Source organism: Eleutherodactylus coqui, chromosome 1 (genome assembly GCF_035609145.1).
Source record: "Eleutherodactylus coqui strain aEleCoq1 chromosome 1, aEleCoq1.hap1, whole genome shotgun sequence".
NCBI lineage: Eukaryota > Metazoa > Chordata > Amphibia > Anura > Eleutherodactylidae > Eleutherodactylus > Eleutherodactylus coqui.
Window position 1 is genome coordinate 525,780,489 of NC_089837.1, and position 71,720 is coordinate 525,852,208.

The 71,720-nt window shown below is 49.6% G+C and overlaps 3 protein-coding genes across 4 annotated transcripts in view; all 3 read left to right on the top strand.

Annotated features, from left to right (window-relative positions):
* The first annotated feature begins 4,525 nt into the window (after positions 1-4,525).
* On the top strand, positions 4,526-24,152 carry LOC136589946 (oocyte zinc finger protein XlCOF8.4-like). Its single transcript, XM_066588338.1, has 9 exons — positions 4,526-4,683; positions 4,885-5,035; positions 8,008-8,148; positions 8,237-8,360; positions 10,490-10,584; positions 11,066-11,135; positions 14,973-15,073; positions 18,415-18,484; positions 18,874-24,152. The coding sequence occupies exons 2-9, from the start codon at positions 4,898-4,900 to the stop codon at positions 19,620-19,622; spliced, it is 1,488 nt and encodes a 495-aa protein (XP_066444435.1). The 5' UTR covers positions 4,526-4,683; positions 4,885-4,897; the 3' UTR covers positions 19,623-24,152.
* A 4,850-nt stretch (positions 24,153-29,002) lies between these two features.
* LOC136589962 (oocyte zinc finger protein XlCOF7.1-like) lies at positions 29,003-40,217 on the top strand. The gene is made up of 10 exons (XM_066588339.1): positions 29,003-29,102; positions 30,263-30,410; positions 30,634-30,795; positions 30,876-30,999; positions 32,904-33,008; positions 34,713-34,792; positions 36,443-36,512; positions 37,562-37,641; positions 37,792-37,861; positions 38,788-40,217. The coding sequence occupies exons 2-10, from the start codon at positions 30,276-30,278 to the stop codon at positions 39,717-39,719; spliced, it is 1,758 nt and encodes a 585-aa protein (XP_066444436.1). The 5' UTR covers positions 29,003-29,102; positions 30,263-30,275; the 3' UTR covers positions 39,720-40,217.
* A 31,184-nt stretch (positions 40,218-71,401) lies between these two features.
* Positions 71,402-71,720, top strand: part of DNAJB13 (DnaJ heat shock protein family (Hsp40) member B13) — a 6,102-nt gene continuing 5,783 nt past the window's right edge. For both annotated transcript variants that reach the window (XM_066588340.1, XM_066588341.1), the window contains exon 1: positions 71,402-71,513. In XM_066588340.1, the coding sequence (XP_066444437.1) occupies positions 71,446-71,513 (68 nt within the window). In that variant the 5' untranslated portion in view covers positions 71,402-71,445. The remainder of the gene's footprint in view (positions 71,514-71,720) is intronic.

A 71,720-nucleotide genomic window follows, 5' to 3' on the forward strand; every position in this document is an offset into this window, starting at 1 on the left:
ACAACAACAGTTTCCTTTTAGACAGCTTTCTTACAGCTGTGGTGCCCATAGCAACCAATCACAGCGCAGCTTTCATTTCTTATACTGCTGAGGTAAAGTGAAAACTGCGCTGTGATTGGTTGCTATGGCCAACAACAACAGTTTCCTTTTAGACCGCTTTCCTAAGAGTGCGGTGCGGCCTACTTCTCCACAGCCTTCCCCGTGTTATCAGTCACACATATGTAGGGAAATAGGAATTTGCTGATTATCCCACTACAGTCCTCTTCTCCTCATTCTCAAATAGCTGATAACACGGAGCAATAGACAACATTTACCACCAGGAGATGTTGGAGCACGTGGTGGATCACTGGGATGATGTCGCCACTTTATCTCATGACAGCGATGGGAATAATTATAACCGTTCTGCGGACTATTTTGTTTTGGACGATCCGCAAAATACGTGTTTCACAGATTACTTTTGCTGAGCTTCACATTTCTGGTTCCATTAGATATTGTTTTTCCCCCTCAGACTAACTTCAAACATCGAGCATGATATGAGGCCGTGAAGGCCGCGCCCATATCGCGCTCCCCGCCATGTGAATTCCCCATTGTGGCGTGGCCTCATTATGGTAAAACGGCCATCACTTCGGGGAAAGAAGCTGTCCCCTGCCGCAGCGTTCAGAGGATGGCGGAGTTTCTTCTATTGAAAACAATGGGCGCCTCGTTGCGAGATCACGCAGAAAGATAGAACGCACCCCGATTTCTTTCCCGCATCACATTGCGCTACGATTCAGGAAAACATGGTGCGTGTGCGTGACCCGATTCAAAGCAATAGGCCTGAGGGGTGGAGTGTCACAGAATCCTTCCTCCACAGATCTCTACGTCACCCAGAGAAGCTGCCCGCCAGACTTCATGTTTCTGACTTCCGTAGTTTCAGCTCCGCGGCGATGAATCCGTCAGGCCGGACATTTCCCAGCCGGAGTAGACTTGCAGGAGGGCGGTTCTTCACACGGTTGTTCTAGGTGGCGGTTCCAGAGTGGGTTCCGCTAGCAGTCTGGTGGTCCGCGCAGCTGAAGGGAATACTAGGAATGTAGTTTATAAAGAGGTCCTTCACTGATCAGGATTATAATACAGGGATTAGGAGAAGGGTTTATATGATAAACACCAAAGATAAAGGCTTTTAGTAAGGTGACCAGACGTCCGATTTGGGCAAGACCGTCTCGCTTTGGTACGCTGTGTCACACTTGACAGCCATTTGTCCTGCTTTTGGAACATCTGGTCACCATTACAGTGATTACCAGCTTGAGGGCCATGGTTCACGGGCTGGTAATCACTCTGCAGTGCCACGGCTAGATGCACACACTGACAGCAGTGTGCATCCAAGATCTTCCTCCCCTCCTCCCCTGACCTCTTATCCTTCATTCCACAGGTGGAGAAGGTGCTTCTGCGGTCGCACACACTTCCGCCCACAGAAGCGCTAAGAAGAAGAGCAGCGATGCTTTGAAAAAGAGGAGAAGGCAAGTATATGGGGGGACTCTGTTACTACTGGGGCCACTCTGGGGGTCACCATTATTCTGGGGCATCTGTGGGGGTCACAATTATGACCGAGGCCACTGTGGGGGTCCCTATTACTACAGGGGCACTGTTGAGAGTCACTATTACTACTGAGGCCACTATGGAGGTCACTATTACTACTGGGGCTGATATAGAGGACACTATTATTACTGGGGCAGATAAAAGGGAACACTATTACTACTGAGGCCACTGTGGGGGTCACTATTACTACTTTGGCTGATATAGAGGACACTTATTACTGAGGCAGATAAAGGGGAACAATATTACTACTGAGCCCACTGTAGGGGTCACAATTACTGCTGAGGCCACTGTGGGGGTCCCTATTACTACAGGGGCACTGTGGAGTTTTACTATTACTACTGGGGCCACTGTGGGGGTCACTATTACTACAGGGGCACTGTGGAGTTTTACTATTACTACTGGGGCCACTGTGGGGGTCACTATTACTACTAGGGCCGATATAGAGGACACTTATTACTGGGGCCACTGTGGGGGTCTCTTACTACTGGTGCTGATATAGACGACACTATTACTACCGGGACCGATAAAGGGAACACTTTTACTACTAAGCCCACTGTGGAGGTCACTATTTCTACTGGGGCATCTGTGGGGGTCCCTTTCACTACCGAGGCCACTGTGGGGGTCTTTATTACTACAGAGGCACTGTGGAGGTTCAGTATTACTACTAAGGCCATTGTGGAGGTCACTATTACTACTGGGGCCGATATAGAGGACACTATTATTACTGAGGCCACTGTGGGGGTCACTATTACTGCTGGGGCTGATAAAGGGAACACTATTACTACTGAGGCCACTGCGGGGGTCACTATTACTACTGATGAAACTGCACGTGGCAGCGTACCTTAAGCTGAATTACGGTATATTTACAAGTTGGCAAAAATGCTGCGGAATGTCCGCAGTGGAAATTTACACTATAAATCCACAGTATTTCCGTATCCAAAAAGCAGTCAAACTCCACACCATTAGTGCAGATTCTGACTGGTACCCGCTGCTGACCTCATACTACCATATTGACCCGTTCGTTATGCAAACATAAAAGGTTTAAAAAGTGGTGGTTGTGAACATCTAAATCTGCTCGGTTTGGTGATTATTTAGAGGGTCACTTTGTATTAGGAGCAGATATCTAATATAAAAAAGCCTACAGGTCTCTGTCTGTCTCTTTCCCTCTGTTTGTCTCTCTCTCTCTCTGTTTCTGTCTGTCTGTCTCAGTGTCGCTCTGACTCTCTGTCTCTCTTTCTGTCTATTGCTCTCTCTCGCTTTCTCTGTGTCTCTCTATCGCTCTCTCTTTCCGTCTGCCTAACACTCTCTATCGCTCTTGGTTGGGCAGTGTATGCTGTGTTGCTTAGCAACACTTCACTTATTCCAGCGCATGCCTGAAGCACAACAGCGCCACTCATAGACTAACAGTGTAACTTTCACCCCGCCTGACAGTCCCTGAATGTATTAAACTGACATGTGATGATTTTCCGGCAGCGGTGAGCGTGTGTGTCATCTAATGACACCAACATCATACACCAAAGGTACAGCACAGGGGGCAAAGTGTGGTTACCACAGGGTACTAGAGCCTCCATACCCACCTGTATCGCATCTTGTATCCAAGCTAGAGGCAATACAACAGGGTACCAGAGCCTCCATGCCCACCTGTATAACATCTTGTATCCAAGCTAAAAGTGGTACAACAGGGCACTAGAGCCTCCATGCCCGCCTGTATCACATTTTGTATCCAAGCTAGAAGTGGTACAACAGGGCACTAGAGCCTCCATGCCCGCCTGTATTACATCTTGTATCCAAGCTAGAGGTGGTACAACAGGGTACTAAAGCCTCCATGCCCACCCTTATCACATCTTGTATCCAAGCTAGAGGTTGTGCAACAGGGTACTAAAGCCTCCATGCCCCCTGTATCACATCTTGTATCCAAGCTAGAGCTGGTACAACAGGGTACTAGAGCCTCCATGCCCACCTGTATCACATCTTGTATCCAAGCTAGAGGCGGTACAACAGGGTACTAGAGCCTCCATGCCCACCTGTATCACATCTTGTATCCAAGCTAAAAGTGGTACAACAGGGCACTAGAGCCTCCCTGCCCGCCTGTATCACATTTTGTATCCAAGCTAGAGGCGGTACAACAGGGTACTAAAGCCTCCATGCCCACCTGTATCACATCTTGTATCCAAGCTAGAGGCGGTACAACAGGGTACTAAAGCCTCCATGCCCCCCTGTATCACATCTTGTATCCAAGCTAGAGGCGGTACAACAGGGTACTAAAGCCTCCATGCCCCCTGTATCACATCTTGTATCCAAGCTAGAGGCAGTATAACAGGGTACTAGAGCCTCCATGCCCACCTGTATCACATCTTGTATCCAAGCTAGAAGTGGTACAACAGGGCACTAGAGCCTCCCTGCCCGCCTGTATCACATTTTGTATCCATGCTAGAAGTGGTACAACAGGGCACTAGAGCCTCCATGCCCGCCCGTATCACATCTTGTATCCAAGCTAAAAGTGGTACAACAGGGCACTAGAGCCTCCATGCCCACCTGTATCACATCTTGTATCCAAGCTAAAAGTGGTACAACAGGACACTAGAGCCTCCATGCCCGCCTGTATCGCATCTTGTATCCAAGCTAAAAGTGGTACAACAGGGCACTAGAGCCTCCATGCCCACCTGTATCACATCTTGTATCCAAACTAGTACCCTTATGACCCGGCGGCCACGGCAGTGTGACACTGTTGTGGGGGCTTCCTGTGACCCCCTTGTGTGAGTGGCGCAGCATTATCCTGCTGGAAAATGGAGTTGTGATTGCAGACATAGTGGAGTGAACAAGGGGTTAATGTAGGCAGCAGCACAGATGTGTATTCTTTGGCTTCAGGTTGTGAAGCTTCTCCCATCCTGGAGCCTGACTCCTCCCACACATGTGACTGGTCACGTGGTTATGACATCATCAGAGGACTTTTACTCACCAGTGTTTACGGTTTCCTTGCTGCTCGCCCCCCGGGTTCCTTTGTGTTTGCCATACTGCTCGCCCCCCCGGGTTCCTTTGTGTTTGCTGTGCTGCTCGCCCCTCGGGTTCCTCTCCTGCGGCGTCTTATCTGTGTTTCTGAAGCCACCGGTAAGTGTCGTCGCTGTAAGTACTGGATGGAGGCCGGACACCATTTTGTTGGTGGGTTACTGTGTGCACAGAGCTGGTGGCCGGGGGTCCGCAGATCCCCAATAACTAGATGCATCCTGTATGAGGGGATGTTGGCGTTGTACCGCGCTGTGCTGTATGTGATGTCCGTACGGGCTGTACTTTACATCTCTTCTCCCTCAGCCCTCGTCTCGGGATGGCGCACATCTGTACGGAGCGCGGACGGATATCGGAGTTCATATTACATTCATTGATGATGAGTAAAGACAAAACCGAGGTGACCGGGAAGATCCTGAACCTCACCCTGGAGATCATCTTCCTGCTGACCGGAGAGGTGAGGCGGGAGCCACATCCAGAGCTGCACTCCTAGTTCTGCTGCTGTCCTTGCTTGTTCTGTGCATGCAAGAACTCACGTGTTACTGCTGCCCCCCGCTGGTTCACTGTTGGTATAAAACATGCTCTGCTGCACTGCATTGTAGGAGATGGATTTATGAACTAACCGGGTATAAACACTACATCTCGGAGTGATGGTCCGCTCCCGGATCATAACCTCCTCTCTTTCTCTGTCACGCTCCCTAACATCTCTCCACACCCACCTACCTACCGTACCTACAGGAACCTTAAGGCCATTCACACCCAGGACTTTGGTGAATCCCTACAGTCCTCTCTGTCCCCTATCTCTCTCCTCACCTGCCCCAACCTGGCTGCCCCTCGCTACAACACCGCTCTCAAACATGCCCTGGATGAAGCGGCGCCCCCCAGGACCCGAGCCATCCGATGTAGAACGTGCCAACCCTGGCTCACGCCTCAAACACGCTTCATCTGGCGGTGCTCTAGAAGTGCTGAACGGCTGTGGAGGAAATCGCAAACGTCCGCAGACTTCCTCCACTACAAATTCATGCTCAGAACCTACAACCTCGCCCTCCACCGCGCCAAAGAAGTCTACTTCACCTCTCTAGTCTCCTCACTATCCCACAACCCTAAACGGCTCTTTGATACTTTTCACTCCCTTCTCAGCCCTAAACCGCAGCCCCCGGTGACGGATCTCAGTGCTGAAGAGCTGGCTGCTTACTTCAAAAAGAAAATTGATGACATCCGTCAGGAAATAACTTCCCAACCCCAGACTAGCCCGGACCCTAGTCTTGTCAGTCCTGCTCACTGTCTGTACTCAGACCAGCGACAGAGGAAGAAGTCTCCAAATTGCTCTTCTCTGCTCGCCCCACCACCTGCGCTAGCGACCCTCTCCCCTCACACCTCCTCCGCTCCCTCTCCCCAGCGGTCATCTGCCATCTCACCACTATATTTAACCTCTCTCTGACCTCTGGCATCTTTCCCTCTTCTTTCAAACACTCCATCATATCCCCACTGCTAAAGAAGCCGACTCTGGACGCGACTGATGCTGCCAACTATCAACCCATCTCAAACCTCCGCTTCATCTCCAAACTACTAGAACGCCTGGTTTACTCCCGCCTTGTAAGCTACCTATCAGAGCACTCTCTCCTAGATCCCCTACAGTCTGGCTTCCGACCCCAACAATCGACAGAAACTGCCCTTACAAGGGTATCCAATGACTTGCTGACAGCCAAATCGAGGGGCAATTACTCCCTACTGATCCTCCTCGATCTCTCCACAGCATTCGACACTGACCACAAACTCCTCCTCAGTATGCTTCGCTCCATCGGCCTAAAGGACGCTGCTCTCTCCTGGTTCTCCTCCTACCTATCTGACCGCTCTTTCAGCGTCTCCTTTGCTGGCTCTACCTCCCCTCCTCTTCCCCTTGCTGTTGGGGTCCCCCAGGGCTCGGTCCTGAGCCCCCTCCTCTCCTCTTTGCTGTTGGGGTCCCCCAGGGCTCGGTCCTGGGCCCCCTCCTCTCCTCTTTGCTGTTGGGGTTCCCCAGGGCTCGGTCCTCGGCCCCCTCCTTTTCTCTATCTACACAGCCCCAATTGGACAAACCATCAGGAGATTTGGCCTCCAATACCACCTGTATGCTGACGACACCCAGCTATACACCTCTTCCCGTGACATCTCTGCACCTTTCCTCCAAAACATCACCGACTGTCTGTCCGCTGTCTCTAACACCATGTCCTCTCTCTGCCTAAAACTAAACCTCTCTAAAACTGACTTACTGGTATTTCCACCCTCCACTAACCGACCTCTTCTTGACATCTCCATCTCAGTGTGTGGCGCCACCATAACTCCTAGACAGCATGCCCGCTGCCTTGGGGTCATATTCAACTCTGATCTATCATTTACCCCCTACATCCAATTTCTGGCCTGAACATGTCAGCTGCACCTCAAGAACATCGCAAGAATCCGCTCTTTTCTCACTGTGGACATGTTAAAAACGCTCTCTGTTGCCCTCATCCACTCCCGGCTCGGTTATTACAACTCGTTGCTGATCGGCCTCCCCTGCACCAGACTCTACCCTCTCCAATCCATCCTGAATGCGGCAGCCAGGCTCATCTTCCTGTCCAGCCACTACTCGGACGCCTCTGCCCTGTGCCGGTCACTGCACTGGCTGCCCGTTAAATACAGAATTCAATTTAAACTCACTACCTTCATCCATAAAGCCCTCCACAGAGCAGCGCCCCCCTATATTGTATCCCTCATCCACAGTGCAGCGCCCCCCTATATCGCCTCCCTCATCTCAATCAATCACCCAGCCCGGGCTCTCCGCTCTGCTAACGAAACTAGACTGACGCCCCTCTAATTCGAACTTCTCATTCCTGCCTCCAAGACTTCTCCAGAGCAGCACCGGTCCTCTGGAACGCACTACCAAAGGCTACCCGGGCAATCCAGGACTCGCAGAACTTCAGGTGTGCTCTAAAAACGCACCTCTTCAGGGAGGCATACCGAATTCCCTAAACAAACCCCTCTGTACTCCGCCTGATAACATGCTCCCTGACCTACTGACTGCAATCCCTGCTAGCCATCATAAACCGCTCCTGCCGTCACACGGCTAAATGTCTGACCATTGTCTGTGTGTATAACATCCCTCACTCTCCACCTCACCATACCGGGCACATCTCCAGCCCCTTTACCTTCTGTATCCCCCCATTACTTGTAGTATGTAAGCTCGTTGGAGCAGGACCCTCACCCCTATTGTCTCCATCAGCTGATTACTATGTAACCGCGGTTCTGTAATGTTTGTACTTTTGTCTTTCTGTATCCCCCTGTCTATGTAAGCGCTGCGGAATATATTGGCGCTATATGAATAAAGATTATTATTATTATTATATCTCCCACAATGCAATACACCCTCCAGAACATTCTGTCTGTTCTCACCCCAGATCTGTCTCCATGCAGGACTTTATTCTCAGCAAGAAGCAGAAGGACTCGTCCACAGACGCCTGCCAGTTATGTGTATCCGAGGGATCGGCCGAGGAACGTTCATGCCAGGAAGAGACCCCAGAACCTGGCGAGACCACCAGCAGCGACACTCAGGAGGTGGGAGTGGTTTCTCCACAGTAAGTACCGACGCTAATGTGAAATGATTATTTCATAACCTGATGGGGTTTCCTTGTGATTGTCTCAGGTTCTGGTGCGGTGCGAGGATGTCGCCATCTTCTTCTCCCCAGAGGAGTGGGAATATATGGAAGGACATAAGGAACGTTATAAGGAGCTGGTAACAGAGAGTCATCAGTCTCCGGCTGCTGCAGGTATGTAGTCAGTGTAAAATGGCGCATTCACCTCCAAACACTATTTTACTCATATAACTTATCCTGTGCTGATCCTGAGTTACATCCTGTATTATACTCCAGAGCTGCACTCACTATTCTGCTGGTGGAGTCACTGTACATACATTACTTATCCTGTACTGACCCTGAGTTACATCCTGTATTATCCTCCAGAGCTGTACTCACTATTCTGCTGGTAGTCACTGTATACATACATTACTTATCCTGTACTGCTCCTGAGTTACATCCTGTATTATACTCCAGAGCTGCACTCACTATTCTGCTGGTGGAGTCACTGTGTAAATACATTACTTATCCTGTACTGATCCTGAGTTACATCCTGTATTATACCCCAGAGATGCACTCACTATTCTGCTGGTGGAGTCACTGTGTACATACATTACTTATCCTTTACTGATCCTGAGTTACATCCTGTATTATACCCCAGAGCTGCACTCACTATTCTGCTGGTGGAGTCACTGTGTACATACATTACTTATCCTGTACTGCTCCTGAGTTACATCCTGTATTATACCCCAGAGCTGCACTCACTATTCTGCTGGTGGAGTCACTGTGTACATACATTACTTATCCTGTACTGATCCTGAGTTACATCCTGTATTATACTCCAGAGCTGCACTCACTATTCTGCTGGTGGAGTCACTGTGTGCATACATTGCTGATCCTGTACTGATCCTTAGTTACATCCTGTATTATACTCCAGAGCTGCACTCACTATTCTGCTATTGGAGTAGAAGCTTTTTTTCCTCTAGCTGTAAAGAACGCCCCTTTGTCCTGGATATCAATAGACTCTGTGAGGGATCTCTGTATATAGTTTGGTCCTACTATTAGCAGTGGTGACATCCTGCTTATCTAGTCTCCAGCAGTACATTAAGCCTATTATATAGTCATGATAAACTCTCCACTCTGAGAACAGAAGGAGGCAGAAGGGGAACTGCATAGGGAATCCTCATCCACCACATAGTAACACGGAGCCTTATGTATATATACTCCCTTCTATCTGTCTGCTGCTGTTGGTAGCGGCCTGCTTATCTAGTCTCCAGCAGCACTATTGTTATAGAAGGCCTCAGTCTTCTGAAAGTGCATATTGCAGACTACAATTGGATACCCTGTTATTCACTTTCTTAACCCCTTAAACGGTTTGTACCAAGATTACAAGTTATCTGCCATCCACAGGATAGGGGAGAACTTGCTGATCGGTGGGCGTCCCACTGCTGAGACCCCACAGAACTACAGAAGGGGACTCCCGTGTCCTGCTCTCCTGTCACTGTGGGGGGCGCTTCTCCTCTTGCAGTGACATCGACATAAAAGAAATGCTGGTGAGCGTGAGCGGTCAGCACTCCATTCATCTCAATGGGGCTGACGGAAATACCTGAGCAGGTGATACTCCGCTATCTCCGCAGTCCCACTGAAAGTGAATGGAGCGCTGATTCCCTGGCACTACCAGCGCTGCATGCAGTCCACTCCCTACTGTGGCGGATGCAGAGAGGAGGATGGGAACACGGGATCCACATTTCGAGCATTTTCGACATTTTTGCAGTTTTTTAAAATTTTGTTTTTGTTCACTGTTTAGCATGTAGTTAAAGGGCTTCTTAAAGGGGTTTTCCAGCTGTTTAAAAACTTATGACCTGTCCATAGCATAGGTCATCAATAGCTGATTGGCAGGGGTCCTCTGCCCCGGACCCCAGATAATCAGCTGTTTCCCAGGTCGGCTGCCACCCTGTAGGGAACAGGAAGCAGATGGATTCGTACATTGTGCAGTGGCCCAGCCTGGTATTACAACAAAGCCAAAAAATGGCAGAGCTAGAGGTGTTTGCTAGACCCCTCGCTGCCATAGTAAACCACTGGCCCCCTACTATTGTATTGTGAGTCTGATGGGATGACAGGCGGAGCGCCCTCCAAAACTGCTTAGATGGCACGGCTGCAGTAAACATGGCATCTCAGGGGTTAAAATGGGGAGAGAACAATGTCCAAGAAAAGCCGCTGTCACATCCTGTCCTTAGAAACCCCGTGGACGTGACACTAATAGCTATTGAAGAGATATCTGTAGTATCTTCGGACATCTGTACATGCTTGTCTGTTCCCCACAGATGGAGACGTTCCTACAAGCCCCCCCAGGAGCTGCACGAGCCCCCTCGCATCTCCGAAGGAGGAAGATCACAAGGTGGTGATGCAGGAACCCCAGGTACAAGGCCCTGTGGTCACATGCAGACACGGCGTCCACAGACGCAGCACATTAGGTGCCCACATCTTACAATCACTGGCCGCATTGGTGACATACATCCAGAGTCTCAAAAAGGCACATATGGCACAATAAATCTGGCGCAGCCCGCTAAGCGCGTCCAGACGGACCAGATTCTTCTTGTCTGCTTGTCTTTGGATCTCAGATATGACCCCCGTCAAAACATGGCTGCTTTCTTCCAAACACAGCGCCACCCTCGTCCATAAGGTTCTGTGTGGTGTTGCTGCTCAGCTCCATTGAAGTGAGCTGAGCTGCAATACTAGACATGAGCCATGGACAAGGGTGGCGCTGTGTTTGGGAGAAAGCAGCCATGTTTTTCTAAGCCTGGACAACCCCTTTAACCCCCGTGTCGCAGCCAATCCACTGTTAACTGTAATTTCTGTGAACGCCTACTTATTATAACGGTCTTGTTCTCATGTGACAGGGTCCTCCAGCCGTAGGGACGTTACTGCCCCAGTGTAAGGAGGAAGAAATCCCAGTAGAGATCGGCTCAGGTGAGACAAGGTCACCATAAGATGAAAGGTTACTGCAAAAACGTTATCTGATTACATCTAGAAGTCCCACTGATGATGAATTACAGCACCACTGCACATCCTGCTTATCTTGTCCCGAGCAGCACAATAGGCCTATTATTTGATCATGATGATAGAGGCAGGCGAGGATCCACATTCGCGACTCACTATTTTGCCACACACTAAAAAAAAAGACTTCTGTGTTCATAGCCTCTTCCAGTCAGCAGCCTGCTTATCTAGTCTCCAGCAGTACTGCAGATCTACTGTTACAAAAACCTCAATCTTTTCTTAACATTCACTCTACACAGCACAGCTGTAAAGTGAGATGCACAATGTAGGAGGAGCATGTCCAGTGTGTGCCCTCTAGTGGTGATTGTGAGAACAATTCTGTATATTTGAAAGGAACAAATGTGGTTTGTTGAACTCATTGCCCGACATCCACAGTGAGAGGTTTATCTGAAGTACAGTGTATCTTCCTTAGATGTTTCTTGTCTACACAGTGGAGGCAGCCATATTGTGGGAGGAGCTAATATTTTTGACCCGCGCTATGTCCCATCTTCAGGAACTATATTGATGCTCTGTATACACCATGTGATCTTCCAGACTTCTATACACACGTCTGTCTGTTCCCCACAGGTGGACACATTCCTATAAATCCCCCCCAAAAGCTGCAGGAACCCCCTTGTTTCTCAGAAACGCATGGGGGAAGATAGCAGGATGATGACACGGGAACACCAGGTACAAAGTCCTGCACTGCTCGCCCAGCACACCTGTTCCCCCGCCATGCATGCAGACATGACCTTCATAGGAGCAACACATTAGGTGCCCATGCGGGTAGAATGCCAACATGGCATCATGTGGCATTGTAAACCCATCCGGGCTGTTTAGATCACAGAGTCTTTAGACTGGATACAACTGTAACAAGAAGGTTCCCAAGACTCCCTCCCTTGTGTGCGGCGGCCACGGAGCTCCACCATGTTCCCCTTCCTCCTGACTGCAGCAGGAGCCTCCCCCCACAAAGATCATTAAGTTACCCCTCTTTGTGCCCCACAGGATTTCTACACGCTAGTTTATTTCCGGAACAGGTAGAAGATGCTGCGGGGAAAGATCATCATCTCTTTCCTTCACATTTCTAGTGTCCCTTTAACCCCTTAAGGACGCAGCCTTTTTCGTTTTATCTTCCGCACTTTCAAAAAATCATAACTTCTATCTATCCATTAGGGTAGCGGTCTGAGGTCTTGCTGTTCACTGCGGGACCAGCTGGATTGATCAATGGTTCTATTTGATTTATTTACTAAAAAACGTTAAAAAAATTCTAAGAGTGAAAGGAAAACAAAAAAAATGCAATTCCGCCATCTTAGGTCATTTACACTGCAGTGAAGAGGGCACAACTCTGTGGGAAAGTACCGTTATGAAGAGACCAAATATTAGAGAGGGTTTTTTTTGTTTTTTTTTGCTGCACTACCTTTAGAAATAAAATATCCTTAATAGAGATGAGCGAGCGTACTCGGTAATGACATACTTGAGCGAGTATCGTCCTTACCGAGTACCTGCCTGCTCGCCCGCCCGCAAAGATTCGGGTGCCGGTGGGGGAGAGCGGGGGGTAACGGGGGGAGATCTCTCTCCACCGCTACCTCCTGCAGCACATCGCTCACCCCCGCCAGCATCCGAATCTTTGCGGGCGGGCGAGCAGGCAGGTACTCGGTAAGGACGATACTGGCTCAAGTATGTCATTACCGAGTACGCTCGCTCATCTCTAATCCTTAAAAAATATATATTATTTTCTGCCGCCATAACTCTTTAATTCTCCTATCGATCTAGCTCTGTGTTGTGTGTGTTTTTGTTTTTTTTTGCATGATGTCCCGTTGTTTCTATTGATCGATTTTGGAGTTCTTGGAGATGAAGTGACCAGAAAAACGCAATTCTGACGTTGTGTATTTTTTTTTTTTTTTTTACTGACAACATTGACTGTGCCGAATAAATAAAGCATCACTCTGCAGGATCAGAGTTTTACAGGTGCAGCGATACTAAATAGGTTTTTTTGATTTTGATATTTTTATTATAAATATGGGCAAAGAATTTTTTTAAAACTTTTTATTACCTTTAATACTTTTAAGTGTTTTTGTTTTTACTCAGTTGTACATTTTTTTTTTTAGTCCCCATAGGGGACCTGAAGTTGTGGTAGTTTGATCGCTCTTGCAGCATAATGTAATACCATAATATTTCGTTATGCCACGATCTGACAGGCAGTCTATCAAGACGTGCCACTGGGATGGCTTCGTAGTCAATCTGCAATGGCAGCCATGGCAACTAAACCGACGGGGGCATTTGGGACCCTTAAACTGTGGTTGGGGTATTTAAATGTTTTTCTCAGAATTGACTGTGGTATTTAAAGAGTTAAAGGGGTTGTCCCGCGCCGAAACGGGTTTTTTTTTTTCTCAATAGCCCCCCCCGTTCGGCGCGAGACAAACCCGATGCATGTGTTGAAAAAAAAAAACGGATAGTACTTACCCGAATCCCCGCGCTCCGGTGACTTCTTACTTACCTTGCGAAGATGGCCGCCGGGATCTTCACCCTCGGTGGACCGCAGGTCTTCTCCCATGGTGCACCGTGGGCTCTGTGCGGTCCATTGCCGATTCCAGCCTCCTGATTGGCTGGAATCGGCACACGTGACGGGGCGGAGCTACGAGGAGCGCTCTCCAGCACGAGCAGCCCCATTCAACACGGAGAAGACCGGACTGCGCAAGCGCGTCTAATCGGGTGATTAGACGCTGAAAATTAGACGGCACCATGGAGACGGGGACGCCAGCAACGGAGCAGGTAAGGGAATAACTTCTGTATGGCTCCTAATTAATGCACAATGTACATTACAAAGTGCATTAATATGGCCATACAGAAGTGCTGAACCCCACTTTGTTTCGCGGGACAACCCCTTTAACAGCTGTAATCAGCGTGTGTGCTGATCTTGGCTGTTGCAGGTAATTATCAGGCGTCAAAGACCGCCGAAAATGACATTGGATTGCGGGATCTACCCAAGAACCTCTATGACTATCCCCAACTCATCCCCTCACTAACTGAAAGGCTGTATTTGTACGTTGCTTCCGCTCAGCAAGTTTTAGTCTTGGTTTTCTTGACCTGAAGCAAAACCACAGCATCTTCACCTCAATTTTGGAAACTTATGATGTGGCTACAACGTGTTAGTGTCGCTAAGTCTCTGTGTACACACTCTTCCATTTAGCGACCTGCTCATCTAGGCTCTTCACATTGGTCACCACTGGTGTTTCTTCCGATGTGTTGGAAACCCGGCATGCTCTAAAGAGCCTGAGAGAGGAAAGGGCTCCCTCCGTCACAGGTTGGACCCCAGCAATGCAATTACAAGTATCTAGAGGGTTGCTGTGTGAATAGCAAGTATTTAGGGAGTAGCACATGTGAAGAAGACTTGGGTATACTAATAGATCATAGACTGAACACGAGTCAACAATGTGATGCAGCAGCCAAAAAGGCAAACACAATTCTGGGATGTATTAGGAGAAGCATAGAGTCTAGATCACATGAGGTCATTATCCCCCTCTACTCTTCCTTAGTCAGACCTCATCTGGAATACTGTGTCCAGTTCTGGGCACCACACTTTAAAAAAGACATAGACAAACTGGAGGAAGTTCAGAGGAGAGCTACCAAGATGGTAAATCCGACGCTGAGCGGGGGGTTGGACCCGATGAACCTGGAGGTCCCTTCCAACTCCACCATTCTATGGAGGCCTAACACTTTTTCTGTCAGACCTTTGTGGTAACTGAGACGTTGTGTGTCCATTTCTCACAGGTAACCATTTTTCTATGACACCGCCAGAAACCCGAGGCAGAAATGTCACTTCCCACAGCGGGGTAAAGAAAGAGAAGAAGAGGAAAGCACGTGATTCTCAGGTACAGGAATCTCATCGCACTAGTCTACCCCTTAGCCCCCTGAGGACGCAGATGAGTTTTTTGTTTCTCATATTTGAGGGTTTGTGTTCGGTTGTATTGTTTGTCACATTATTACCCCCATAACATGTAAGTCTTCTGTCAGTAGAGCTGGTGGGCTGCAGCCTGTGTTGGTATCCTCATTAGTTCCATTGTTCTTGGGAGCAGGAATGATAAAAACAACATAATGTTATGAATGTTTTCCTCCAGTGCTCACTGCGCTGCTTAGATGACATTATATTTCATTAGTTTGGACTTTCTCATATGCGGCGACATCAGTTGTATCCTTTTTTTCCCTTGTTTATACAGAGGCCGTACTTGTAATAGGGGCGAGGGTGGGGGTCAGAGGCCGTACATGTAATGGGGGCGAGGGTGGGGGTCAGAGGCCGTACATGTAATGGGGGCGAGGGTGGGGGTCAGAGGCCGTACATGTAATGGGGGCGACGGTGGGGGTCAGAGGCCGTACATGTAATGGGGGCGAGGGTGGGGGTCAGAGGCTGTACATGTAATGGGGGCGAGGGTGGGGGTCAGAGGGCGTACATATAATGGGGGCGACGGTGGGGTTCACAGGCCGTACATATAATGGGGGCGACGGTGGGGGTCACAGGCCATACATGTAATGGGGGGTGACGGTGGGGGTCACAGGCCGTACATGTAATGGGGGGTGACGGTGGGGGGTCAGAGGCCGTACATGTAATGGGGGTCGTGGTGGGGGTCACAGGCCGTACATGTAATGAGGGTCGTGGTGGGGGTCACAGGCCGTACATGTAATGGGGGCCGCGGTGGGGGTCACAGGCCGTACATGTAATGGGGGCCGCGGTGGGGGTCACAGGCCGTACATGTAATGGGGGCCGCGGTGGGGGTCACAGGCCGTACATGTAATGGGGGCCGCGGTGGGGGTCAGACGCTCCTCTCTACTGGTGGTCTGTAGGGGGCGCCCTGAGCCCAGTCACCTTGTGTGCCCCCATCCACTGGTCCCAACACCTCCTAACAGTCTGTACAGAATGACTTGGTTGGGGACAATTCATCGATATGACACTCCAGCTTCTCACATCCCAATAATGCGCCCCCCTCTGGTAACGAGGTGAAATCTCTTCTGTGCGTCGTAGAGGCGTCTAGTGGCCAACATGCTGTACATGCCAAGTTTTGCAGCAAAATGACAATGATTGTTTTGTTTTTTGTTTGTTTTAATTTTCATGCCTTTTTCCCTTTTTTTTTCTTTTAGTCCTGTGGCAATATCTGGGTGGGGGATGGCGGTTGGTCTGACGTAACTTTATTTTCTTGAGTTTTCAGTATATAACAAGGATAATCCTAGGGGAGCACAGCAGCCACCGGCAGCACATACACTTTGTGCCAGAAGCCTAACAAACACTTGCCCGTCAAGGTGCTAACTTGCTCAGGATAGGTTAGCAATAGTTGTTCGTCCGGGTCAGTCGCTGCAGCCCCCCACTGATCAGCAGAGCGGGCGCATGCTGTCAGCGCCGCAAATACACAGAGATCGGAGCAGAAGCCTCCATGCCGACCTCCTATATAGTGTCCGGCGCTTTTAACTGCAGGCACGGCTCCCGTTGATTTCAGCTGATCGTGGGGGGCGGCAGCGATGGACCCCGGCTGATCAACTATTAATGACTTATTGTGAGGATAGTATTTACTGGAAAACCCTTTTTACAGTAGTTCTCTCACTCACTGCTAACCCTGTGGCCTAGTGCCACTACACGTACCCAACCGGGTGTAAGTCTGGGGGCGTCCTTCCCTGTCAGACTCATGGCCGTACCCCAGCCTGGTCTCCCACAGAGGTCAGGCTTTCAGCCTCCTCTTAGCCTCCCTCTCGGGGAGTAGCTCCAGCTCTCTCTCAGCAGCCGCTCTGCTTTCAGCAGGGACTTCAATGTTTCTGGAGGTTTTAGCTCCTCCAGACACACCCACACAGCTGTCCTTGCTGGTTAGCACACATTCAAGGCCCCCTAAAGGCCACTTTGTGTACTGCACTTCTACAATCCCTAGTGAGACTTTAACATGCAATCTCAGGATCACTTCTCCAATACACTGCATTACTTCTGTGTTGCAGTATATTGTGCCCTGGTTGTCATTCTATTACAAGAAGTACAATGATAACATGCCTCCCACTGCCACAACAACTGAACAGCATCCTACGTTGGCATCGCCTGCAGCTCCTTGGAGGACAGTTAAATGCCACAGTTAGCATTGTGTTACTATAATTACAAGTTGCCCACAGGATAGGGGATAACTTGCTAAGACCCCCCCACTGATCTCGAAAACGGGACTCCTGTGCCCTCCATCCTCACTACAGGGTTACTGCACCCCCTGCAGTGATAAGGGCACTGAGTGGAGCGCTGGTCGCGCACTGGCGCTGCATTCACTTTTAACTGGACCGTGGAGATAGCGGAGCGGCACCCACTCGGGTATTTTCGTCACTCCATTGAAATGCATTGTGCGCTAACCATACATGCTTGGCCAGCGCTGCATTCATATTGACGTCACTGCAGAGAGAAGCGACCCCACAGTAACAGGCAGAGCGGGACAAGAGTCACACTCTCAAGATCAGTGGGGGTTTCAGTGGTGAGACCCTCCCAACCAGGCAGCAAGTTCTTCCCTATGCTGTGCATAGAAGATAACTTGTAATTGTGGTACAACTCCTCTAATGCTGTCTGTGGTTAAAAAGTACAGTTACAGTTAAAAATTGGATGGGAGAACCCAAAGATTTCCTGCATGACTGGAACGGTGGTTGAGCATGTGCACCGCTGCTGCATTCACTTCTTCACTGGGGCTGCCGGAGATAGCGGAGTGCTTGAACTCCATGAGTGGATGCATGGATGCTTCACTGCCACTCCATTCGGGGACTGCATGATCTGAGACCCTGATTCTTGTGATGCGTGGGGTCTCCAGTAGCTGAACCTTCACTCATCAGGTAGTTATATCCTATTTTGTGGATAGGGGATAACTTAATTTGGTGGAAGAACACCTTTTAAGGGGTTTTCTGCCCTCTTTTTCATTGATGACCTATCCTCTAGAAAGGTCATCAGTAGTTGATGGACAAGGTGTCCACTGCTCAGTACCACCGCCCATCAGCTAATTATCCGGCCCACTGTCTATAATTAATGGGTAGTGGGAGGAATCCTAATCTACCGCATAAAACACTATGTAGTCAGGTAATTGCTCTGTGAGAAAACACTGGAAACCCAATAGTCTCTTGTTGGGGCCCGACACTTGCAGATTTGTGGGGAAAGAGACTCAAAACTTTGCAGGCAAAATGAAGTCTGATTGCTGTGACTCCTCTTGTATTACAGGCTGAAGCTGGAGACAAGCCACTGCCCATCAGGTGTAAAGAGGAACCAAATACTTCTGAAATTATCTTGGGTGAGTAAAGAAACCCTGTCCTTTAGTAATGTACCTCCATAGTGCAGGACACGCCAGCTAGCAAGTACTGGGCACTTCTTACAATGCTGAGCAGCTAAGCATGGGTGGGGCTGTACTGGGAGTCAGAACTCAGCGTGGGTGGGACTTGCCTAGGACTGAGAACTCGGCGTGGGTGGGGCTGTACTGGAAGTGAGAACTTGGCATGGGTGGGGCTAAACTGAGACTCTGAAAATACAACTTCCATTATGCCATTGTTCTGTTTTGTGAGGTCAGAGCATAAAGTCATCATATCCATAGCATACCGAAATCCTAGAAATAGCAGTCTTCGCCAACTTGCATGCATTAAATATGACTCTGTGGCCACCTTCTCACCTATGAATCTATTGCAGGCCCACCAACTAGCTGGAAGATCCAACCTGACTCCCCCCATGTGTTAGTTCCTGTCCAACATAAAAATGGAGATAACCCAAGTAACCTGGACGGAAGCACTTCCAGTGACATTCACCCCATAGCGGTAATAGTAAAACCTCAATCTGTTCTGAGCCTCAGACCGCCCCGGAAAGACAAATCAGACCAACAACCGCACCCGTTTAGTCAAGAACCTGGAGGAGATACCCCCTCCAGTAGCCTAATGAAGTTCGAAGATGGGGATGGAAACGAGCTGGCGGTAGTGTATGTTTGCAAGCAGTGCGGGCAGAACTTTGAAAACAAGATCGACCTGACCGCTCATGAGCAGATGCTCCATTGTGCATTGTGTCAGAAGTGCTTCAAGGACAAGTCCGCCCTGGTGGTCCACCAGTGGGCTTTTCACATGCCCAAACCCAATACAAAGGAGCCCAAATATCCACCCAAGGATGAAGGGCCGTTCTCTTGCAACGAATGCGGTAAGTCATTACTGAGCAAATCGGGCTTCGAAAGGCATCAGAGCATCCACACGGGCGCCTTCCCCTGTCCGGAGTGCGGGAAGTGTCTCACGGACCGCTCGGGTCTCATTAGACATAGGAGGACTCACACAGTAGAGAGGTCCTTTCCTTGTTTAGATTGTGGCAGACGGTTCACACGGAGGAACCACCTCATGTCTCATCAGAGTGTCCACAAGGAATCGATTTCTCCAACTGCGGAAAATGATTTTCAGTGAAGTCGATCCTGGAAGCCCATCGGGTCTTGAACCAATCAAGTGCAGAAGCAAAAGAGCAGTAAAACCCAACAGACACTGCTACAGTATGGGTTCTACATGGAAGCCGCTTGTGGCGGGGACAACCGTTTTCCTGTGTCAGCAGACTCCACCCCTTTTTCATATTTTTTTATTCTATTAGTTGACCAGTGGTCACATGCTCAGAATCTTCAATTTTCATGCCTTTATCTTTGCTCTGAATTGGAAAGGTGGACTGATAGGACCAATGACATCCCTACTGCTGTCCATAGCCCCTGACTGAACTAAATATTGCATTAAAGTGGCTGTTCGGCCACTTAAATTAAAAAAAACAAAAAAACCCTCTTTATTTCTTTCAATACTTTAAAGCAGCGTTTCCCAAACTGTGCCCCGCGGAGCCCCTGGGGCTCCACAAGCGACAGTCAGGGCCCCCGAGGGAGGGTCTAGGTTTCCTAGCACAACTCACAGCTGTAGCAGTGTCCAGGCAGGCTTTACTAAGGAACAGGACATGTGGTGGCAGATCACATGAGCTAGCTCCAGTCATGTGATCCGCTTTTCTATGTCACCGCAGGTCCTGTTCCTCACGAAAGAATGCCCGGATGGCATATTAACAATTTCTGTAACAGCTCAGCAGTATTCAGCAATTCCAGCAAGCTGATTGGTTCTGATTCACAATTCCAGCAACCTGATTGGTTGTTTGGGTTGGCTGATTCAACCTGATTGGTTGTTTTTGGGTTGGCTGATTCAACCTGATTGGTTGTTTGGGTTGGCTGATTCAACCTGATTGGTTGTTTGGGCTGGCTGATTCAACCTGATTGGTTGTTAGGGCTGAGCTGCTATAGAAACTGTTAATATGCTCCCAAATGCTGTTGCAGGGGTAAATAGAGCAGGGCGCAATGGAGGGGTGGTACTAGGAGACACCAATTCCTACTGGGGCTACCAATATAGGGGGTCACTATTATTACTCCGCTCTATTGGTCTAAAGGACACTGCTCTCTCCTGGTTCTTTTCCTACCTCTCTGACCGCTCTTTCAGTGTTTCCTTTGCTGGTTCTATCTCCGCTCCACTTCCTCTCACTGTCGGGGTCCCCCAGGGCTCGGTCCTTGGTCCCCTTCTCTTCTCTATCTATACTGCCCCAATTGGTCAAACCATCCACAAATTTGGCCTCCAATACCATCTCTACGCTGACGACACCCAACTATACACCTCCTCTCGTGAGATCTCTGGACCATTCCTCCAAAATATCACCGACTGTCTGTCCGCTGTCTCTAACACTATGTCCTCCTTTTTTTCGAACTAAACCTCTCTAAAACTGACCTCCTTGTCTTTCCACCTTCTAACTGACCTCCTCTCAACATCTCCATTCCAGTGTCTGGCACCATCATAACCCCCAGACAGCAAGCCCGCTGCTTTGGGGTCACACTGGACTCTGACCTCTCCTTTGCCCCCCATATCCAATCTCTGGCCCAAACATGCCACATGCACCTCAGAAATATTGCTAAAATACGTCCGTCCTAACCACGGACACGCTAAAGACGCTCGTGGTTGCCCTCATCCACTCCCGGCTTGACTACTGCAACTCGCTACTCATTGGCCTCCCCCGCACTAGACTCGCTCCGCTCCAATCCATACTAAATGCAGCAGCTAGACTCATTTTTCTATCCAGCCGTTACTCAGACGCCTCTGCATTATGCCAGTCGCTGCATTGGCTGCCCATCCACTGCAGAACTAAATTTAAATTCCTCTACCTTCTCACTCACTCCTCATCTATATCTACCAAAACCCAGGAGGCAGGATACAAGGTGCTTTCACGCTGGTACAGGGTGCCCACCCGTCTCAACCAAATATATCCATCGGTCTCCCCATTGTGCTGGAGATGCCGTACGGACAGAGGGACCTTCTTACACATCTTTTGGGACTTATGCTGGCAAGCTTTTAGACGGAGGTCTGGAAGATTACTTCTAAATTTACTCAATATCAGTAGTACGCCACCTGGTCGCCGCAGCGAGGTCCTGCATACCGAGATCCTAGCGCCAAACCACCCCACCTTCGATAGCTTTATGGCTTAACACAATTCAGGGGATTCTGGAGATGGAGGACCTTACGGCTACACTCAAAGGCAGCCCAGAAAAGTTCATGAAGACCTGGTTCTGCTGGCTTGAGTTTCAGAACTCAGTAGAATACCAAAGACTACTAGAAGCCAACTACTCAAGGTCATAGTCTACCACCACCCTCTCCCCCCTCACCCCAATCATACCCCATATCCCCTTTACCCAACCCTAAACGTCCCCTATGTATCCTGTCCTGTGTCTTAGTTTACTTTCGTTTTTGATAAGGTTGTTGGAGTTGGAAACACATTCAATTGTTTTCTTTTCTTTAAGACCTGGCACAGAGGAGGTTGCCCACACGCTTAAGTTCAAAGTCCACCCAAAGCCAAGAATGTGTAAACATTAATGTCTTCTTTACCAACCAGTTAAAAAGAAAAGCATCAGCAGGAACATAACGAGGACTAAAGTATTGTATCGTATAAACGCATTCAGACGACCTTTAACCTTATATGTATTACATTTGAAAACGATAAATAAAGAATTTATAAACTCCTCTACCTCACCCACAAAGCTCTGCATGGCGCCGCACCACCATACATCGCCTCCCTACTGTCAGTATACCACCCAGCCGGCTCACTCCGATCCGCTAACACACTCAGACTAAACCCACCTCTAATACAAAGCTCACACACTCGCCTCCAGGACTTCACCAGAGCTGCACCCATCCTCTGGAACGCTCTACCCCAAGGTATCCGGACAATTCCCAATGCACGAAATTTCAGACGCACCCTAAAAATGCACCTCTTCAGGGAAGCATACCAAATCCCATGACCTAGTTCCCCATCCCTCCCTATGGATCCCCACACCTTCCACCCTGCCTATCACATACAACCTCTACCCCTGCTCCTCCTTACCGTCCCACCCAGTTTGCTTCCTAATAACTGATTTCCACATGAAATCCCCTACTGCCTGTGTTCCCCATGACTCGCTCCCCTCCCCCTCCTGTATCAACCCCACCTCAATTGTTTCTAGCTGATTGTACCTCACATTGTAATTGTTGTATTGTTTGCCTTTATCCCATGCTTGTAAGCGCTGCGGAATAAGTTGGCGGTATACGAATAAAGATTATTATTATTATTACACGGGGAGAATTTGCTGTGGAAGAAATCTGCACAAAACCCGTGCGGATATTAGCATGTGATGCGGGATTTAGTTCTGCAGCATTTTAAATATAAAGTATATCAATAGCCCCTCCAGCGCTCCTGGTTTTTTTAAAACGGCCCTGTCCTTTTTATAACGATGGAGGTAAAAATAATAATTTGTGATAAGCCACGCCCCTAACCCCTCCCTTGGCCACACCTCTGTCCCACTTTGGGGCTCCATGAGAAACTTTTGCTTCAAAAAGAACTCCATGGCTGAAAAAGTTTGGGATCCGCTGCTTTAAAGTATTCTAATTCCCTTCCGCTCCTCATCTAATGCTTCCTGGACTTTCCCACTGGTCTCCAGAAGTCCTGGTCCCTGTTGACCTGAACATGTGATTGCTGCAGCCAATCACTAACCACTGCGGTAACCTGCTACAGCCACTCATTGGCTGCAGCAGTCACATGTTCTTGTCAACAGGGACTAGGAAATATGGAAAGCAGTGAGGAACCCAGGAAATACCGGCGGTGACTGACCTGGAGGCGGAAGCTAATATTTTAGGGACTTATGACTCTTTACAAGAAGAAATCAGCGCCGTACTCGTGACTTACCGTCTGAGGACTGATCCTAACATTGGTCTTCACATGTAGAAGAGGCCACAGTGTGAGGAATAGACTTCTGCCGGAGGGATTGTTATTTGTAGCCATGGATGTAGTAAATTCACGGTTTTCTAAGTGATCCCAAACTTATCTTGCCCACCATAGGCCGAGACCCAAACTTTCCATTTTTCTGTATTGCCCCTGCGGTACATCCCATTGCACCCCGTCTCTGGCAGGGTATAATGGGAGTACTAAGATGGCGGACCTTAGGGCCTTCAGTAGTGATGAAGTGGGGCTTAAAATAAATATATGCGTCCCTGCCTGCCGTATCAACACCTTGGCACCAATCAGGAGACAGAGGAAGCAGTCTCCCTCTGACTAACCACTTAAATGCTGCAGTCAATATTGACTGCAGCATCTGAGGTGTTAGAGGGGTATTCCAGAGCTTTACTAGTGATGACCAAGCCTGAGGATAGGTCATCAATAGTAAAGTCCTGGAAAACCCCTTTAAATGGCTGGGATTGGCATTATCTGTAATTCTGGCTGCTGTAGACCGGTATCAGCCACCACTTATGGAGCGGCTCAGCTCCTCCGCGGCTTCATGTTGGCACTGCCCACCCCAGACATGTATATATTGGGACCAGTTCTGGGGCTCTATCACTCCGGGTCTTATCTTATCTACAGATGTTATTTTGATGAAATATTTTAATAAATTGCAGTTTTTGAGGCCTGCGGTGTATTATTCTTGTGGGTTGTATATATTGGAGGGGGTTTTGGGGTTCCCCTTTGAATATGACTGTTTACTACATAACACTAGAACATTCAGTTCTTTTACGCTCATCGGGTCTTGTTATTAATAACGGCCCGCCACAGTTCATGTCTCCGCGGTCCTGCAGGGGATATTACTAACGGCCCGCCGCGGTTCATGTCTCCGCGGTCCTGCAGGGGATATTACTAACGGCCCGCCGCGGTTCATGTCTCCGCGGTCCTGCAGGGGATATTACTAACGGCCCGCCGCGGTTCATGTCTCCGCGGTCCTGCAGGGGATATTACTAACGGCCCGCCGCGGTTCATGTCTCCACGGTCCTGCAGGAGATATTACTAACGGCCTGCCGCGGTTCACGTCTCCGCGCTCCTGCAGGAGATATTACTAACGGCCCGCCGCGGTTCATGTCTCCGTGGTCCTGCACAAGATATTACTAACGGCCTGCCGCGGTTCACGTCTCCGTGCTCCTGCAGGGGATATTACTAACGGCCCGCCGTGGTTCACGTCTCCGTGCTCCTGCAGGGGATATTACTAACGGCCCGTCGCGGTTCACGTCTCCGCGCTCCTGCAGGGGATATTACTAACGGCCCGCCGCGGTTTATGTCTCCGTGGTCCTGCAGGAGATATTACTAACGGCCCGCCACGGTTCACGTCTCTGTGCTCCTGCAGGGGATATTACTAACGGCCCGCCGCGGTTCATGTCTCCGTGCTCCTGCAGGAGATATTACTAACGGCCCGCCGCGGTTCACGTCTCCGTGCTCCTGCAGGAGATATTACTAACGGCCCGCCGCAGTTCATGTCTCCGTGGTCCTGCAGGAGATATTACTAACGGCCCGCCATGGTTCACGTCTCTGTGCTCCTGCAGGAGATATTACTAATGGCCCGCCGTGGTTCACGTCTCCGCGCTCCTGCAGGAGATATTACTAACGGCCTGCCGCGGTTCACGTCTCCGTGCTCCTGCAGGGGATATTACTAACGGCCCGCCGTGGTTCACGTCCCCGCGCTCCTGCAGGGGATATTACTAACGGCCCGCCGTGGTTCACGTCTCTGTGCTCCTGCAGGGGATATTACTAACGGCCTGCCGCGGTTCACGTCTCCGCGCTCCTGCAGGAGATAATACTAACGGCCCGCCGTGGTTCATGTCTCCGCGCTCCTGCAGGAGATATTACTAACGGCCCGCCACAGTTCACGTTTTCGCGCTCCTGCAGGAGATATTACTAACAGCCCGCCGCGGTTCATGTCTCCGTGCTCCTGCAGGAGATATTACTAACGGCCCGCCGCGGTTCATGTCTCCGTGGTCCTGCAGGAGATATTACTAACGGCCCGCCACGGTTCACATTTTCGCGCTCCTGCAGGAGATATTACTAACGGCCCGCCACGATTCACTTTTTCGCGCTCCTGCAGGAGATATTACTAACGGCCCGCCGCGGTTCATGTCTCTGTGGTCCTGCAGGAGATATTACTAACGGCCCGCCACGGTTCACGTTTTCGCGCTCCTGCAGGAGATATTACTAACGGCCCGCCGCCGTTCATGTCTCCGCACTCCTGCAGGAGATATTACTAACGGCCCGCCGCGGTTCACGTCTCCGCGTCCTGCAGGAGATATTACTAACGGCCCGCCACAGTTCACATCTCTGCGCTCCTGCAGGAGACATTACTAACGGCCCGCCGTGGTTCATGTCTCCGCGCTCCTGCAGGAGATATTACTAACGGCCCGCCGCGGTTCATGTCTCCGCGCTCCTGCAGGGGATATTCCCATTTTTATTTTCAAAAACAAATGCATACGACGAAAAAGACGTCTGATCCGTGGCGCTTGTGGACCCCAGTGGAAGAAGAGACTCCATGGACAGGACATTGATATACGCTGTATGGCCACCAGACCCGGCCCTCTCAGGATTGGCGCTGTATGGTAATCCTCCCCGTGACCCCGGAGCATAAAATCACGTGACAAGTTCTCCGTGGTTCGGTCTCAGTGTGAATCCACATTAGATGGGTATATCCGGGGATGTCAGCGCAGGTGCAGCGAGATCACCGGAGTGTTACCTGCGCTCGTGTACCGGCACCCTCAGGGCTCGTTCACACAAGCGTATTTGTACAGCACAATACCCAGTTATACGCAGTGAATAGAACCGATTGCTTTCAGTGGGTTCGTTCGCATGAAAAATACACGGTATGACCTACCGCATCTGAAATCGCTGGGTATGGTTAAATGCGTGTGACATACGGAGAAGACCTACGTTATTCGCTGCGCATATGCACACAACATGAATGTGAAAGGGTTAATGGGGCGTCACGCTAAAACAGGCTGTCCAAAATCTACAGGAGAGGGGAAACCGTGCTGCTTTATGGGGTACCGAAGACATAGATGCCCACCTAGGATTGCCGCCTGCATCAGCCGAGGTAAACAAGGGTCGCGCCGCGTCTAACGCGTTCCTATCTCTGGTAGGCCACTCCCACACATCCGCTTTTTACTGCAGCCTTTTCAGCGCTGCGGTAATCGCAGTACAACGCTCCTATTGCGCTTTTTAATGCCGCGATTTTCGAGTGCTGTCTTATTTTACCGCAGTTAACGCCCCTCATGGGGTCTGTTAAAAACCGCAGTCGAAGGCAGAAACCCGTGTCCAAAAACAGCGGTAAAATCACGGCAAAACGCTGTGATCAAAATGGCAGTGTTTTGCTGAGGCGGTGCGTGAGAGGCCTTATTCCAGTGGCCCCAGTAATAAGAGCGCCCCCTTTAGTGGCCCCAGTAATAATAGTGCCCCCTCTTGGTGTCCTCTCCTCCAGCACACCCTGTCATCCAGTGCTGTAACATCATGGTTACAGCCCCCCAGCGCCTGCGCTGTGTACAGTAAGTGCAGTAACGTAGATGCAGGGAGGAGTGAGGACCTGCAGTAAGCGGCAGCGGCGTCCCACCCGAACCGGCTCTTTATGGGGAGTTACAGCACCTGATGACCGGACTGCTGCCCAGCAGGAGGCGCTCAACCAGCTAAGAGTAAAGAATAAAACCTCTATAACCCCGAAGCCGCAGGAATCACGCCGATCAGATAAGATATCCGGTTATTATCACTGAATGGGGAACGCTGTGCAAACAACGGCGGGATTTCTGGGTGTTTTTTTTCCCTCTCCCCAAAACTCCAATACAAGTCCTACAACCCATTATATGTCCCCCCCAGTAATATACAACCCATTATATGTCCCCCCCAGTAATATATACAACCCCTTATATGTCGTCCCCCCGGTAATATATACAACCCATTATATGTCGTCCCCCCGCTAATATATACAACCCATTATATGTCCCCCCGGTAATATATACAACCCATTATATGTCCCCCCCGGTAATATATACAACCCCTTATATGTCCCCCCCCCCGGTAATATATACAACCCCTTATATGTCCCCCCCCCCCCGGTAATATATACAACCCCTTATATGTCCCCCCCCCGGTAATATATACAACCCCTTATATGTCCCCCCCCCCCCCCGGTAATATATACAACCCCTTATATGTCCCCCCCCCCGGTAATATATACAACTCATTATATGTCCCCCCCTGTAATATATACAACCCATTATATGTTCCCCCGGTAATATATACAACCCATTATATGTCCCCCCCGGTAATATATACAACCCATTATATGTCCCCCCGGTAATATATACAACCCATTATATGTCCCCCCGGTAATATATACAACCCATTATATGTCCCCCCCGGTAATATATACAACCCATTATATGTCCCCCCGGTAATATATACAACCCATTATATGTCCCCCCGGTAATATATACAACCCATTATATGTCCCCCCGGTAATCTATACAACCCATTATATGTCCCCCCAGTAATATATACAACCCATTATATGTCCCCCCCAGTAATATATACAACCCATTATATGTCCCCCCCCCTCCGGTAATATATACAACCCATTATATGTCCCCCTGGTAATATATACAACCCATTATATGTCCCCTTGGTAATATATACAACCCATTATATGCCCCCCCCCCAGGTAATATATACAACCCATTATGTGTGTCCCGCCCCCCCCCCCCCATAATATATACAACCCTTTATATGTCCCCCCGGGTAATATATACAACCCATTATATGTGTCCTTCCCCCCCCCCCCCCCCGTAATATATACAACCCTTTATATGTCCCCCCGGGTAATATATACAACCCATTATATGTCCCCCTCCCCCCCGTAATATATACAACCCATTATATGTCCCCCCGGTAATATATACAACCCATTATATGTCCCCCCGGTAATATATACAACCCATTATATGTCCCCCCGGTAATATATACAACCCATTATATGTCCCCCCCGGTAATATATACAACCCATTATATGTCCCCCCGGTAATATATACAACCCATTATATGTCCCCCCGGTAATATATACAACCCATTATATGTCCCCCCCGGTAATATATACAACCCATTATATGTCCCCCCGGTAATATATACAACCCATTATATGTCCCCCCCCCCGGTAATATATACAACCCATTATATGTCCCCCTGGTAATATATACAGCTCCTATGTAATATATATATTTACTATATACAGCGCATTGTGGCTCTTGTAATATGCCAATTAATAGGTACAAACAGGCCGGCCTCTATGGGGCTAACGATTACCCGGCCACCGCCTCCCGCTGTCTACGAGCCGTTCACACTACCAGCAGCCGGCAGTGGGAGGGCTCTGCGCTCCCCGGAGTGTATGATGATTGGTGATTTCTAGATCACGTGATACGGCACCGCGCTCGCTCTGGTCGCTGAGTGATGACGCAGAGGTCACATGACACAACAACCCGGTGATGTCCTGAAACTTCTCCTGCGGTCTCTGCGCTGCTTCTTCCTCCCTCAGTCTTCTCTCTGTGTTTCTGCAGCGGCCGGTAAGTGTCCCCGGTGGAGGCCGGACACCATGTTGTTGGTGGGTTATAGTCTGTGTATAGAGCTGCTGGGGTCCCCAATAACCTCAGAGCACCCCGTTACCTCTTAGCGACCCCACAGTGTAATGCATGTGAGCCCAGATAGGTCTGCCCCAAAATTATCCATCGGCACCCCTAAAGTGACCAGATATTCCCAGGGTCAAAGCTGAGCAGAGGGGTGTGGTCAGGGGCGGGGCTTATCACAATGTAGGATTATACCTCCGTATCGGCGCTCGCCCTGCCCGAGGGCTCGCCGTATCGGCGCTCGCCCATCGCCGCCTCGGAGGGCCCCCCCGTGTCGGCGTGCGCCCATCGCGCTCGGCTTCCCTGAGGGCTCGGCTTCTCCGAGGGCTCGCCGTATCGGCGCTCGCCCATCGCCTCCTCGGAGGGCCCCCCCGTATCGGCGCTGGCCCCCTCCGAGGGCCCCCCCGTATCGGCGCTCTCCCCTCGCCCCCTCCGAGGGCCCGCCTGATCGGCGCTCTCCCCTCGCCCCCTCCGAGGGCTCGCCGTACCGGTGCTCCCCGGCTTTTGGTTCCCCGTTTTGGATGCAGGAATGCTGCAGAATAACACATTCCCTGCAATCTACAGAGTGACCCCGGTAGTAATGGTGACCCCTCTGAAACCCATATACTTACCTCCTCCTGGTCTTCAAAGCGCCGCCTGCTCCTCTGCTCAGCGGTGCTGCGCCCGGATGCCTCCTCCCTTCTCCTCTCTTCCTGTTGAACCATGGAGGAGAGGGCAGGGGCGGAGGATCCCGGGTGCGCACGCTGCCATTAATGTGTGTATCATGCAGCAGCGCTACTAAGTACTTACTATCCAGGAGCCGCGGCACCTCAGCTGGTAATCGCCTTCATAGTGACCCCACATCCTGAAAGGGGGGCAAAAGGCTGTCCTGCTTAAGGACTCTGGGGAAAGCAGGACTGTCCGCCTAAATCGGGACATCTGTCACTTTAGTACCCCATAGCAGGTCGTCATCGGCAGATTCCCACCCCCTCCCATCCCCCCTCATTACTGTTTGTCACTCACAGATCCCCCATAACAATGGGACACATTTATAACAGGTCTTACTGCAGTTTCTGGTGTGATGTCCGCACGGGCTGTACTTTACATCTCTTCTCCCGCAGCCCTCGTCTCGGGATGGCGCACATCTGTATGGAGCGCGGACGGATATCGGAGTTCATATTACATTCGTTGATGAGCAAAGACAAAACCGAGGTGACCGGGAAGATCCTGAACCTCACCCTGGAGATCATCTTCCTGCTGACCGGAGAGGTGAGACCTGCGGCAGCCACATCCAGAGCTGCACTCCTAGTTCTGCTGCTGCCCTTGCTTGTTCTGTGCATGCAAGAACTCGCATGTTACTGCTGCCCCCTGCTGGTTCACTGTTGGTATAAAACATGTTTATATACTCGGCTAGTTCAGAAATATCTCCCACAATGCAATGCACCCTCCAGACCGTTCTCTTTGATCTCACCCCAGATCTGTCTCCATACAGGACTTTATTCTCAGCAAGAAGCAGAAGGACCCGTCGACAGACGCCTGCCAGTTATGTGTATCCGAGGGATCGGCCGAAGATCAGAGTCCCTGCGAGGGTCAGAGTCCACGCCAGGAAGAGACCCCAGAACCTGGCAAGACCACCAGCAGCGACGCTCAGGAGGTGGGAGTGTTCTCCCCACAGTAGGTACCAACGCTAATGTGAAATGATAAGCTGATGGGGTTTCCTTGTGATTGTCTCAGGTTCCGGTGCGGTGCGAGGATGTCGCCGTCTTCTTCTCCTTGGAGGAGTGGGAATATATGGAAGGACATAAGGATCATTATGAGGAGCTGGTAACAGAGGGTCATCAGCCTCCGGGCCCTGCAGGTATGTAATCAGTGTAAAAGGGCACTTTAACCCCTTAGTGACCACCCATACGTGTTTTCACGTCCTGGGTGTCAGGGCTTTAATGTACAGGGTCGTGAAAACATGCCATCCCTGTAGTCTAAAGTCCCGGGGTCTGTGAGAGTGGTAGCCTGGAGCTGTCATCAGGAGCCGCGATGTGCGACAACACTCCTAGTCACACGATCGCCGTTATCCAATGTATAACGGCGATTGCATGAAAGGTTAAAAAAGAGAACGTTTCATCTCCCCTCATGGATCAGATTACCTCCAGCGATGGCCCCCCGACAGGATCTTGATCCACGGACCTTTCCCCAGCTTCTGCGCATGTGCCAGGGCAAAATGGCAGACAGAAGCTGGGGAGGGCCAAGGAAATCTAAAATTTCCCTGCTCCTGGCTACCAAAGGTAGCAGAGAGCCTGGAGATGTCAGGGGGCCGCGGTACGTGGTTCCTGGTCACATGATTGCCATTATTCAATGGATGACGACGATCACATAAAAGTTAAAAAAAAAAAGTTACGTTTTATTTCCCTTCACCGATGCAATCAGTAAGGGGGCATGAAACTTCTTACTGGAGGCCTCTGTGTTTGAACCCTGACACGCTCACCCTCCACGGCTCCTGCGCACGCGCCTGCCGGCAAAATGGTGGACGCATGCGCAGAAGCCGGGGAAGACCCAGGAAATATAAAATCTCCTTGCTCCTGGCTACCAGAGGTGTCCAGAGGCCTTGTTGAGCGGTCCCCTGTCATGTGATCACCATTATCCAATAGTGTAAAAAAAGGCAGCAATCTACCTTAGGTCGGTCTCGCACGACCGGATAGCAATTGCGGATTACGCATTTGTTGTATTCGCGCTAATACAGATGTCTATTGGACTAGTTAGAGCATCGTCATTTTTCCTTTCCCGGTTTTCAGTTATTTGCTCTATTTTTAAACCTTTAATACTTAAAGGTGAAGTTTCAGGTTCCTCTCTGTGACTACATTAAACTCTTTTCCGCTTTTTTTGCTACTATATTTTATAGTCCCTGAAGAGGATTTGAAGATGTGATCGCTAGGATACTACACTGCATTACTTATGTACTGCACTCTACTAAGCATACGCAGCAGCCTATCAGACTCTGTAAGAGGCAGGGCCTGATAGGCTGAGTTACATGGAGACACAGAGGCCTCTGTCAGGCTTCCTTCTCTCCTGGGAACCCATTGGTACATTACTGGGTGCACCTGTCATCTGCTTACATGCTGCAGTTGCTATCGATTTGTGGCATGTCGGGGGCTAAACTGCCAGGATCTGAGGTTTCTCTGATCCCAGTTGTTAGAGCAGGAGTCTGGCTGTCATTAGTCAGCCAAGCCACTGCCTTAAAAAGATGTATGTGCAGTCCATTACTGAGGTCAGCACCCTCCCGTGCCTGCACACCTCGGCTCCCCTGTACTAGCTGGACTACAGCGGCGTGCTGCGCTTATCCCTGAAGGATCATTATTCCCGCTGCGTCCGAGGTCAGATGACTGTCGGAGTCACAATCGCCAAGGTGCATGTGCCGTACGCCGCTGAGGTTTGCTATGGTGTCTGCGTCGGAGACTTCCAATCAAGAACTGGAGCGTGCGGATGCAGCGCTGAGGAAGGGCTCAGACTCTCCAACTAATTTAATACAGCATAGGAAAATAATAGATTGGGTGTCTGACTGCTGGAATCCCCCCCCCCTCCCCCCTGATCCTGAAAATGGGGACCCATGTCCCCCCATTTCACATAGTAGGAGCTCTTCTCACTATTTCCCGCTGGCTAACCATGCGTGGCTGCGGCTTCATTCATCTCAAGGGGTTTGAGGGATTGTCTAAACCTTCTCACATTAGATAAAGCGGACTCCTAAATTCTTATTTTTGCCCTTTCTCCCAGGCTGTGACGGGGTCAGCGCTGTAGAGACGACTGCAGATGACAGCGGAGAGCAGAAGAACCTCCCGGTGGATCCGCCTGCTGTGATTGCCAGTGCCTCCATCACAGGTCGGTGAAGTTATGGTAGTTTCATTCGGCTTTTTGCCCCCCTTCTGCTGTATACAAGAGATCGCAGTCACACAAAGCCGTATACAACTGGTGCTGGGAGGATCCACTGAGGCTTCGAGATGGGTTTGCTGCCATTTTCCAACCCCTTTCCCACCCACACCCCAAAACATGCCGCTAAAGGGTATACCGCAGACTTTTGCAACCAATCTGATATTGCTCTAATCCATCACAAATAAACAGATTTTGAAAATGATCTTGATTAACCCCTTCACACCCAGGGTGCACAGTTGCGGGTTTGTATAGAGCAGGATTGGGAGTTGATACTGCTTCATACACGGTGGGTGTCGGCTGTCTTTGACCGCATGCACGCCCGCAAGAGCTGTGCAAGAATGATGATCGTGGCTGTTAATACTCTTAAATGCCCCGTAATTTTGGATTGTGGCATTTAAGTGCCCTCATCAGTGTTTAAACTCCTGATCAGACAGTGTTGCCTGAAGTCAAGTGCAGGGGACCTACAGAGAAGACGTGCGGCGGGCGGACAGCGTCTCTTAGGTGATGTATTTGGTTTTTTTTCTGTGCAGCTAGGGCTTATTTTAAGGGCAAAAGTAGGATTTGGGGCAACATGGGCTACAAAACATCACTTGTGTGGAAGAAAGCATTGGAAAGCATCGGCTTCACATACATGAAAATCGCACTATTTTGTTGCCCGTGTGAAAGCAGCCTAAAACAGGCAGAGTGGGGGGGGGGGGGGGGGGGGGAAGTGGGGGGTTTTTCCACAATTTTTTTTTTCTTCCTTTACCATTTTTTTCACAATTTGCGATGCTATGATTGCACTTCTAAAACAATGTAGTTCGTCTGTACTGGAATACATTATCGCTGATCGTCCTAATCACAGGCATCACCGTCTAGTGTCTGGAGCGCCCTTCTTCTGGGAACCCTTTAGATACAGCAATCAACAATGATTGCGACATGTAAGGAGTTAATGGCGGGTATCGCTGTTCTCGCTAATCCCTGCTGTTGCAGCGGGAGGGAGCTGTCGGTCACACCCGGCTCCCGCTGCGGATGGCATGAGCTCAACTTCTAAGCCGCGCCACCCATGGGATGTAAATGTATGTCCAACTGCGGGAACTACTAACTAGCCAGGATGTACTTTTATATCCTGGGGGCAGGAAGGGGTTACTCTCCCCAGTCTGAGAATATAAATCCTCTTCTGCCACATAGAGCCTGTGTATATATGTGTCTGCTGTCAGTGATGGCGACCTGCTTATCTCGTCTCCAACAGAATGAATATTATAAATCCCCCTCCAATCTTCTGATAGCCTTCAGTCTGCACAGCACGGCTGTAAAGTGAGATGTACAACATATAAAGTGCATGCCCTGTGTGTGTCCTCTAGTGGCGATTGTGAAAACTGCAACATTTCAGTATTTTTTTTAAATGTATACTCCCACAAATGGAGTTGTTTGGATTCCTTAGAGCCGCTGCAATCAGATGCACGACATTCACTGCGAGCCATTTTGAGAATGTTATCTGCCGTACATTGTGTTTTCATGGATGTCTGGATCTGGAGGCGGCCATATTGTGGGAGGAGCTAGTATCTATGAGCCGGTATCATAGCCTGTCCTTATTACTACACTGAGTGCTGCTAATGGTTATTGAGGTGATATCTGTAGGATCTGACAGACATGTTTGTCTATTCTCCACAGGTGAAAACCTTCCTACAAGCCCCGTCGTCACTCAGAGATGCATGGAGGAAGATAAAGGGATGATGACGCAGGAACCCCAGGTACAAGGCCCTCCCTCCGCTCGCGCTAATGTGAAATCCGCTGGCCAATCGCTGCTTGCATTTGTAACATACCATCACTAGAATGCCAGAATGGCGCATGTGCAGCGAATTTGCCACCGCTCCTTAAGCATGTCCGATTCTTTACATCAGAGAGGTCTTTCTAGACCAGTTGCCATTATAACAAATTCCCAGCAGTTCCTCCCTTTAAAGAAGTTGTCAGAGATAAGTGTTTTCTAAAAACAGCCGCCCCCCTCCCCCCTCCTGTGGCCACAACGTAACAAATATATCATACTCTACTCTTCTCGCTTCCCACCGGCGGCTCCGGGTCTCCCTGATGACGTTTTGTTTTTAGGTTTCAGTCAGCCTGTGCTGTCCTGGATACAGACTGCTGCAGCCAATGACAGAGCACCGCGATCATCACTGTTCTCTGTCATTGGTTGCAACAGCAGGTAAACAAGACGTCCTCAGGGAGCCGCTGCGGACCTGCAGGAAGGGGGACGAGTATAACTTTATGTTGTGACCACAGGGAGAGCTGGTTTTAGACAACACTGGTACCGTGTTTCCCCACAAAATAAGACCATGTCTTATAGTAATGTTTTGTTGCAAAAGAGGCACAGGGTCTTATTTTCAGGGGATGTTTTATACTCACCTAGCAGGCGCTGTTCGAATCCCCCTCCACTGGCCTCCGGCAGGCTTCAGTGTAGTCCTCAATGCCGTCGAAGCATCTCTTGCTGGTGACGGGGCTTGAATACACTGCCTCCAGGAAACGATTGCTCTGATTGGTTCATCGAGCGCCGGCTTTGATTGGCTGAGGCGCCGCTCCTGAACCAATCACAGCCATTTAATGATGTCATAACATGAATGTCCCCGTTCTATAACACAAGTGGAGGTCAGCAGAGACGGCTCGTGGCACTACACTTCTTTGCTAATTGGGGTCCTTTTACAGGAGCCGATAAATCGTTCAGCATCCAGTGGGAATAATTATTATTCAGTGTAAACGCTGCACCGACTGAAGGAATCTCACTGCTCATTCGCCGTTCAGTTTCTGCATGACTGATCAGCTCGTGTAAACGAGCCATTATCACTGCTGAAGGACGGCCTGTTTACTGTAAATGGAGGCGGGCAGCTACAACGATCCGCACCCGCTCCTCCTCCGTTCACTCAGCAATAATCTACTCATTCCTGTGTAGATTATTGCTGGGACGACCCGTCTGTCATCTGCGCGCCGCAGATCATCCTGTGTAAAGCGGCCCTTTAAACTTCTTGGCAGCTGGTAAAGTCTAGGAGGCGGGGCTACATAGACATGTGAGACCGCTTAGGTTCTTCTATTGGCAAGCATTCTTACTTGGGCTGGTGCGCTTCTACCTTTTAGTCTTTTGTGGCTTAATCTTACCACCAGGCGCACCAACTTATGTTTTTCAATATCTCCACTGATTTAATTGGACATCAGTGATCCTGCAGCAGCTGCCCAAATAGATGGAGGGGGAAGCAAAAATGTCAAGTACTTCCTCCATTAATCTAGGCTCCTGCAGCAGGAGCCCCTCCCCCGCCCCCCCAACAAATGTTAACCCCTGCGCCAATTTACCGCTAACTGATATTGCTCTGCACCCCTCTATACATTTAATAAGCGGTCTCGTTCTTATGTGACAGGTTCCTCCAGGAGAAGAGCTGTTACTGCCCCGGTGTAAAGAGGAGGACGTCCCGGTGGAGATCGGCTCAGGTGAGACAAAGTCATCACAAGGTTATTGTGTATGGAAATAATGCTGCAGCATGTCCCGCTGCGCTCGCACCGCGCTTTCCGTAACTCCCATTCAGATCCCAGTGACTGAACCGCCATCCTTATCTCTAGTTCAGTCCTGCACTCTGGCCCTGGCACCTCTTGACCATCTTTTTTTGCAGTTTGCGTTGTATTATAATTAGGACCCCCGGTGTGCTCGGTCCCGCTCTTGATTGGCATGCTTACTGATTTCCCTTCGCTGTAATCCCACACAGGCGCCATAGCAAACGCTGTGCTCCTCCGGACGCAGCAGGAGTAACGATCATGAAGGCGCGTGCGCAGCACACTAGTAAAGTCTCGGCAACTGAGGGAGAGCTAAGGGGCACGGACGGCGTTTACTACAACATCTTCGTTGGTTTACAGCGAAGGGAAATCCGTATGCACGCCGCGCGGCGCTGAGGGATAAATCTGACTCTTCAGCTCATTAGAGTACTTCACAGGAAAGTTTCAAAAGCAGATTGTAAAGGTGCCGTGGAGTGCAGAACCAAATGACCATGAGGAAATCTCATCCGCAGCGCTGGTAACGCTTCATCAGTGATTACATTGTAACAAGCTGATGACGGCTTCCCTTTTAACCATTAACTTCTTACATCTGGCATCTGCTATAAATCCCCGCTCACTCATTATAGTTAGTGCTATTCCATTTGCCCCTGTTATGGGGAACTCGTCAAGGCTGCCCTCTATCCCCTGCCTTATTGGTTATAGCCATAGACACCCTGACTATATGACCGCGCTCCACCCCTGCAGTTATAGGCATTTCTTGAGTGGGAATTGGTATCGTAGCTTGGACCTCCTGTGCAGCAAATGGTCGACCGTCCACAATAAACTACTCATTTGCATGTAGAGCTCATAGGGCCCGGGGTTCCTAATCTGAGCCCTACCTGCAGCAGGGCCCAATTTACAGAGGGAGACCCTTTATTATTAGAAGAGCCACTTTGGGGGGGATCTGATCTATATAACAATATAAAATACTTTGTGTCCATTTCCCTCAGGTGACCATCGGTCTTTGAGCCCTGTGAGTTCCCAGGACTGTATAGAGTCAGATAACAGGATGGTCCCACAGGAATATCCGGTAAGAGAACCTTCTCCCATGTTTTCACCCTTCTATTGCAGTTCAGCCCTGCCCATGCTGTAATACTGCTGCCAGCCTGCGTACGGGTGCGGCACTGTTTTATGAAGTAGTTAGACATGTTTTTCTATAACTATGGTCATTGTATTACAGGCTGAACCTGTAGACAACATGCTGCCCAGCAGGTGTAGGAAGCGCCCTCCTCATTCCAAGCTCGGCACAGGTGAGTAATGAAACCTTGTTCTCAGGATGATATACCTGCATTGTGCAGGCAGGCTAACTAGAAGGAACTGGCCGCCTCTTTGTGTTTTACCCGGTTTACAGTGTTAGGCCTCATATCCACAAGCATAATTTAATTACGGACGATCCACAGTTCAATATGCCCCATAGACAACCATTGGGCATCTGCAGGTAATTAAATACCTGCAGATGTCATGTTTAACAGTGTGCAGATCGCACTTGCGGGAAACAAAAAGCAGCATCCTCCATTTTCTGCAGATTCCCGCATGAACGGCTTCCATGGGAGTCAAGGGAAGCCGTCCGATCTGCGGCACAGCTGACACTGCAGACATGCCGCAAATCTGAGCGAAAGCGGAACATTCGAAGATTTAAAAAAATGCACTGTGCGGCACGCAGTCTGGCACGCCAAATGCATCCCCCATGCAGAAGAAAGAAGATACAGTCAAGACGGAGAAGACCCACATGGCACCCGGACAGGTAAGAAAATGTCCATAAAATGTCCATGGCTGCAGGCACGGGTGGAATTCGCTAAGGGATTTCATATTTGGAATCTGTGCGTGCCCGTGGACATGAGGCCTTGAGCAACTCAGTGTGGGTAGGACTGTACTTTGGGTGAGAGCTCTGCCTAGTTGGAGCTGTACAGTGCCTGATAGCTCCATGTGGGCGGGGCTGGGCTGGGCTGCCGACTCTGCGTGGGCGGGGCTGTGACTGGGAGCTTTGCTTTTAGACTACGTCCGGTTATGCTAGTGTCCTCTGGGAGAGCACTGCGAAAAGCCATCAGTTGACTCTCTATAAACCCTCAGCATCCACATCATGTAGGGAGAAAATAGAAATGGTGGCCATTGCCAACGTGCATGCATTTAGTGTGAGACTGTGGTCACCTACTCACCTCCTATGAATCTATTACAGGTCCACCAAACAGCTGGAAAGTCCAACATGACTCCTCCCACATGTTAATTCCTGTCCGGCCTAAAAACAGAGAGAACCCAAGTAACCTGGAAGGCGGTATTTCCAGTGACATTACCCCCGTAGCGGTGATGGCAAAACCCCAGACTGTCGTGCGTGGTGGGCACCCCGTGAAGTGCAGAACAGACCAACCACACCTGTTTTGGCAAAACCCCCGAGTCAATGCCTCCTCCAGTAATCGAAAGAAGTACAGAGGCGGGGAAGTAAACTTGCCACCGATCCTGGAAAGCCCGCTAGTGCATAAATGCCTACTTTGTGGGCGGAGCTTCCGAAATGAGATCGACCTTTTCTCTCATCAGAGGACGCACAAAAAAATGTTCCACTGTGCGTTGTGTCAGAAGAGCTTCATGGACAAGTCCTCCCTGGTGGTCCACGAGTGGACTTTCCACCTTCATGAACCTAAAACTGGAGAATCCCAACCGAAACCTACCACAAACGAAGAAAGGCCGTTCTCGTGCATAGAATGCGGGAAGTCTTTCATGAAGAAGTCGAGCCTTGTCAAGCATCAGAGAATCCACACGGGAGCCTTCGCCTGTCCAGAATGCGGGAAGTGTCTCTCAGACAAGACGGGTCTCATCATACATCGGAGAACTCACACTGGAGAGAAGCCTTATGCTTGTTCTGAGTGCGGCAGACGCTTCACCCAGCGGTGCCACCTCATCACCCATCAGAGCGTCCACACCAGTAAGGAATTGTTTCCTTGCCCCGATTGTGGGAAGTGCTTTTCTGTCAGGTCTGTCCTGGAAGTTCATCGGGCGTTTCACAATCAGCACAAGGCCTTCAGCTGCTCGGACTGTGGGAAGTGCTTCCTGCAGAGGTCCGCTCTTATGGCCCATAGCAAGCTTCACGTAAAGGAATCTAACTACGTGTCCTGATCCCGGTGGGGGTTACGTTCCTGGAGCGCTCGTGGCTCAAAATTCCAGAGGCGAAGAGTTGGCTTGCCCAATTTGAGCTGCTCATATCTTAGATCTTAAGTTGTGACTACTGGGTAAATCTATCAGATGTGATGCACTGGGCATTTGACCAATCATTTATTGCAACCCATGTAGGGTTTTGGAGGTACAGACAAAGCTGTACAGGGGACGTCCTCAGACCCTCTCACTTTTTTGTACATTTTGTTATGCTGTGGCCTTCTGCAGATTTAAAAAATATATACATATAGCTTTCCTGTCATTCTGTATTTTGTAGTTCAGGCTCCATCACAAGATCTCATCGGCTTTCTCCAAACCTTACACCAAGTGTTGTGGGGGAGGTTGACCTGTATATTCACTGCAGGGATGGTATTGGGTAAGTAATCAGTGGCGCCTGCTTTCCTTCAGATGGATTGTTTCGAATTGAGGGCAAAAAGTTCCATCAGAGCAGAGAATCTTGTTTCTTGTAGTCTGAGAGCCTTTAGGGTCTTTTGGGTAACTCTAGGGGGCTTTCATGTGTCTTACTGAGGAGGCTTCTTTCTGGCCCCTCTACCATGAAGCCCAAATTGGTGGAGGCTGCAGTGATGGTCGACCTTCTGGAAGTTTCTCCCATCTGCACACAGGATCTTTGGAGCTCAGCCAGAGTGACCGTTGGGTTCCTGGTCTCCTCTCTTACCGAGGTCCTTCTCCCCCTTAGTCTGGGGGTCAGCGGCTCTAGGAAGAGTCCTGGTGGTTCTACCATGTAAGTATTATGGTGGCTGCTGAGCTCTTGGTCACCTCTCTTACTGAGACCCTTCTCCCCCTTAGTCTGGTGGGTCGGTGGCTCTAGGAAGAGTCCTGGTGGTTCTACCATGTAAGTATTATGGTGGCTGCTGGGCTCTTGGGAACTTTCAGGCAGCAGAAATGTTTTGTGGCTTCCCCAGATCTGAGCCTCCACACAATCCTGCCTCCGGGCTCTACAGGTAGTTCTGTCCTCCTCATGGATTGGTTTTGGCTCTGATATGCATTGTGAGCGGTGAGACCTTATATAGACAGGATGGGTGGGTGGGTGGGGGGGTCTTATGTCCAACCAGATGAATGTAACACAGGTGACTCCAATCATGAAACCTCTCAAAGATGGAGAATGAGGCGCCCCAGAGATACATGTCATGTGACCGACCAAAGGGTGCGAATACTTATGGCAACGCAAAATGTTTGTCTTGTTTTTTAATTTACGAAGATTTGTAACATTTCTCTTTGGGGGTATACTGAGTGTAGAATGAGGGGGGAAAACTGGAATTTTTTAAAATTTGCACAAGTCCACAATCTAACAAAAAACGAAAAGTAAGTGACGGGGTCTGAATCCATTCTGGACCTCCTGTATGTCCAAGAGATTTCTAGCGGACTCCTTGTGGATATGCTGCAACAAAATACATCATAACCTTCCAAGGAGTTTAGAGAAAGCTGATGAGCTCCTGTGCCGTACCGGGTTGTAGGTAACGCTTAAGGAACTTTCCACATCTGAACTATAGCTAATATCCTTAGGATACGTCATCAGTAGGATCTACCGCCTGGGACCCTGTCGATCATCGGTTCGCTCAGTAACTCTGTATGGAGCCAATATGTTACAGGTAACGCACAGCTCCGTTCTCTCTCGAGTAGCACGGCTTCATATTGCAGGCAAAGTTCCAATTCGGTTCAATGGAAACTCTGTTACGTCTGCGCAACATCAGCGTACCAAGCCTCAGCACAGACGCAAGACGATGGTCACACAAACTCCATAAGCACACACAATGCACACTGAACACCAGAAGTAGAGCTGTGACCTGGTCTTGCGGGCAGACATAACATATCCCTACTCTAATGAGACAAGCCCCACGTGAACCCTGCCTCCCTCCGCCCCTGCATTAGAACCTGGGGACCTACCTATCCCTGGATGGCAAACGATCCATAACAGGACAGGACGCAGCTCGCACCAACTCACAGAACAGGACTGTTCACAGCTGGAAAACTACACAGACACTAAACATGTCGCTGTTCACATCAACATAGACTGAACATGAGTCAACAATGTGATGCAGCAGCCAAAAAGGCAAACACAATTCTGGGATGTATTAAGAGAAGCACAGAGCCTAGATCACATGAGGTCATTATCCCCCTCTACTCTTCCTTAGTCAGACCTCATCTGGAATACTGCGTCCAGTGCTGGGCACCCCACTTTAAACAAGACATAGACAAACTGGAGCAAGTTCAGAGAAGAGTTACCAAGATGGTGAGCGGTCTGCAAATCATGTCCTATGAGGAACGGTTAAAGGATCTGGGAATGTTTAGCTTGCAGAAGATAAGGCTGAGAGGAGACTTAATAGCGGTCTACAAATATCTGAAGGGCTGTCACAGTGCAGAGGGATCAGCCCTATTCTCATCTGCACAAGGAAAGACTAGAAGCAATGGGATGAAACTGAAAGGGAGGAGACACAGATTAGATATTAGACAGTGAGGGGGATCAATGAGTGGAACAGGTTGCCACGGGAGGTAGGGAGTTCTCCTTCAATGGAAGTGTTCAAACAAAGCCTGGACAAATATCTGTCTGGGATGATTTAGTGAATCCTGTATTGAGCAGGGGGTCGGACCCGATGACCCTGGAGGTCCCTTCCAACGCTACCATTCTATGAACACCCCAGGGACTTGGATGCAACACAGAACAGGACTGTTTATACATTTTGTCTGGCACCTGTACAGACCCAATGAGAACAACATATCATGAAACACAAAACTCTAAGGTGAAAAAGAAACCCAACACAGAAACACCACTTGGAGCTCACATGCATACAGATAACCCATAGCTAGCACAAGTATCCTTACACCAAGGGGAAAGAGTCAGACACCATTCTGACATACAGGGAACAGTGTCAGGCATCACCCATCTGACACACACATAAGACATCAGACGGCTGGAGGCCACACCTGTCAATGGGAAGAGGGGCTCTGCATATGATACAGACTGGAATTACAGACACTACAGACTAGACATGCATAACACCAATCTCAGAGTGGGATTAACACAGGATGCATAAACAAGATAAAATGACCAGCATTCTCTAGCAAGAGAAGCTGGTATTCATGTGCAGCAGATTAGGGGAATTTGCTGGAGAATACTACACCCAGCCAGCTTAATTTACCCTCACCTATGAAGGTTTGCTCATGGAAACCTGTAGCACCACAGGTCCCAGCCACAGAACCTAACACTCTACCTGCAGTACTAGGCTGAGCCACTACAGAGAGTACGGAGCTGTGCATTTCCTGTAATACATCGGCTGCATACTCTGACAGTGCGGCCCGATGATCAGCTGCTCGGCCAGGGTCTAGGGCAACAGACCCTTGCTAATTGACTACTGGTAGCCCATTGTTTGGATGGGTCATTAATGGTTCAGATGTATAAAATCCTTTTTTTTTATAAGGAACCTGTAATCACCTTTGAGCTCTATAAACTGTGTTGCAGCTCAAATGTGTCGGAACAGGAAGTCGGGGGAGGTATGTTTCATACTCATTGGGTGCCCCGATCCGGCACTGTGTCACCATGAAGGTTGTGCGCACGCAGAAAGAGTCAAGCCACTGGTGTGCATCCTCCATTTATTTCTATGGGAAGTGCATGTTCATAAAGAGTCAAGCTGTGCGCGCGTGCCAACTTTGTGGGAATGGGGGAGTATGAAACAGATCCCCAGAATATCTGTTCTCGCACCTTTAACCCCATCCCAATAACGGTACTGGTGTATTATGTCGCCACTGAAAGTAAGGGGTGGCGACAAGACAGCATTTGACAGAAATGTTGATGCTCTCATTTTGTGATTGGCTGGGGGCGTGCTTACATTGGCCACATTTGGCCCGGCGGTGCACCTGAAGAACAGAGGACGGCGGCAGCAGGAGCACTGGAGCCGGCTGAACAACACATAAGAAGAAGGACAGCATTGGGGGCGTCCGCGGCAGGACCGGCAGCACTGCGGAACCACACAGCAAAAGGGCAGCATTGTGAGTCTCGGCCGCAAGTTTAGGCCAGTGTCGGCGGGGGCGCATGGGCAGGTGGCTGCAGGGAGAAGGGGGGGCAGGGAGCACAGTGTGGGGGCACATGGGCAGGACAGTGTTGGCGGGCGAAGGGGGTCCTAAGGCGCAGTGTGAGGACCAGGGCTGGGCGGGAGCCCCATGTCAACAGCGGGGGGCACCGGAGCACAAGTCTACAGTGGGCCAGGGGGGGAGTGGGGCCGTCAGCAAAGAAGCGTCAATTTGTGGCAGGGATGTAGGGTTAGGGTGAGGGGTAAGTGTAGCAGTTAACCTTATGTTATAAAAATAAGGCTGTTACATTTACCCCTGACCCTCCATCCCTGTCGGAAATCACGGCACGCTGCGCTCTGCCGCCTCAAACCTCTGCTGGGTCCACAGCCAATCGGGAGCTGGGAGTGTGACAGGAACGTTGCTCCTGCCAAACCCCTAGCTTCCGGTGGCATCAGGATACACCAGTACCCCCAATAACATACTTTATGGGGGGGAAGCTCAAAGCTGATGACAGGTGCTCTTCAAATAGTTGTATTTATGAAGATTCTGCAACTTTTATAATATTCTTTTATATCTCATTTCTTCCTAATTTTCAAGATATGCTTGCTGTCAGTGAATCGGAGCATTCTTGTTTATAGCCAGAGGCTGTTCAGATCTGATACTTTGACATTTCATAGCGATTCCTCGGAATTGTGAAATCTAGGAAATTCTGTGTCAGCAAAACGGTCATCTGCGCTCGTCTGATACATTGTAACAAACTATGAGGAAAGCAGTTTGTGCTGCGGATGTATTTACCTGGGAGAGGATCGCCTCCAACTGTAACAAACCCTCAGCGGTGAGACAGATTTTCAGCTTTTTTTAAATGTAAACCAGAATGCTCCCATTCACTGACAACAAGGACAGATCCTGAACATGATGAAGGCTTGAGACATTTATAATGTCCTGGAGAGCTGCAGAACGTCTCAACATACCGAGTTATATAACCTACAAGGTTTGTCCTCCGTTATCGCCTTTCCCAGATCACTGCTGGTCTCCTCGCAGGGGTTCTGTTACAGTAGCAGCAGGAGACCTGCTAGAGCTCTCTAGGTCCAACTATTTTGGATTCTCACCGCCTTTTCATTGACAGGAAGCAAAGATCGTGAAATAAGGGATGGAGACCAAATATAGCGCAGCTGATCCTGAACGAGGCTTTTAACCCTTTAGCGGTCAATGATATACAGTTACCTCATGGGGGTTTGGGGTTGATCCACCCGACACCCGCTTGTAATCTCGAGGGCCCGATTGGAGGTCCTGGCACCTGGCAGCTTCCCTCGTGGGATTCGGTCATCATGGCTGCCGGGGACCTTCTGAAGACTCCCAACGCTGCAGATTACCTATAAAGCCATCCATGCCTGTGGTTTGGCTTGTTAGACTTCCCATCGATCCTGCAGGACATTATATACCACCAGCTGAGAGGAAGTTTAATAAAATATAGAATTTTTTTTACTCATTTTTGCCTCTTTTTTATTTCTGTCATAAAAATAAAAGCCTTTCCTCATACGTAACAATAAAGAAAATAAAAACAGGCTCCGCCCCTTTGTCGCTCTTCCTCCCCTCTGTTGGCCGCTGCTCACGCAGTTGTAATCTTTATTTCCTACAGGGGGGATATAAGGAGCTGAAGGTGTTTCCCATATGATGACTCTTCAGCTCGGCAGTACCGCCTGTAAGGATCGGCTCCGAGTGTGGCGGAACAAAAAACTTTTGTGTCTTTGTTTGTACATTTTATTTTACACACTTTTTGCCGTATTCACCATTGACATGAATGGACACTGTAAATCTTCATTTTTCCTGTGGGGGCGCTGCAGGAAAACTGAACACTTCCTGCTAGGTTTCCTTTACAGATCACAGCTGATCGTAGTGGGGGAGATCAGCTTATTGTAAAGAGACCCTTCTAACAAGTAGAGAGAGTTACAATTAGCCTGTTGCAGTGTAAACTAATCGTACTGTTGGGGCCCTTTTACACGCAACAATAATCGTTTAGATTCTCGCTGGATTGAGGGAATCTGCACAATCGTTCGTGTAAACGCTGCCAGCGGCTGAACGACGGACGATAATTTGTTCTCTTATCTTTTGTTGTTCAGTTTCGGCAGGCATAACAATTGAACGCCGATCATCCCGTGTAAACAGGCAGATCATCTATGAACGGCTGCCTGTTCCCTGTGAATGGAGGCGGGCAGACAGCGATCTCCAGCCCGCTACGCCTCGCCTTCACTCACTGAGTCATCATCGGTCCTGTGCAAAAGCACAAGTTTTCGGTGGGATGACTGGCGCACCTACGACTACATCAACAACTGTACAACCCCTTTAAATCACAGTGTAGTTGCTGCCTATTAGTGCAGAACCCATTAAGACTGTAGACCTACCTGGTGAGGTCCCTTCCAACTCTACCATTGTATAAGATGGGGAACAAAGATGGCTGTAAGAGGGTCCGGAACTTTTTGTATTTTTTTCAATTCATGACCTGTCCTCAGTGGATGATCTGAGGGGGTCCGCCCCGCCGCTGGGGATCCCCGCAGAGAAGGGAATTCCTAATAACACTTAATACAGCCAGCACCGGAAGCAGCTCGCTCGGACCATCGCGCATCAGTCTGGGTTGGTATTGTATTGGCTTCAGTAGGAGCTTTGCTACGGTGAGTGCAATCTGCGCCCTGCCCTGGCCGTAGTAACAGCGGCATTAAGAATCAGCTGATCGTGGGGATTCCCAGTGGCAGACCCCCACGGATCATCTAGAAAAAACACAAAAAGTCCCAGACAACCCCTTCACAAGGTATTTCTTCTATTGGGTTGGAACCAACTACTGTTTTCTGTAGAGTTCTGGTTTTCACACACAACGGTCGTCCTGGAAGCAATGAATTTTGTATGTTGAAGGACGGCTTTACTGGCAAGTAGAGATGTTCAGAAACAGAATATACAGTATTCATGACTGCTGCAAGGTCAGCACCACAACTGATCGGCAAAGAGCCTGAGCTCACCTCAATGCCAAGTGGCAGCTTTAGAATGGTAAAGCTACCAACTCAATGGAGTAGTAGAGACGTATACTATGGAGGAATGGGTCACCAACACCCAGACTGGAAAAAACGTCCTTTCACGTTCCATCAAGCAACACTAAGGGCTCATGTCCACGGGCAAAATGTGATTTAAAATCCGCAGCGGATCTCCCGCGCGCGGATCCGCACCCCATAGGGATGCATTGACCACCCGCAGGTAGATAAATACCCGCGGATCGTCAATAAAAGGCATTTAAAAAAAAATGGAGCATGAAAAAATCTGGACCATGCTCCATTTTCATGCGGGTCTCATGCGGGAGACCTAAAATAGGAATTAAAAGCATTTACTCACCCGCAGCGGACCGCGAAGCTCTGCTCTTCCTCACGGCCGCATCTCCCTTGCTTCGGCTCGGCGGATGTGCCCGGCGCATGCGCGCGGCACGTCGACGACGTGCCGGCGACGTGCCGCCGGCGTCAGGAATTCATCCGCCGGCCGAAAATGAAGATCCGGCCGTGAGGAACAGCTGACCTTCGCCGCCCGCTACGGAAAGGTAAATGCTTTTAAATTGCTATTTTCGGCGCTCATGTCCGCGGGGCAGGAGGGACCCGCTGCAGATTCTCCATGTAGAATCTGCAGCGGATCTGATTTTCCCCGTGGACATGAGGCCTAAGAAAATACTTAGTCACGAGAGAAACAAAGTACACCCTGTTTGAATTTTATGTATCAAGAGATGAAACTTCTGGTCCTTAGAAGGTCTTCACATTTGGTAACTAAACGCGTAGATGAACAACAACACGTGACAATTTACACCGCGTTATTAGTTAACAAAAACTAGGCCAAGATGCAGAAGCAGGGTGTGAAAAATGGAGTACACCCCATAAACCAACAGCTTGTAGAACCGTCTTTCACAGCAATATCTTGATGTGATCATTTTCTGTATAACTTTATCAGCCCCTCACATCGTGTCGGATGAATTCTGGCCACTCTTCTTTGCAATGTTGCTTCAGTTCATTGGGGTTTGTAGCCATCTGTTTATGCATGGCTCTCCTAAAGGGGTTTCTACCCTCTTTTTCACTGTAGAGCTATCCTCTGGATAGGTCATCAGTAGTTGATGGATGAGGGTCCGCCCTCTATCAGCAGATTGTCCGGACCGCTGTCCTATGCAGCATGCTAGACATCATTAGCAGCAGATAGGAGCAGCACTTCCTTCTGTTTTTCTGCTGGGAACTCGATGTGACATCCTGACCAGCAAGAAAGCAGAAGGTACCGTAGCAGCATGGCGCTCCCATTGATATCAACGGGAGTGAAGCCAGTGCATGCACTTTTTAGGCTGACTGCTAAGGACAATGCCCTGTCCACTGCCCTGACAGCGAACCCGATGATCAGCTGATGGACAGGGGGGTCCTGAGAGGCAGACCTCCCTTGATAAACTACTGATGGCCTATACAGAGGATAGGTGAAAAAGAGGTCAGACAACCGCAGCATTTTAGTTTGGTTAGGGTCTGGCCTTTGGACCATTGCAACACCTTTTCTTTTTCGGCCATTCTGATGTAGATTTGCTGGTGTGCTTGGGATCGTTGTCCTGGTGCGTGACCCAGAGTCGGCCAAAATGTAGCATTTGGTATACATGGGCGACACGGCAAGTTGTCCAGGTTCTGTGACTGTAAAACAAGCCCAAATCCTCACCCTTCCACCAGCGTGCTTGTTCTCCACGTGTGAATAATCTTACTGTAGAATGATGGACTCCAAATTGTTTGGAAATGGCCTTAGAACCTTTCCAAGATGATGGGCTGCAACAATTGCTTCTCGAAGATTACTGCTGATGTTTTTTTTCCCCTTGGTATTGTAGCAACACACACCTGAATGCTCCAGACCAGCAAATTGCCAAAACATCTACTTTTACACAGGTGGTTAAACTTGTTGATGATGAAGTAATCAAGGGCATTTGATTAGCAGCACCTGGCTACTATATACCTTCTTAATTCTTTATGGAAGCAGTAAGGGCGCCTTCACACTTGTGATAAAAGCGGAAACAAAGGCTCAATTTTTGATTTTCTCGTGGCAAAATCATGATCGCCCGTGTTAAGGAGCCCTAAAAATGTTCTTAATTTTTCACACACTGCTTCTGCATGTTGGCCTAGTTTCTGTTAAATAATGACCTGCTGTAATTTATCTTGTTGATCATCTGAGATTGTATTTACCCAGAATTAAAACCTTTTAAGGACCACAGTTTTTTTTTAATGTCCTGATATGTAAAAAACCATAGAATTCAAAAAGGATGTACTTAGTTGTTATGACTGCAACTGCACAAAGCCTGGTTTTTGACCGCATTCAATAACCCAACATCAACACCCAACTATGCCAAAGCTGTCGTAGCTGAAGGCTTGAGAGTCCTGGCAGTCATGATCCAAAATCCAGTGGAAGTTATGCCCAGAAGGGTGGAGGATCAGGCAAGAGGGACCTTGCTCCTTATTAAGGCTCATGGATTTGATCATAGATTTCCAAATTGTGGACCAAATTAGTAGCGGATAAGAAGATGCATTGCAGATGGTAATCATCAATATGGCCCCTTTGCTCTACGCATCCCGGGAGTCTCAGCGCGGTGACATCATCCGCTTCGATGGAATGATGGGTTGCATTCATCCACCCCTAAAATATGGCAGTTTCCATAGTGAACAGAGACACAACAAGGAGGGGCATCATAAATAAGATGTAAATGGGGGAGCGGTCTATAGAAACTGGTGCAGTATTCTTTGGTGTCGAACAAGATTGGAGCTCTGAGAGAAGCAGCGTCCGCACTGCGTACACACGAACGGCCGCTCGCCGGTGTGGATGCGCTGGTGCTTGACCAGGCTGGACCGCTGGACGAAGCTCCTGGCGCATTCTGTACAGTTAAAGGGTTTCTCTCCGGAATGGATCCGCTGATGAGTAATGAGCGCGGATCTTTCTGCAAAGCACCTCCCACACACTGGACATGAGAACGGCTTCTCCCCCGTGTGCTTCCTCTTGTGTGACAGCAGCCGGGAGCGCTGGTTAAAGGATTTGCCGCAGTAAGCGCAGTCGTAGGATTTCTCCTCCGTGTGAAATCGCTGGTGAGCGGCGAATGTCATCTCGGAAGTGAAGCGAACCCCGCAGATGGAGCAGGAGAAGAGATCATTTGCGCAGTGGGGCTTCTGACGGGCGACCGGATCTGAATGATTGGGGAAATGTTCCTGGGCTTCCGAAATCTGATGAGTCGCCACCGTGTCGAGCGAGGAGACGGCCGGACCTGCGGTTAGCGAGAATAATCACACGAAAGGCCATCCACTGTGAAAAAGCACTTACTGTACGTGTCTTGGTGTGACATTACAATAATACTATAATATATACTGCACTACTATATAACGTACGCTGTACAATAATATGTATACTAGCCAGAGTTTCAAGAAAAAGTAAGTGAACCCCTAGGAATTCCTCCAATTTTTGCATCGCTTACTAATATAATCCCCTGTGAGAATAGTGTATAAGTCACTATTACAGACCAACACAATGTAACTAACAACATACAGACAGTCGTACCGGTCATGACTTTTATTGAGCACATTCAGTAATCATCCATAGGGGGGGGGGAAAGTAAGTGAACACCTGAATTTAATAATCTATAGCTCGGCCTTTGGCAACATCACCCCCACCAGACGTTTCCTGTAGCTGCAAATAAGATTTATACAACTTAGAGGGGGAATTAACATGGTGCGTAAGGCTGAAGAAAGCCCCCTGCCCATCCAGTGCAGCCTATTACCCCCAATGTTGATCCAGAGGAAGGCACAAAAACCCCCAATGAGGCTGAAGCCAATTTGACAGTGAGGTGATGAGTAAGTGGAACAGGAGGTGGTGAGTTCTACTTCAATGGAAGTGTTCAAACAAAGGCTGGACAGATGATTTAGTGATCCTGCACTGAGCAGGGGGTTGGACCCGATGACCCCGGAGGACCTGATGACCCTGGAGGTCCCTTCCAACTCTAGTATTCTAGTATTCTATGAATTTTCCTCATTTAAAGGGAAAAAAAATTCTCCCAATCTGGCAATCAGAATAATCCCCGGATCATCGACCCTCCTAAGTAATCAGTGATATAACATGTAATATTATTACACTCCAGGCACCTCTTGTACTCTGTTAGTGAGTTCCCCATCACCACGTCCTCCGGCAGTCTCACTGCTCTTAAAGAACTTCCTTCCTTGTTGTGTAGAAACCTTCTTTCCTCTAGACGTAGAAGGTGCCCTCTTGTTACAGGATGGTGCCTTCTATATCTAGATGATGGGAGAGATCTCTGTACTGACCCCAGATATATTATACATAGTTATTAGAGCGCCCCCTTGTTACAGTCCTGGGTATAATAGATGATGGGAGAGATCTCTGTACTGACCCCTGATATATCTATACATAGTTATTAGAGCGCCCCCTTGTTACAATCCTGGGTATAATAGCTGATGGGAGAGATCTCTGTACTGACCCCGGATATATTATACATAGTTATTATAGCGCCCCCTTGTTACAATCCTGGGTATAATAGATGATGGGAGAGATCTCTGTACTGACCCCTGATATATCTATACATAGTTATTAGAGCGCCCCCTTGTTACAATCCTGGGTATAATAGCTGATGGGAGAGATCTCTGTACTGACCCCGGATATATTATACATAGTTATTAGAGCGCCCCCTTGTTACAGGATGGTGCCTTCTACATCTAGATGATGGGAGAGATCTCTGTACTGACCCCAGATATATTATACATAGTTATTATAGCGCCCCCTTGTTACAATCCTGGGTATAATAGATGATTGGAGAGATCTCTGTACTGACCCCTGATATATTTATACATAGTTATTAGAGCGCCCTCTTGTTACAGTCCTGGGTATAATAGATGATGGGAGAGATCTCTGTACTGACCCCTCATATATCTATACATAGTTATTAGAGCGCCCCCTTGTTACAGTCCTGGGTATAATAGATGATGGAAGAGATCTCTGTACTGACCCCTGATATATTATACATAGTTATTACAGCGCCCCCTTGTTACAGTCCTGGGTATAATAGATGATGGGAGAGATCTCTGTACTGACCCCTGATATATCTATACATAGTTATTAGTGCGCCCCCTTGTTACAGTCCTGGGTATAATAGATGATGGCAGAGATCTCTGTACTGACCCCTGATATATCTATACATAGTTATTAGAGCGCCCCTTTGTTACAGTCCTGGGTATAATAGATGATGGCAGAGATTTCTGTACTGAGCCCTCATATATCTATGTATAGTTATTAGAGCGCCCCCTTGTTACAGTCCTGGGTATAATAGATGATGGGAGAGATCTCTGTACTGACCCCGGATATATTATACATAGTTATTATAGCGCCCCCTTGTTACAATCCTGGGTATAATAGATGATGGGAGAGATCTCTGTACTGACCCCTGATATATCTATACATAGTTATTAGAGCGCCCCCTTGTTACAATCCTGGGTATAATAGCTGATGGGAGAGATCTCTGTACTGACCCCGGATATATTATACATAGTTATTAGAGCGCCCCCTTGTTACAGGATGGTGCCTTCTACATCTAGATGATGGGAGAGATCTCTGTACTGACCCCAGATATATTATACATAGTTATTATAGCGCCCCCTTGTTACAATCCTGGGTATAATAGATGATTGGAGAGATCTCTGTACTGACCCCTGATATATTTATACATAGTTATTAGAGCGCCCTCTTGTTACAGTCCTGGGTATAATAGATGATGGGAGAGATCTCTGTACTGACCCCTCATATATCTATACATAGTTATTAGAGCGCCCCCTTGTTACAGTCCTGGGTATAATAGATGATGGAAGAGATCTCTGTACTGACCCCTGATATATTATACATAGTTATTACAGCGCCCCCTTGTTACAGTCCTGGGTATAATAGATGATGGGAGAGATCTCTGTACTGACCCCTGATATATCTATACATAGTTATTAGTGCGCCCCCTTGTTACAGTCCTGGGTATAATAGATGATGGCAGAGATCTCTGTACTGACCCCTGATATATCTATACATAGTTATTAGAGCGCCCCTTTGTTACAGTCCTGGGTATAATAGATGATGGCAGAGATTTCTGTACTGAGCCCTCATATATCTATGTATAGTTATTAGAGCGCCCCCTTGTTACAGTCTTGGGTATAATAGATGATGGGAGAGATCTCTGTACTGACCCCTGATATATTATACATAGCTATTAAGTCGCCCCTCAGCCATCTTTTTTCTAAACTAAATAATCCCAATTTTGATGACCTCTCTGGGCATTGTAGTCCGCCCATTCCATTTATTACTTTAGTTACCTGTCTTTGTACCCGCTCAAGCTCTGATATGTACTTCTTGAGGAACGGTGCCCAAAACTGTCCACAATTTCATGTGTGGTCTGACCAGTGACTTGTAAAGAAGAACAATGTTCTCGTCATGCGCGCCTAGACCTCTTGATGCCCTCCAAGATCCTCTTTGCCTTGGCAGCAGCTGCCTGACACTGGTTGCTCCAGTTAAGCTTACAGTTATAAACCCCCAAGTCCTTCTCCATGTCGGGGTCCCCAGAGGTTTCCCATTTAGTGTGTAATGGTAAGATGTATTTCCTCTCCCCGTGTGCAGAACCTTACATGTATCCATGTTATCCAGATTCATCTGCATCTGTATACTGATCTATATGTAACCGCATTCTGTCCTTTGGTGTTAACGCCTTTTATATCGGCAAATATTGTTATTTTACTGTGCAATCCTTCTAACAGGTCATTAATAAATATGTAAAAAGAATAAGGCCCAATACTGCCCCCTGTGGTACCCCACTAGTAATGGTGACCCCTACAATACTGCCCCCTGTGGTACCCCACTAGTAATGGTGACCCCTACAATACTGCCCCCTGTGGTACCCCACTAGTAACGGTCACCCTCTCCAATACTGCCCCCTGTGGTACCCCACTAGTAACGGTGACGCCTTCAATACTGCCCCCTGTGGTACCCCACTAGTAACGGTGACCGCCTCCTATACTGCCCCCTGTGGTACCCCACTAGTAACGGTGACCCCCTCCAATACTGCCCCCTGTGGTACCCCACTAGTAACGGTGACGCCTTCAATACTGCCCCCTGTGGTACCCCACTAGTAACGGTGACCCCCTCCAATACTGCCCCCTGTGGTACCCCACTAGTAACGGTGACCTCCTCCAATACTGCCCCCTGTGGTACCCCACTAGTAACGGTGACCCCCTCCAATATTGCCCCCTGTGGTACCCCACTAGTAACGGTGACCCCTCCAATACTGCCCCCTGTGGTACCCCACTAGTAACGGTGACCCCCTCCAATACTGCCCCCTGTGGTACCCCACTAGTAACGGTGATGCCTCCAATACTGCGCCCTGTGGTACCCCACTAGTAACAGTGACCCCCTCCAATACTGCCCCCCTGTGGTACCCCACTAGTAACGGTGACCCCTCCAATACTGCCCCGTATGTTACCACAATAGTAACCGTACCATTTATAACCCCTTCTGCTTCCTATTACTGTCCAGTTACTTACACACATTCTCTCCAGACCAAGCATCTCATCTTATATACCAACCTTTTATGTGGCACTGTATCAAGCGCTTTGGAGAAGTCCAGATACACAAGATCTAGTGACTCCCTGATTCAGCCTAGAACTTACCTCCCTGTAGCAGCTGATCAGGTTATTTGACAGGAGCGATCTCTCATAAACCCATGCTGATACTCCAGGATAGCATCTTTTAGAAACCCTTTAAACATTTTACCCACAATAGAAGTAAGACTTACCGGCCTGTAGTTTCCAGGTTCACTTTTTGACCACTTTGTGAATATTTGTACCACATTGGCTGTGCGCCAATCCAGGGAAACAAACCAACTCTATAGAGTCCTTAAATATGAGAAACAATGGTCTGTCTAACATAATACTTAATTCCCTTAGAACCCGGGGGTGTATGCCATTAAGACCCTGCGATTTGGCAATTTTAAGGCAGCTCTACACTTGCTGACATTTAGTGGAGAGTTTACTTTATCACTTTGCATTTCATCTGACATTTCATTTTCCTGAGTGAATACACTGGAGAAAAAAAATATTTAGCAGATTTGTTTTCTCATCACCCTTTACCATTTTTCCTACATTATTTACACTTTCAGTATTAATCTTTTTACTAATATAGTTAGAGAACAGTTTAAGGTTAGTTTTACTGTTCTTTGACAATAAGTCTCTCTGTCTCCATCTTTGCTGTTTTTATCAGATTTTTACATAATTTTTCCCCTTTATATGTTTTTAGAGCTTCCTCGCTGCTTTCTTATTTCAGTAGTTTAGGTGCTCTCTTTTTGTTGTTTATTGCCCCTTTACATCTTTATTCAGCCACTTTAGTTTTCTCCTATTACTGAGTCTATTATTCCTGTAAGGTATGAACCGCTCACCGTAAGTAATTCGGGTGTTTTTAAATGTTTCCCATTTACTATTTGTACTCTTATTTTTGAGGACATTATCCCAGTCATTATGGTTAAAGTATCACTAACCTGATCCATCTTGACCTTCCTAAAGTTTAGTATTTTTGTTGCTCCCCGATATAACTCCCTATTCAAAGAAAAGTGGAAATGTATGATATTATGGTCATTACCATGTTTCCCTGAAAATAAGACCCTATCTGATTTTAATTTTTCCCTAAAAGAGGCACAAGGTCTTATTTTCTGGGGATGTCTTATCATACTTACCTAGCAGGCACTGTCTGGGTCCCCCTGGCCGGTCTCCACAGTATCGGCAGGCTTCCATACAGCTCTCAGCGCCGACAGAAGATCGCTTGCCGGTAGCGGTTTGTAAACCCCACCTTAAGCAAGTGATTGCTCTGATTAGTACTCGTAACCCCATTACCAGCAAGCCATCTTCTGTCGGCACTGAGAGCTGCAAGGAAGCCTGACGGAACTGCGGAGACCAGCGCATTGCTTTTTTTTCCCTTTAAGTGGTGTAGCTAGGGCTAATTTTCGATGTAGGGCTTCCATTTCAACTCATATTTTGAATAGTAAATAAGCCTCCTAGTGTCGTTCAATGGTGCTAAAAATCTGTCTATAGAACGTTTCCCAGAAGCATTGTGGACCATCCAGGTGTCCTTGGGAAAACTTGCAATGGGCTACAATGTAATTTCTGGCCAGCAGCTTTGTGGTGTCTCTGCATGATCACCATTCATGGTCAGTGTTTCTCTAATAGACGACACATGAACAGAGGTTTCTGCAGTCTGTAAGGTCTTCGGTAGGTCTTTTGCTGTTCCTCTTCACCACTTTCTGGGTTGCCCATTGTACTCATGGAGTGACATAAATGAACACTTCTGGGAAGGGTATAACAGTCTGTAATGTCCTCTAGTTGTAGATAATAATTGGGGACTGATGTACACCCGGGTCTTTAGCTTTTGGGTCATTTCCTGCTTCATGGAAAAGTCTTCTGGGATCTCCTGACAGTTGCTTATATGAAGGCATGGCTCACATTGACCAATCCTTCCTAACAGATCTATCAGTAACCAAGCATTGTTTGAATTTATTTAATGGGTCAAGCACTTGAAAACCCACACTTCCAATCTCATCTCCTTAATGGTCTTTTTACATAGGACAAGCTGTTGAGCAATTGATGCCCGACAGCTCGTCCTACCCAGTTTCCCCGAAAATAAGACGTGTATTAATTTTTGCTCCCAAATATGCGCTACGTCTTATTTTCAGGGGGTGTCTTATTTTTCAATGAAGAAGAATTCACATTTATTAACAAAAAAAATGAACATTTATTACCGTGTATACCGCACAGTACCGTAGTTGTCACCACAAACTAATATAGCTAGACAAACTGTGAAAAAAAAGCAAAAATTACTCCATGACAGTCATGTCATCCTCTTCTGGCACATCATCATAAACATCTGAACCCGGAATCTCCTGCTGAATTTCTTGACCCTCCATTTCTCGTAAAATCTTCGGGCCAAATCTCTCGTGCCTAGCAATGGCAGTGTCTTTAAACGAGCTCTTCTTGTCAAGGTAGCCGGCTCGGAGTGCATCTGCAACGCAGCTGTCGGTGATTCTCTCCCATGAATTCTTCACCCAAGTAACGACCTCTTCTAGTTTAGGCTTCACAACGTTTCCACGCTGATTTCTCTCCATTCTATTTTCAATGTAGTCATTCATTTCCGTGCGCAAATTGTCCTTGAATGGCTTGTTTATAGCAATGTCAAGAATCTGGAGATAGGCCGTCATTCCGGCGGGGATCATTATTTGATCTATTTTTCTTTTGTGAAGAAACGTCTTCATGTCTTTGGCGCGGTGCGTGCCGGCTGCATCCCAGACAAGCAGACCTCTTTGGCCCCCTCGCATACCAAGCGGCAGTATTAAATCCACCCACTTCCGTATAACGGCTTGTGTGGCCCAGGCTTTTTCAGTTTCAAGAATGTAAAGTCCTGAAACACGTTCAATCGTATCCTTCTTGCCCTTGGAAATGATTAAAGGTGGGACCTTAGTGCCATCTAGACGAACTGCCAAAATACAGGTAACACGGGCACCTTCGTAAGCAGTGGAGGGAATGTACGCTGAGGAGGCACCCCGCTGTTCACTTGATGTTTGGCCCATAAACACTGCCGTTTCATCCATAGCAATCATGTTGGAAAGATTGTATTTGGAGAAGTCAGCGTCATCAATAAGGGACTTGAATGCGAGCGCACGTTTAATGACTTCAGCATCTTCCAGCCTAATCAGTGTTGTGGATCTTCTTAAAGACAGTTCACTTCGCTGAAGGAAACTATCCAGCCAGCGTTGTGATGCTTTGAATTCTTCGGGGGCTATTCCGAATTGTGGTGCCATTGCAAGGGCAAATTCTTGAATCTGAGCCCTATTCACACCCAAAGCCTTTGCTCTCCTGTCAACAACCCATTCACAGATCAGGTCTTCCAGCTCGGAAAAGAATGGTTGCCGACCTGATCCACACTTGCGCTTTTTAGCATTTCCGTTGTCCACTTGTTGACTGAGGTTACGATAAACTGCTCGCCATTTTTGGACCAAACGGACACTCAACATCTTCTCTTTGCAGAAAGCAGGAAGGTTTTTGCCCCAAGAATCTTCCACGATTCCTTTCTTGTACTCGACGGAATAGCACTTTCTTTTTGCGCTCTTGTCTAGGGGTAAAAATATACGGTAGCAACGCTGTTTATTTCTTGTACTTTAGACTCTTCAGCAGAAAAGCAGACACCCCCTAAAGAATCAAAATGACACACTGGTTGCCTGACTCACCCACAGGGCCACAAAAATAAGGGCTGTAAAGTACCTGGCTCCCACACACTGTCTGGAGACTAACGCTCACCCCCTAAGGCTGGGTTCACACAGGGCGGATTTGCCGCAAAATATTTTCGGGGTAGGGCTTCCATTTCAACTCATATTTTGAATAGTAAATAAGCCTCCTAGTGTCGTTCAATGGTGCTAAAAAGTTTCCCTTTTGTTTCATCTGTCTATAGAACGTTTCCCAGAAGCATTGTGGACCATCAAGGTGTTCTTGGGAAAACTTGCAATGGGCTACAATGTAATTTCTGGCCAGCAGCTTTGTGGTGTCTCTGCATGATCACCATTCATGGTCAGTGTTTCTCTAATAGAAGACACATGAACAGAGGTTTCTGCAGTCTGTAAGGTCTTCGGTAGGTCTTTTGCTGTTCCTCTTCACCACTTTCTGGGTTGCCCATTGTACTCATGGAGTGATATAAATGAACACTCCTGGGAAGAGTATAACAGTCTGTAATGTCCTCTAGTTGTAGATAATAATTGGGGACTGATGTACACCCGGGTCTTTAGCTTTTGGGTCATTTCCAGCTTCATGGAAAAGTCTTCTGGGATCTCCTGACAGTTGCTTATATGAAGGCATGGCTCACATTGACCAATCCTTCCTAACAGATCTATCAGTAACCAAGCTTTGTTTGAATTTATTTAATGGGTCAAGCACTTGAAAACCCACACTTCTAATCTCATCTCCTTAATGGTCTTTTTACATAGGACGAGCTGTTGAGCAAGTGATGCCCGACAGCTCGTCCTAGTAGTGCTCCTTCCTGCACTGTTACACAGGAACAAGTGTCGTTGGTATCGCCCACAGCGCAGCCAGAATGGAGGCGGAGCGTGCCGGGGAGCGTTCTCTCCTGCCTGCCTCCATTCACAGTAGGCAGACAGACGTTCAGAAGTGAACGACTCCGGTTTACATTGAATGACACATTGTTGAGTTTTCTGTATGCGTTCACACGGGAGATGAGCAAGTATACTCGCTAAGGCACATTACTCGAGCGAGTAGTGCCTTAGCCGAGTATCTCCCCGGCGGCCGGGTGCGGCAGGGGAGAGCGGGGAGATCTCTCTCTCCCTCTCTTCCCCCCCGCTCCCCGACGCAACTCACCTGTCACCCATGCCGGCAGCCGAATCTTTAGAGATGAGCGGGGAGATACTCGGCTAAGGCACTACTCGCTCGAGTAGTTAGCCTTAGCGAGTATACTCGCTCATCTCTACACGGGACGATTATCGCTCAGATATTCCTGCGGGAGCGCTAGAATCTGCACGATAATCGTCCCATGTAAAAGGGCCATCACGGGAACACTGATCTTGGAGAAGATAGTAACACAAAGGTTCACTTACTTTTCCTCCCTGTACGGTGGATGATTACCCAATGTGCTCAATAAAAGACATGAACGTTACGGCTGTTATTGGTTACATTGTGTTTGTCTATAATTGTGACTTCGTATAATCACACCCCATTGTATTACTTTTTGTTGCACATCTATTACTGCAGGTCATTTGTGACTCTTCACATAACTCGCCGTTGTAGGTTTTATACCTGAGTTGATGTAATCTGGACTGTCTTCCTCCTTACACGGCTGGTGAAATATCCCGTTCTTCACATCGGACTGTAATACAGGAACACGTGTTATAATTGATCACATGTCCTCACACATGGGATGGGATACAGGACAGGGGTATACTGTAAATCACCTGACACTCCTGGGGGATCATCTCATTGTCTTCCTCGGAGCAGACAGGGTCCCGGCGTTGCTCCTGGTGGTCTGTAGAATCATCTTTACCTGCAAGATATAGAAGGAGACCTCCAGTTAAAAATGAGAGCCTGAACCCTGAGCTGGGTCTCCTCTTGTAAGCTGAGGTGTTTGCGCTCCAGGATTCAGACTCCGGGACAGGAAGGATATTTCGGGCAGCTGTCGTCAGCTCTATTAGTTCTTATGCGGCTTCTCTGCCCTCCTTCAGTTCTCTCAATCACAGAGCCCTCCGTCTCCCACTTCAAAGACATTATTGAATGAATCAACAGAGTAAAGACAAGCTGAAAAACAAGGAATGCTGGGAAGTGTAGTTCTATCACTGAGCGGGGAAGTAGCTGGCTTCTCCTCTTATATGTTCATGGCAGCTAATCTAGGACATAACAAGGAATACTGGGAAGTCTAGTTCTATCATTGTGGAGAAGGGGGGGGGGGGGTCACACCACCACTGTTCTCCTCATGGCCGCTGCTCTCCTCTGCCTGCTGCCCAAGTTATATGGTTTGGTGTCCCAAGCTGTTGCATACGTCTGGTTGCACATGCTACTCCCAGCCAGTTTGCCAGTTAATCCGTCCCACACTATATAGGACTCCTTCCCGCTCTGGTGGCTGAACAATAAGGTTCCTCGATGTCCTATATACAGCAGTTGCAGTTCTTCCATTCCGGATCTCACTTGATCCCGTCTTTCTGTTAGCCCCCTGCCCTGGCCTCGGACGGTCTGACTTCACTTCCCGTCTTCTTCTTTGTACTGTGTTGTAGAATCTACAGTTCTACAGTTGCTAACAAACATTACTCTGATGGCAGCGACCCGCAGCAAAGCTCAGATCCCCGTAGAGGGATTAAAGTGTGTAAACTGGCCCTCCCTTGAGCTGCCTTCACACGGGCGAAAAAATGTGCCAGATTTGTGTGTTGCGAGATGCACACATCTCACACGAATATGAATCCCATTCTTTTGATTGGGGTCATACACATGAGCGATATATTCCAGCATGGCACCATGATGCGATGAAGGAAACAAATCATGGCATGTCCTATCTTGTGCGTGTGCTCGCATCGCAGCACCCGTTGCTTTCGCCACGTGCTATGTGCACACAATGTGAGGTCGTCCATTGAAAACAATGGGAGAAACTCTGAGATCAGCCGTAGCGGAGGATCACTACATTCCCTTACATAATAACTCCTCGCATCCACGGGGAATTCACATGGTGGGGAGCGCGGTATGGGAAGGTGATTCATGGCCCCATATCGTGCTCGCCCCTGTGAAGTTAGCCCTGGACTCCACTCCACAGGTTAGCCCTTATGGATCCTTTTACACAGCTTGATCCGAGTCGTGCAACGAGTATTAGTTATTCGGAATATATGACAGATGAATGATCATTCACCATCGGCAGCAAATCTCCTATTTAAATCGGGAAGATGTGTGGTCAGCAATGTTGATTTTTGGTGTTGCATGAAAGATGAATGAGTGTTTGCTCATTCGTTGGGTGAGTGGCAGTACCTTTACACATTCCGATGATCGGGCCAATGAACGTTCTTGGTCGTCCATAATGCCGTGTAAAAGGCCCTTATGCCAAATCTGTTGTAATCCAAGCAGGCCTTGTATCAGGAAGTAGTTAACATCTCCTACACATAACTGGCAGCCTAAATCATAACAGGATGACAAATAATGCTGGGACTTATAGTTCTATCACTGAGGGGGGATGTAGTTAACTTCTTGTCCAACATATGTAGTATAAGACCTCTAAAAATGCATAATACCTGGTCCATCCTAAACTGATGCCTCCTCTCTGATTATGTTGGAACATGATGTCAGAAGCGGATGCTGGCGGTATGACAATATCCTCGATACTTGAGGAAGGTTTATGGAAACCAATCAATGGATGTTAGCACAGTCAGGCGGTAGGTGGCGCATGTCAACAGTGACGACAGTGATGTGAAAGACAAGCCACGCTCCGGGCAGCCGTGCACAGCTGTCGTACCACGAAATGAAGAGCGTCTTCAATGCAAATCATTATTACCAAAGCGTGTAAGCCTTTAGCTGTAATCTGCTGATCGAGACGCTCTTCTTTTGGTGGTACGACATCTGTGCACGGCCGTCCAGAACGTGGCTTGTCTTTCACATCACTGTTGCCCCACCCGCTGCCTCGCTGGGCAAACATCCACTGTTTGGTCTGTGTAAACGTTCAGCAAGCATTGATGAAGGTCGATAGGTGTAACATGAAGGTATTCAATTACGTACCATTGCACTTTCATGTCGGACGCCATTTTGTTAGACGGCCCCTCTGCTGCCGTCTGTCACCCAGCAATAAAATTAACTGGATATTGCGGGACAGTTCAACCTCTATTGCCGCACCGCCAAATCCGCTCCTGATGTGTGCCAAGATAATATGAGGCATCAGTTTCAGAGTGAACCTCGTAACATAGCAATATGCTGAATATGTATCTACATGATGATGGAGAAATAGAGATGAGCGAATATACTCGTTTCGAGTAATAACTCGATCGAGCACCGCGATTTTCGAGTACTTCCGTACTCGGGTGAAAAGATTCGGGGGGCGCCAGGGGTAGTAGCGGGGAACAGGGGGGAGCTCTCTCTCCCTCTCCCCACCACTCCCCGCTGCACCCCCCACTCACCCACGGCGCCCCCCGAATCTTTTCACCCAAGTACGGAAGTACTCAAACATCACGGCGCTCGGGCGAAAAAGGGGCGTGGCCGAGTAGGTTCGCTCATCTCTATGGAGAAACCTTCTAGAGGTTCGTTCCATCTCAGGTAATGAAGCAGAGTGGCTCTTGTTCACCCTTACCTGAGCCAACGTCATCAGGAACCGCCGTGTCCTCCTCCTCCTTACACCGCTGATGAATCCTCCCGTCTCCCAGCGGCTCAGCCTGCCACATACAAACAGTCCACATGAATAGAACATTCCCCTAACCCGCTGCGAATGATCGTTAAATACTCTAGATTAAAGCTGTCAGAGAGTTTATGGTCAGTGCGGCCCTGTCCAATCAGCTCCATGTACCTGGCACTCCTGAGAACACAGGGGGGTCCGACAGTTTCTGGGGGAACTTCCTGCACTATGTGGAGCTGCGGAGATAAAACAACAATGAGGACACCGGGCATCAATGGACAGGACCGACGATCTCACCGTCCAGCAGAGTCGGGCACTGACCTGGTATGGAATCCTCTTTTAGGTCCGTAGAGTCCCGGTGAGCAGTGACCTGCGGCTCCAACACTCTCTGGTGAACCGGCGAGGAATCTCCTCGAGAAAATGAAAACGTTTATTTTTATCATCATGGAAACCAGCATATTGTAAGTATTACGGGGTTAACCCCGTTGTTTCTGACAGCGCTCACTCTGCAAGATGAAAAATGTGATACTTTGATCAATTGGATTTTTATGGGCGCAGCGATACCAATTTTTTACATTTTTTGATGTGACGATTGGGAAAAGGTTTTTTAACTTTTAAATATTTTTTGTAATAATTAAAAAATATATATTTTACTAATTTTGTACATAGGGGAGTTGAAGTTGGGATGGCTTGTACAGTATACTGCAATACTATATGACATTATGTTATATTCTGATAGGTGTTCTGTTAAGACAGACCATGGGCACGTCTTAATAGGAGAACATGCATGGCAGTCCTGGGGGCCTTCAGAAGACCCCAGGCTGCCATGACACACGAACATCACCCTTTGATATCACAATCTCATCCCGGGAAAGGCGTTTGGGATATTTAAGTGCCGCTGTGAAAATGGACAGCAGCATTTAAAGAGTTAAGAACCACGATCAGTTACCTCCGATCGGGGCTGCTGCGGACAGGTGTTGACTCTCGAAGATGACAAATTCTGTCCATATACAGTGCACGTCGGGAGCGGTTAACCCTCCAGTCCCAGGACTAGAGGCAAGGGGGCTGTATCACCTAATACCCTACGTTATTCCTTTACAGCCGCTGAGTTCCCATTGTTACCCCCTAGGTGTCCCCACAACTAGGACAGATGCCAACATACCAGCTGAGCGGGACTGCTCCGGCCTACTGACCACCACAGCGTCCTTCTGCTCCACCAAATGGTCCCAGGCGAGGACCTCAGCATCCTCAGTCTTTATGGGAAGCTACAAGGGAAGAGAAGAGGTTATATGCATCAGTATCGGTCTATATGCTGCGTACACTAAACGACAACTCCGTCCAAAATACATAATACACGGTTGACCACCTGTGCAGAGCCAATGCTTCTCACAGCTGAGGGTTTGTTACTATGATATCCAGTGAAGGAAACAGCAGCCCAAATCTCTCTTGTCCTGATAGTTTGTTACAAAGTGTCAGTGCAGATAACATGTATCAGTCTGGAGTCAAAGAGGATTGTGTAGGCCGGAAATAACTGCAACAAACCCTCAGCTGTGAGAAGGGTTAGATCTGGGCAGGGTTACATCCTCGGAATTTAAAGTAAAATGTTTCCATTCACTGAGGACAAGCAGAGATGCTGAAGTGAAACATCAGGCCTATTAGACATGTGCAAAACATTTAATTATACCAGGACTGAAGTTGTTGTCGCAGGTTTTATACAGCGCATTTTTTAATGTTTTTCTATTTTTAAAAGTAAACAACATTTTTCTTGATCAGACATTGCTTTCTGTCTCCGTATTCTGAGACTCGGGACTTTTTAATTTTTTTCGTCCATTGGGCAATTGGAACTTGCGGTCATTTATTCACTCGTACTATACTGTAAACTCCAAAACTTCAGTATCGATTTCTGACAAGGGGCAAGCATTGATAGGCGTGTATGCGTAGCAGCCCCGAGAGTCGTCCGTGGGCCCCAGACTGTCATGCTAGCCCATCGGCACCCTAGATCGCATTGCGGGGAAAGGCCGGTGGGGTGCAGGTAGGGGGCCACCCCCTGACTTTTTAGACGCGAGGTCAGCTTAATTGCCACAGTTAGAGCTAACTCTGGTCACAGCAGCTACCAGCGGCTCTCAGCTATCAGGAACAGCTGGTAGCTGCCGGGTATGGAGTGGACACACTTCAGGCCCGCTGAAATTTATGTGCAGTCGGCGGTCCTGAAGTGGCCATTAGGCCATCAACACGGGACAACGAGCCTCACTACTCATTCACAGGTTTGTCAGATGACTTTTCAGTCAGTTTAAAAACCGTCGTTGGATCGCGGCTTCTCGCTGCGTGTAAACGCTCCCCGCTTCATGTAGGAGGTGAAGCGCCGAGATAGAAGCCCGCGATCCAGCGAAGTCTTCACGTGTTAACACTCTGCACAAGCGCTAATGACCTTAGCGGTGACATCAGCACTTGTGCAGTCGTTTACCCGGCTGTCGGCCCGTGTAGGAGGGCTATAAGGGTACACTCACAGATGCGCGTTCCGACGCCGATCCCGTGCTGTAATCCACGTCCCATTGTCTCCTATTCATGGATTAGCCTCACTGAATTGGGCTAATCTGCCAAATAGACAATGGACTTTCAGCAAGGAAAGGGTGCCGTGGGAACGTACAGAAAACCCCTATATTGTGCATCTGTGATATAAGGGGCACTAAAAGAAAAAAAAATCACCTTATCAGCATCTGTACGCACATTCTTGGCAGGTTCTGGGGTCCTCCGAGTGGGATTCTCCTCTGCTACAAGAGGGGGAGGTGAACCCCCTGTTATGAGACTCTGTGCTTCGCAACAGCGGTCCGCGGATCTCCTCACAACGACGTAATCCTAAAAACAGAGAAGCCTATATAAATGTCCGGATACCACAGTGACATTAAAAGGATGGGTCATTAATAGTTGATCAGCAGGGGTCCGCCGCTTGGGAGACCTGCGCTGGCTGTCAGTGAGGACAGCACTGGAAGCAGATAGCGCCGTCCATATTTCAGTGGTCCAGGTTGGTAATGCAGGTGAAGCTCCCATTGAATTCAATGCAATACCAACCTGGACCACTGCAATATTGACAGTGCTCTCTGCTTCTAGCGCTGTCCGCACTGATAGCCGGCAGTCAGCTGATTGACAGGGATCCTAAGCGGTGGACCTCCACCTATTAATGAACTACCCTGAGGATAGGTCATCAATACTAAACGTCCCTCGGAGAACCCCTTTAATTGGATGCTTCAACAGTAAGCAAAGTGTCAAAGGGGTTTTCCAGGACTCCAAGGCTGATGACCTGACCTTAGGATGAGTCATCAGTGGTGGTCCGCCGCTTGGGCCCTCCTATAGTCAGCAGTTTGAAAAGACTTTACGTCACATTCATCATGTAGCCTGAGAGCAGTTCAGTCCCATTCAAGTGAACAGGATGGCGCTGCTTCCGTGTTTTCCCCGTCTTATATTACTTTTCCCCCCAAAAGAGGCACGGTGTCTTATTTTAGAGGGATGTCTTATTATACTTACCTAGCAGGCGCCGTCCGAGTCCCTCCTGCTAGTCTCCGGCGCACTTGTTTGTAGTCCTCAGTCGCCGACAGTAGATTGCTTGCTGGTACGGGTTTCCTAAACCCCCCCCTCCAGCAAGCAATGGCTGATTGGTTCTCGTGCGCCGCGGCTCAGCCAATCAATGCGGAGCTCAAAGAACCAATCACAGCCATCGCATTGGATCATCGAGCACTGGATTGATTGGTTCTTAAACGTCGCAGCTGAGTCAATCAGAGCCATCGCTTGCTGGAGGCAGGGTTTAGGACCCCCATTACCAGCAAGCGATCTTCTGTTGCGGCTGAGGACTGCAAGTAAGCACAACGGAGCTTCGTACACCAGCGGGAGGGACCCGGAAGGCGCCTGCTAGGTAATTTATTGCTTTGGTGTCGCGGGGTAAAGTGGAGGCTGCAACAAAAAAGGACGGAATGCCAGAATTACGATTTTTTTGGGGGGGGATCTCAGCTCCAAAAAAATTTGAATAAAAAGTGATCAAAAAGACGTATGTGCCCCAAAGTGGTGCTACTAAAAACGCCAGGTCATTCTGAAACAAAACGAACCCTCACGCTGCCTAATTGATGAAAAATAAAAAAGTTATGGGTCTCAGAAAACGACGAGAAAATGCAACTTTGGTTAAAGAAAAAATTTTAATTACAGTTTAAAAATAGAAAAACATAAAAAAACTACAAGAATTTGGTATCACAGCAATAGCGCTCCCCAATAGGGTGTCGGACGCCCCGCTAGCGCTCCCCTGTAGGACGTGTCGGACTTCCCGCTGGCGCTCCCCTGTAGGAAGTGTCGAACGCCCCACTAGCGCTCCCCTGTAAGACGAGTCGGACACCTCGCTAGTGATCCCCAGTAGGGTGTCGGAAGCCCCGCTAGTGATCCACAGTAGGGTATTGGACGCTCTGCTAGCGCTCCCCTGTAGGACGTGTCGGACGCCCCGCTAGCGCTCCCTAGTAGGGTGTCCGACGCCCCGCTGGCGCTCCCCTGTAGGACGTGGCAGACACCCTGCTGGCGCTCCCCTGTAGGACGTGTCGGACACCCCGCTAGCGCTCCGAAGTAGGGTGTCGAACGCCCCACCAGCGCTCCCCTGTAGGACGTGTCAGACGCCCCACTAGCGCTCCCCAGTAGGGTGTCAGATTCCCCGATGGCGCTCCCCTGTAGGACGTGTCGGACGCCCCGCTAGCGCTCCCCTGTAGCACGTGTTGGACGCCCCGCTAGCGCTCCCCTGTAGGACGTGTCGGTCGGCCCGCTGGCGCTCCCCTGTAGGATGTGTCGGACGTGTCGGTCGGCCCGCTGGCGCTCCCCTGTAGGATGTGTCGGACGCCCTGCTAGCGCTCCCCAGTAGGGTGTGTGGGATACCCCCTATCGCTCCCCAGTAGGACGTGTTGGACGACCCGCTAGCGCTCTTTAGCAGGGTGTTGGACGCCCTACTAGCGCTCCCCTGTAGGACGTGTTGGACGCCCCGCTAGTGCTCCCCAGTAGGGTATCGGACGCTCTGCTAGCGCTCCTCTGTAGGACGTGTTGGAGGCTCCGCTAGCGCTATCCTGTAGGACGTGTCGGACGCCCCGCTAGTGCTCCCCTGTAGGACGTGTCGGACGCCCCACTAGTGCTCCCCTGTAGGACGTGTCGGACGCCCCGCTAGTGCTCCCCTGTAGGACGTGTCGGACGCCCCGCTAGCGCTCCCCAGTAGGGTATCGGACGCTCTGCTAGCGCTCCCCTGTAGGACGTGTCGGAGGCCCCACTAGTGCTCCCCAGTGGGGTATCGCACGCTCTGCTAGCGCTCCCCTGTGGGACGTGTCGGAGGCCCCGCTAGTGCTCCCCAGTAGGGTATCGCACGCTCTGCTAGCACTCCCCTGTAGGACGTGTTGGAGGCCCCGCTAGCGCTCCCCTGTAGGACGTGTCGGACGCCCCGCTAGTGCTCCCCTGTAGGACGTGTCGGACGCCCCGCTAGTGCTCCCCAGTAGGGTATCGGACGCTCTGCTAGCGCTCCCCTGTAGGACGTGTCGGAGGCCCCGCTAGTGCTCCCCAGTATGGTATCAGACGCTCTGCTAGCGCTCCCCTGTAGGGTGCCCGACGCCCCGCTGGTGCTCCCCTGTAGGACGTCGCAGACGCCCCGCTGGCGCTCCCCTGTAGGACATGTCGGACACCCCACTAGCGCTCCCCAGTAGGGTGTCGGACGCCACGCTAGCGCTCCCCTGTAGGACGTGTCGGACGCCCCGCTAACGCTCCCCAGTAGGGTGTCGGACTCCCCACTGGCGCTCCCCTGTAGGGTGTGTCGGACACCCCGCTAGCGCTCCCCTGTAGGACGTGTCGATGCCCCGCTAGCGCTCCCCTGTAGGACGTGTCGGATGCCCCGCTAGCGCTCCCCTGTAGGACGTGTCGGATGCCCCGCTGGCGCTCCCCAGTAGGATGTGTCGGACGCCCTGCTAGCGCTCTCCAGTAGGGTGTCGGACGCCCTGCTAGCGCTCCCCTGTAGGACGTGTCGGACGACCCGCTGGCGCTCCCCTGTAGGATGTGTCGGACGCCCTGCTAGCGCTCCCCAGTAGGGTGTGTGGGATACCCCCGATCGCTCCCCAGTAGGACGTGTTGGACGACCCGCTAGCGCTCTCCAGCAGGGTGTTGGACGCCCTACTAGCGCTCCCCTGTAGGACTTGTCGGACGCCCCGTTAGCGCTCCCAGTAGGACTTGTCGGACGCCCCGCTAGCGCTCCCCAGTAGGGGTGTCCGACACGTCCTACAGGGGAGCGCCAACAGGGCGTCTGCCACGTCCTACAGTCGTATACCCCGTTAGCGCTCCCCAGTAGGGTGTCGGACGCCCCGCTAGTGCTCCCCTGTAGGGTATCGGACGCTCTGCTAGCGCTCCCCTGTAGGACGTGTCGGACGCCCCGCTGGCGCTCCCCAGTAGGACGTGTCGGACGCCCCGCTGGCGCTCCCCAGTAGGACGTGTCGGACGCCCCGCTGGCGCTCCCCAGTAGGACGTGTCGGACGCCCCGCTGGCGCTCCCCAGTAGGACGTGTCGGACGCCCCGCTGGCGCTCCCCAGTAGGACGTGTCGGACGCCCCGCTGGCGCTCCCCAGTAGGACGTGTCGGACGCCCCGCTGGCGCTCCCCAGTAGGACGTGTCGGACGCCCCGCTGGCGCTCCCCAGTAGGACGTGTGGGACGCCCCGCTGGCGCTCCCCAGTAGGACGTGTCGGACGCCCCGCTGGCGCTCCCCAGTAGGACGTGTGGGACGCCCCGCTGGCGCTCCCCAGTAGGACGTGTGGGACGCCCCGCTAGCGCTCCCCTGTAGGACGTGTGGGACGCCCCGCTAGCGCTCCCCTGTAGGACGTGTCGGACGCCCCGCTAGCGCTCCCCTGTAGGACGTGTCGGACGCCCCGCTGGCGCTCCCCAGTAGGATGTGTCGGACGCCCCGCTAGCGCTCTCCAGTAGGGTGTCGGACGCCCCGCTAGCGCTCCCCTGTAGGACGTGTCGGACGCCCCGCTAGCGCTCCCCTGTAGGACGTGTCGGACGCCCCGCTAGCGCTCCCCTGTAGGACGTGTCGGACGCCCCGCTAGCGCTCCCCTGTAGGACGTGTCGGACGCCCCGCTAGCGCTCCCCTGTAGGACGTGTCGGATGCCCCGCTGGCCCTCCCCTGTAGCATGTGTCGGACGCCCTGCTAGCGCTCCCCAGTAGGGTGTGTTGGATGCCCCCCTATCGCTCCCCAGTAGGGTGTGTCGGACGCCCCGCTAACAGGGTGTTGGACGCGGCTCACCTCTCCGGCCAGCAGGCAGACGATCTCCAGCGTCAGACTCAGCAGCTTCTCTATGATCACATCCTTGTTCCTGTCAATCATCAGCGAGTGGCGGACGTGATCCAGGAAGGGGGTCTCCATGTTCGCTGGGCGATGGCGGCTGAGGGGAAAAACACAGAGATTATGTATAAGGAGGCGGGGCCAGAACACAGGGGCGGCCGCGCGGTAACATTGTTATTACATACTCGCACCGCCACTTCCTTGCACAATGGGAATCGGGCAGAATTTGGCACAAGCAGCATGAATCGCTGACCCCTTCCTGTCAGCCGGTCAGAACATGTCAGCACCGCCATCTAATCTGCAGCAACTACAAGAAGCTTCCTGTCCGCAGGGGCCGATATTCCTGCAGGACGGTTTCATCACCGAGCGAAATCTACACCACGAGGAATCACTGCGGTTCAGTAGGCGTCCAGCAGGAGACTAGATGGGGGGTAATAAAGGGGCCGGTCAGTATACATGAACCCCTCTATGTGGGGGTACAGTAAACGTTACCCCACCCATCGTCCGCGCCCCGAGGTCGTCAGGGCTCATTAGAAACAACATAGTTAATACACTGCGTCTCCCCTACGTCCCGCCAGACTTCTGCCATGTTTGTATTTCCTGTCACACATTTATCTTATTCCTCTTTTAGTCCATTTATCACCTCAGAAATGAGAACCTCCGGGTGGTCCCGCCCACTGCTGCATTTCAGCCAATGGCAACATAGAATTTCAGAATTCCCTCACTGCTATTGGCTAAACTGACTGTCAGTTATCCTGTGCTCCGCTCTGCCCCGCCCCCGGGTCATTCTCACTCCGCAGTGAAGCACATTCTGCATCATTCTGCCCCCTGCCGCCCTCTTATCAGGCTGACGCCACCATGTCTGTTGCCATAAAACAATATACAGAGCCGAGAGCCGCGCTGACAGGCATTCATACCGTGCGGTCCTGGGGCGGCCGATGTATCAGGAGCACTGAATCACGTTATGATCTCCTGTTTACACTGTTACTGTAGTCTGCGCGCCAGTGCTCACGGGAGTTGTAGTCCGTTCTTGATGCAAACCAAAACCATTAGAATATTAAAAGACTACAATTCCCAGAATGCCTAGGAAACAGTCTGTCAGTAAGTACCGGTCTTCAACAACATGGCCGCCGCTGTTTGTAGATCGTAGGGAAAGACGCAGACAAGATGGACGCCCGGGATAAAGAGCATTTTAACTGCGTTCCTCTAGGCTGTTGCTGCCATCTTCAGGCGATTTGGTGGAACTTCACGCGCTGGGACATGATCGAGCAAAGCGGATGGGTGTCACCATGGTAACGTTTTGTGTCTCTCCCAGGGTGCACCGCGGCCGGGCGTCCTTAGTAACGCGGATAGTAGAGCTGCCGGGACGTAATGGGGCAGGATTACTACTCGGTGCTGGAGATCACCCGCAGCGCCGGGGATGCCGAGATCAAGAAGGCGTAAGTCATGTGACTAGGCCGCGGAGCTGACACTCCTACTGGGTTATATTATATATATTGTTGGCTTTATTATGTGATAGGAGTCCAGTAACCCCCTATAGGCTGCAAGCTGCTGTAGAACTACAACTTCCAGCATGCCCAGCTGCAGCCTGGAGAGGTAGTAGTGTAGCAGCTGGCCTTCGGGGCATGCTGGGAGTTGTAGTTCTG

Excerpts from the sequence above, each read along its gene's own strand:
- LOC136589946 (XM_066588338.1), top strand. The coding sequence starts at position 4,898 with ATGGCGCACATCTGTACGGAGCGCGGACGGATATCGGAGTTCATATTA. Across the intron at positions 5,036-8,007 it reads TCTTCCTGCTGACCGGAGAG|GACTTTATTCTCAGCAAGAA; the intron begins GTGAGGCGGGAG and ends GTCTCCATGCAG. Across the intron at positions 15,074-18,414 it reads GGAAAGCACGTGATTCTCAG|GCTGAAGCTGGAGACAAGCC; the intron begins GTACAGGAATCT and ends CTTGTATTACAG.
- LOC136589962 (XM_066588339.1), top strand. The coding sequence starts at position 30,276 with ATGGCGCACATCTGTATGGAGCGCGGACGGATATCGGAGTTCATATTA. Across the intron at positions 30,796-30,875 it reads CCAGCAGCGACGCTCAGGAG|GTTCCGGTGCGGTGCGAGGA; the intron begins GTGGGAGTGTTC and ends TGATTGTCTCAG. Across the intron at positions 37,862-38,787 it reads TCATTCCAAGCTCGGCACAG|GTCCACCAAACAGCTGGAAA; the intron begins GTGAGTAATGAA and ends AATCTATTACAG.